A 72,089-nucleotide genomic window follows, 5' to 3' on the forward strand; every position below is an offset into this window, starting at 1 on the left:
CACATGTGCAGGCATTGCAGGATCTTAGGTATTCATGTTTACGACCACTATCAACTAGCTAACTACTGTAACTGTCACTATCAGTGGTCGTAACCATGGATACCTAAGGTCCTGCAATACCTGCACATGAGAAAAGAGACATAGCGAATCAGAAGAACTATACTACATTTCTAACTGGAGGTATTTGCTAATATTATTATTATTATTACACCTATCATATATTGGGATATGATCTTGGAGAAGAGAATACCCCTTTAAGCATCAACACTTTTCAGACTGGGTGTCTGCAAATTTGTCCGGACAGTCCCAGTGAATTTGTGACAGTTGGTATGTTTGATTCTCCTAACCTGGCTCACGTTCTTCTGTTTTTCCTCCATGCCATTTCTATCCTGCTCCGTAGAGGAGTTCAGCCTTTGTCTGCCATCCAGGTCTATTGGCAGTAGCTTTGATTCCTATATGTCCCATGATGCCTCACCCACTCATCACATAGTTAGGTGTGGTCACATTTATTAGAAGTTATAGTTATATATGTCTGACGTCGGAGAGCCATGATTACAAGTAAAGGCCCAGGAGAGGATACAGGCTGTGCCGTGCGCAGCAGCATTCATGTCACAGGCGGTGAGAGCTTCAATCCACTACAGAGAAGAGCTTAGAGGACTAGTCTTCCATCACCTACCGGGAGGAACCTAGATTCAGAAACAACAGCAGAAATCACATTACAGTATGAAGATTTTCAGTTGTCATTCCTCGATTGCTGCTGTGCATGAGCCATTTTATTTTAGAAAACTTCAAGAAACTGCACTGCTTTGGGATATACTGTATAATTATTTGTAAGAATTCACATGCGAAACAATGTTTTTCCTGGTCATGAAGGCGTTTAGGGTTTACATCAAACTTCCACTGACTTCCATTGCAGAGGAGGTGGGATGCAGGGGCGGACACATCATTGGTGGAAACCGTGCAGCTGCCCAGGGACCTGAGAGATAAGGGGGTCTACTTCTACCTCCAAAGCAGGTGAAATTGTGCATTAGGACCAATGGCCCATATACTGTTCTTACACAGGTGCCCTCTTCTGTCCATGTCCGCCACTGGTGGGATGGCATCTTTTAGAGTCAGCGAGAAGGCCAATGTCACACAAGGTGTGAGAAAGACTAAGTGCAACACAAAGGGAAGAGGGGGAAGGGAGCCCAGACACTAGGGAAAGGGGGAGTGCACACCTGCTAGGCTGATCTGATATCACCCTGTCTCCCCTATCGTCCGTATATTGGTTCCTCACCAATCGCCGCACAGGAACCTAAACCCTTTATTTCCCTAGAGCTTGGCCCTAGATAGGGAGAAGGGAGTGAGCACTAGTCAGTCCCCACTAACAACTAAAGACAACAAATGAGACAAACACGGGGAAAAGAAACCTAGCTTGAGCCGACTTTAGAGAGATAACTCCTAACGTCCTTCAAGCTCCAACGAGGAAGTAAGCAGACTGCAATAGCTCCAAGCCTTCACAAGGGAACATGAATATCACCGGCACCTCCCTGTAGCTAACAGAAAGTATTTAAACACCCAGGCCTGGGTGTCAATTAGCCGGAGGGAGGTAGCCGCTGGGTCCTAGAGTGAGACAGCTAAGAAGGTGTCTGTAATGCCAAACGAAGAGATCTTCTGCAACCAACTGCAGGGCGACTGTCTGTCACTTCTGACACACCCTTGACAGCCACTGAATCTGAATTGTAAATGCTACTATATACGAACATCGCTCTGTCGGACTGGATGATATTAAATATAGGTCTTTCTTTTTTCAAAATCCAATATATCAGACTGACTTCTACACCTTGTACCTGGCTCTTCATTTATTTCATGCTCCTTTTTACTTCGAAGAAAGAATTCTATCTTGTCCAGTCCTCTTCGTTGATTTAACAAGCACAATCCTCGAGGTTTATCATCACTTAATTTCAAGGTGCTGACATTAAGTCCATACTCGGAGCTTTTGGTTGTCTTGTCTGAGTGGTGGGATCCCAACCTGTAGCCTATATTACTTACTGGTCTCTGGATTGGATTCCCTATGTTAGTATCTTCTAGCAAAAACCTATTTCTGGTGTTGCCTGTTAGACACCTCCTTGTGGGCAATGAATTTAGTCCTTTGTGGTCTCCAGAAAACTGGATGGAGAGATTAGCTGTTGACAGAGCCTCTTTACATGGAATGCGTGGCCATTTATCAGTCATTCGTTTAGAAGAATTTGGAACCAGCGGCTTTACAGGGTCAACTTTTAAAGCATTTCTTGAAATTCTCGAGTCTTTGCTTTTGGGGGCTTCATTCTTGTTCCTTGAAAATATTATAAATAGATTAGGAAAGGAAAAGTCCTGCATGATCTCTGTCAACAAACTTTGGATTAATTAATAGGACAAGCAAAAATAAGAAACCTAATATATCTTAGCAGAGAAATATGCTTTCTCCACTTTTTCACCTTCGACCCGGCCTCTTGAACCCTTCATTCACTTGGAAAAACATATAAATCCATGTTCGTCAAATCAACTGCTATCTCACTGAGGTGTCAGATTACAGCTGCCTGTATAAGTCTATGTAGAGGGAAGGTGCAGAGAAGAAGCACAGACACAGACCGATCATGTTGCTGGTTTTTAGTAAGTGTTTTATCTCACCCCAGAGCTGGATTCACAGCTATACTGCTAAATACTGTTGTATTGTGTCCTCTATGCTGGTGATGTACCTTTGGAACATGTGCTATGTAGAGACAGGAGAACTGTAATGTTTCATGTTTTTGTGTGCAGCTACTCTCTACCCGCTAGCTCAGAGTAAACTGACCATTACACATACACTGTGTTCCAAATTATTATGTAAATAATATTTTCTCAGATTTTCCCAAATTACCTATATGAATTGCAGTCATTGTAATTTTCCAGTCAAATAACTATTAGAGTACAATTGAAAGGTTTTTGTACAAACTGCCTATGATAACAGTATATTTAAAAAAAAATAAACTCAAACTGCACTCAAAATGCATGTTCCAAATTATTATGCACAGCAGAGTTTTCAACCTTTTCATTTTAATAAAGAACAAAAAAATGGTCATTTTTGAAATTATAAGCATTAGCAGGTTATTACAAACTGAAATCAAACAGTTTTCAACTCAAAACTTTATTCTAGGTGATGTTACATTTTCACATAGGACCCCTTGTTCGAAAGGAGCTTCTGAACTCTCTCGTCCATTGAATTTGTCAGGTTTTGGATGGTTTCTGCTTCAATTGTTTTACATGAGGACAGAATACCCTCCCAGAGCTGTTGCTTAGATGTGAACTGCCTCCCGCCATCATAGACACTCCTTTTGATGATGCTCCAGAGGTTCTCAATGGGGTTGAGGTCAGGGGAGCATGGGGGCCACACCATAAGTTTGTCCCCTTTTATGCCCATAGCAGCCAGAGATGCAGATGTGTTATGTGCAGCATGAGACGGGGCATTATCATGCATGAAATGATCTCGATGGTCCAGGTGGATGGAGTGGGGGATGGCTGGTTGATGGACACCCCATGCAAACACGGCTACGGCGCTAACAAGGAGGTGGTGGAGTAATGTTTTGGGCTGGAGTCATGGGGAGAGAGATTGTCGGCCCTTTTAGGATCCCTGAAGGGGTAAAGATGAACTCCATAATGTATGTTGAGTTTCTCAAACAGCACTTCCTTCCATGGTTCAAGAAGAAGAATCGTGCATTCCGCAGCAAGATCATTTTCATGCATGATAATGCCCCGTCTCATGCTGCACATAACACATCTGCATCTCTGGCTGCTATGGGCATAAAAGGGGACAAACTTATGGTGTGGTACCCATGCTCCCCAGACCTCAACCCCATTGAGAACCTCTGGAGCATCATCAAAAGGAGTGTCTATGATGGCGGGAGGCAGTTCACATCTAAGCAACAGCTCTGGGAGGGTATTCTGTCCTCATGCAAAACAATTGAAGCAGAAACCATCCAAAACCTGACAAATTCAATGGACGAGAGAGTTCAGAAGCTCCTTTCGAACAAGGGGTCCTATGTGCAAATGTAACATCACCTAGAATAAAGTTTTGAGTTGAAAACTGTTTGATTTCAGTTTGTAATAACCTGCTAATGCTTATAATTTCAAAAATGACCATTTTTTTGTTCTTTATTAAAATGAAAAGGTTGAAAACTCTGCTGTGCATAATAATTTGGAACATGCATTTTGAGTGCAGTTTGAGTTTTTTATTTTTTTAAAAATATCCTGTTATCATAGGCAGTTTATACAAAAACCTTTCAATTGTACTCTAATAGTTATTTGACTGGAAAATTACAATGACTGCAATTCATATAGGTAATTTGGGAAAATCTGAGAAAATATTATTTGCATAATAATTTGGAACACAGTGTAAAGTGTGCAGGTTGAAAAACTGGTGAAAAATGCAGGATACACGTCATATAATGGCCAAAAATATTTATATTCCTTATTCTAAAAAGTCACTAGAAATGTCCAGCACACTTTATCTTTAAAAAAGGGAAATGAATACCTACATCATCCAAAACTTCAGTACCCTAAAATCACACTGTATAGAGATACAGTGAGGCTGCACAGATATCTGTAAATGTAAACTCATCTTCTGAGTCTGAAGTAGCCTAAAAGGCAATGAAAAGCCAACCCACTAGGAAACATTTTTTAAACAACTTTTCCGCCATTGTAGAATGCTCTGAGTCACGACCCCTTCTATGCCCATTTGGTTTCTACAGCATTTAGGACACACTAGAGCAGGGGTGGGCAATTATTTTCCGGAGGGATCAGACGAGCAACTGTGACTGTTGTGGAGGCCGAACCAATAGGCTGAAATTAATTCTGCTCAATATTAATATTAACATATTATTATTAATATTTTATATTAATATGCATTGTATCACTTAATATTGAGCAGAATGAAGTATTCTGACATCCCTTATAAATCCTATGACCCCCCACAGACCCCTGTATATACAATATGAGCCCCTACACAGCACCCCTATATACAATATTAGCCCCCACATAGCCCCCTACATACAGCATAAGCCCCTACATAGCCCCTCTATATACAGTGTGAGCCCTCACATAACCCCACTATATACTGTATGAGCCCCCACATAGCCTCCTATATACAGTATGAGCCCCCACATATTGTAGCTCCACTATATACTATATGAGCCCCCACATAGCCTCCTATATACAGTATGAGTCCGCACATAGCCCCATATCAGGGAAATGCTGTAGATATAGTATATCTTGACTTCAGCAAAGCATTTGACAAAGTATCTCACACCATCCTTATTGAAAAAATGACCAAGTATGCAATGGACCAGGCAACTGTTAGGTGGATTCATAACTGGCTTAGTGATCGGACTCAAAGGGTGGTTGTAAATGGCTTCACATCCAGCTGGATGAAAGTCTCAAGTGGGGTACCACAGGGCTCCGTCCTGGGACCTGTATTGTTCAACATCTTTATCAATGATTTAGATGAAGGAATTGAGGGTAAACTGATTAAATTTGCTGATGACACAAAGCTAGGAGGGATAGCTAATACTAGAGAAGAGAGAGAGAGGATTCAAAAAGACCTAAATAAACTGGAGCAGTGGGCAGCAACCAACAGAATGGTTTTTAACAGGGAAAAATGCAAAGTACTACATCTGGGCAATAAAAATGAAAAAAGCATATACAGAATGGGAGGAATAGAGCTAAGCAACAGTACATGTGAAAAAGACTTAGGTATACTAATAGATCATAGACTGAACATGAGTCAACAGTGTGATGCAGCAGCAAAAAAGGCAAATACAATTCTGGGATGTATTAACAGAAGCATACAGTCTAGATCACGTGAAGTCATTATCGGTCTTTACTCCTCTTTGGTCAGACCTCATCTGGAATACTGTGTACAGTTTTGGGCACCACATTTTAAAAAAGACATAGACAAACTGGAGCAAGTTCAGAGAAGAGCGACCAGAATGGTGACTGGTCTGCAAACCATGTCCTATGAGGAACGGTTGCAGGATTTGGGAATGTTTAGCTTGCAAAAAAGAAGACTGAGAGGAGACTTAATAGCTGTCTACAAATATGTCAAGGGCTGTCACATTGTAGAAGGATCATCTTTATTCTCATTTGCACAAGGAAAGACTAGAAGCAATGGGATGAAACTAAATGGGAGGAGACACAGATTAGATATTAGAAAAAACTTTTTGACAGTTAGGGTGATTAATGAGTGGAACAGGCTGCCACGAGAGGTGGTGAGTTCCCCTTCAATGGACGTCTTCAAACAGAGGCTGGACAGACATCTGTCTGAGATGATCTAGTGAATCCTGCTTTGAGCAGGGGGTTGGACCAGATGACCCAGGAGGTCCCTTCCAACTCTACCATTCTATGATTCATATATACAGTATGAGCCTCATATAGCCTCCTATATACAGTTTGAGCATCATATAGCCTCCTATATACAGTATGAGTCCTCACATAGCTCTCGATATACAGTATGAACCTCACATAGCCTCCTATATACAGTATGAGCCCCCACATAGCCTCCTATACATAGTATGAGCCCCCACATAGACTCCTATATACAGTATGAGCCATCACATAGTCTCCTATATACAGTATGAGCCCTCACATAACCCCCTATATACAGTATGAGCCCCCACATAGCCTCATATATACAGTATGAGCCCACACATAGCCCTCTATATACAGTATGGGCTCCCACATAGCCCCCTATATACAGTATGAACCCTCACACAACCCCACTATATACAGTATGAGCCCCCACATAGCCTCCTATATACAGTATGAACCCCCACATAGCCTCCTGTATATAGTATGAGCCCCCACATAGCCTCCTGTATACAGTATGAGCCCCCACATAGCCTCCTATATACAGTATGAGCCCCCACATAGCCTCCTATACATAGTATGAGCCCCCACATAGACTCCTATATACAGTATGAGCCATCACATAGTCTCCTATATACAGTATGAGCCCTCACATAACCCCCTATATACAGTATGAGCCCCCACATAGCCTCATATATACAGTATGAGACCACACATAGCCCTCTATATACAGTATGGGCTCCCACATAGCCCCCTATATACAGTATGAACCCTCACACAACCCCACTATATACAGTATGAGCCCCCACATAGCCTCCTATATACAGTATGAACCCCCACATAGCCTCCTGTATATAGTATGAGCCCCCACATAGCCTCCTGTATACAGTATGAGCCCCCACATAGCCTCCTGTATACAGTATGAGCCCCCACAGAGCCTCCTATACACAGTATGGGCTCCCACATAGTCTCCTATATACAGTATGAGCCCCCACATAGCCTCCTATATATAGTATGAGCCCCTACATAGCCTCATATACACAGTATGAGCCCCCACATAGCCTCCTATACACAGTATGGGCTCCCACATAGCCTCCTATATACAGTATGATCCCTCACAAAGCTCCCTATATACAGTCGGTGTCAGTGGACAAATGGCGAGCGAGGACATGGTGCGGCCTGTGGGCCACTGTTTTCAGCCCTTCAGCTGTCTCAGTCTGCAGGCCTGACTGGAACCCGCGGGCTGCACTTTGCCCAGGTCTGCAGTAGATACGTTACTTTAATTTTTAGAAAAACTTATGTGAGGTTTGTATTTCTAAGAATAATTGACAGCTTATTTCATCATCAAAAAAGCTTCAGCACCCTTTTCCTCATGTACCAAGCAGACAAATATTTATTCCCCAAAAATTCTGAAAATTACTGGAGCTGTTCTCCATGTATAGAAGAGTACAAATATAGCAACTTAGACACAATGAAAGGAACAATGTCACATAGCATGTACAAAGCCCCGATCCTAAATACTTAGACACATACATACTATATTCATAAATAGCAAAACCAAATAAAGTAACACATATTTACTCTCTAATTCAACAAGAAGATCCATTTCTAGGTATCATTTTAGTGCATTCTGATTTAATTAATGAAGTTTGTATATAAGATATAATGGATTTTCAGGTTTAATTGGCATTCTTTGTATAAAAGTTATTCTAATATGAAATGGACTTTTGGAGGAAAAACTGTAGATGGCATAGAGTGATACTGGGGTCTACAGACTTATCAATGTACTTGGTTGTGTTTGGTTCCTCTTCTTCATAAGATGCAGTTGGGATGTAGAGATGTAATGTGCTGGACCCAAATTTCTGGATAGGGGTTAATGGCTGTAAGTTGACAAGGGACGGAGCTTGTGTTGCAACCTTGCTGTTGTGTACTATTATCTCGGGCTTACCTGTGAAGAAATGTGATAGTTATTGGTAGAGGTCATAAATGGAGTGGTGCTGCGCATGCTCCATACCCAGTGCTTGTCTTTATCTGGCAGTCCCATAGACAATGAACAAAGTGGAGATCAAGTATCCACACCTCCGCCCACTTCATTCAAGATGAGACTCTAAAAATTTAGATCCCCTTTCTCAGAATTAGTAAGCATCCCGGTGATTGGACCCGCTTACCCTTCGGATAGGGAATATTTTCAAGTCTTGGGGATACCAGTTTAAAGCATTCCCAATTTTTTTTTTCAGTTTTTGCCTTTCCAGATTTAAGTTTTTCACGTATACGGCTTTATGTGGTCTTGTTTTATGCAGGAATAATTGTATTCCTGTTTGTTGTTTTTATGTATTATATTGAAGGTGGATTTATTTTTTTCTTTACATTTTTTATTACATTTTTTTTCTCATGTTTGATAAATATTTGTCCTCTCAGAAGTAAAAATAAAAAGATTTCTGCAGGACATAATTTTTGTCTTTATATTGTATATTTTCTCACTGTAACTGAGGCATGCTTAGGAGCCCCAGTTACAGGGAAAACCTACCCCAAACACTGATACAAGTCACTGGCTGAGCTAATGTGGGTCTACAACCCCTGGCAAAAATTATGGAATCACCGGGCTCGGAGGATGTTCATTCAGTTGTTTAATGTTGTTGAAAGAAAGCAGATCACAGACATGGCACAAAACTAAAGTCATTTCAAATGGCAACATTATGGCTTTAAGAAACACTAAAAGAAATCAAGATTAAAAATGTGGTACTCAGTAAGGGTAATTTTTTTCAGACCAAGCAGAGGGAAAAAATTATGGAATCACTCAATTCTGAGGTAAAAATTATGGAATCACCCTGTAAATTTTCATTTCCAAAACTAACACCTGCATCAAATAGATTTTCTCGTTAGTCTGCATCTAAAAAGGAGTGATCACACCTTGGAGAGCTGTTGTACCAAGTGGACTGACTTGAATCATGGCTCCAACACGAGAGATGTCAATTGAAACAAAGGAGAGGATTATCAAACTCTTAAAAGAAGATAAATCATCACGCAATGTTGCAAACGATGTTGGTTGTTCAGTCAGCTGTGTCTAAAATCTGGACCAAATACAAACAACATGGGAAGGTTGTTAAAGGCAAATATACTGGTAGACCAAGGAAGACATCAAAGCGTCAAGACCGGAAACTTAAAGCAATATGTCTCCAAAACAAGAAATGCACAACAAAACAAATGAGGAACGAATGGGAGGAAACTGGAGTCAATGTCTGTGACCGAATTGTAAGAAACCGCCTAAAGGAAATGGGATTTACATACAGAAAAGCTAAACAAAACCCATCATTAACACCGAAACAGAAAAAAACAAGGTTACAATGGGCTAAGGAAAAGCAATCGTGGACTGTGGATAACTGGATGAAAGTCATATTCAGTGATGAATCGCGAATCTGCACTGGGCAAGGTGATGATGCTGGAACTTTTGTTTGGTGCCGTTCCAATGAGATTTATAAAGATGACTGCATGAAGAGAACATGCAAATTTCCTCAGTCATTGATGATATGGGGCTGCATGTCAGGTAAAGGCACTGGGGTGATGGCTGTCATTACATCTTCAATAAATGCCCAAGTTTACATTGATATTTTGGACAGTTTTCTTATCCCATCAATTGAAAGGATGTTTGGGGATGATGACATCATTTTTCAAGATGATAATGCATCCTGCCATAGAGCAAAAACTGTGAAAACATTCCTTGAAAGAAGACTCATAAGGTCAATGTCATGGCCTACAAATAGTCCGGATCTCAATCCAATTGAAAATCTTTGGTGGAAGTTGAAGAAAATGGTCCATGACAAGGCTTCAACCTGCAAAGCTGATCTGGCAACAGCAATCAGAGAAAGTTGGAGGCAGATTGATGAAGAGTACTGTTTGTCACTCATTAAGTCCATGCCTCAGAGACTGCAATCTGTTATTAAAGCCAGAGGTGGTGCAACAAAATACTAGTGATGTATTGGAGTGTTCTTTTGTGTGTTTGTTTTTCATGATTCCATAATTTTTTCCTCAGAATTTAGTGATTCCATAATTTTTTCCCTCTGCTTGGTCTGAAAAAACTTACCCTTACTGAGTACCACATTTTTAATCTTGATTTCTTTTAGTGTTTCTTAAAGCCCTAAAGTTGCCATTTGAAATGACTTTAGTTTTGTGCCATGTCTGTGATCTGCTTTTTTTCAACAACATTAAACAACTGAATGAACATCCTCCGAGCCCGGTGATTCCATAATTTTTTCCAGGGGTTGTAATAGAGTTGAGCAGGTCTGGTGTGCTGGGCGGACACTAGTCGATCATTTTATGGCCAGGTCATCAGTAGTGCTGTGATATTTATTCATTGCATATAGCTCATTGAATGTAACTGTATGTAACCGGAAAAAGAGAACACAGAAGGGCTTCTATCTTCTTCTTATGGCGACAACTATGGAACATGCTCCTGCTGAATTGCAGGAACCAAGGCTTTAATCTGAGCAGTTACAAATTTATGAAGTGGGATTAAACAGAATCCATCACCTATCAGGTTATGTACCAAACTAGGTCACATCCTTATGAGGTTGAAGGGAACCTGCTACCAAGTTTTTACTATGTTATCTGTGAGCAGCATGATGAAGGGGCAGAGACCCTGATTCCAGCGATGTATTACTTGTTTGGTGTAGTTTTGATAGAATCCCTGTTTTATCTGCTGCACATCTAGCAGAGCTTGGAATGCTGAGCTGTGTATAAGCCCGCACATACGTCTGCTGGGGAGCTTTCTGTGTACACTGTGCATAGGCAGAAAACTGCCAATCAGTGGTGTGGGTGGAGTTATACAGAACGGTAGGACTACATGGCACGAGACAACTAGTCCTCTAGTGATAATCTCCTGCTGATAAAAGAGGGATTTTATTGAAACTACAGCAAGCAGCCCAGTAAGTGATATGTAGCGCCCCGAGGGTTCGGCCGCTACAGGGGTATTGCACCTCAACCAGAGGTGTGGTATTCCACTCCCGGGTAAGGATGGAGTATGGACCAGGGCTCAGTTAGCTGCACACATATACACTCCTCATTTCCGGGGGACAGCTCTACGGTGCTCCCATTAGTATGCAGGCACGACTGACTATGTCCCTGGCTGGAGTGGGGAGGGGGGGAAACCCTAGTGATGTGGGAGCAGATAGGGGCTGGTTCCTGGGCATAGGAAGGGGCTCATTGGATGCAGGTCACCTGGGCTCAGACATGGAGGAGGAGGTATAAAAGGTGGGCACCATCTTAGTTCTGGGAGAAGAAGAAGTTCAGTTTGTGAGGAGAAAGTGAGAGTGGAGAAGAAGGGGAGCAGAGGCTCCGCTGGAGTTCTGCTCCAGAGCCAGGCCTAGGGACACGGGCCGGGCGAGAGGGAGAGAAGGAAAAGGAACAGAACAGAAAGAGAAAGGAACCGAAGAGAAAGGCCCAGGAACACGAAGGAAGAAGGGACCCTAAGGACCCAGGAGATTACGGGTGACGGGTCAGGCAAGGAAAGGGTACCGGATCCCAAGTTGGTGGAGGCAAATAATCCTCAGCCAAGAACCGGAGGTCGTGATCATATATTGGTGCGACCTCTCGCTAAACCTGCTAGGAAGGCACCATATAGGATAGCGGGAAATGGGGCCCACGTTTGCCCGCATAAATCCGCGGCAGCTGGACAGAAGTTTGGTCACTGGTGGGGCACGAGCCAGAGAAAGGACAGAAGGGGGTCCTGTACCATGCTCCTGAATTGCCTGGGAGTTGACCGAGCCCCTCACCTGGTGGACGCAGCACGGCTTGGGCAGTCACTACCTGTACAGAAGTGGCTTGCAGTATACGAACTGTGAGTAAAAGACCCTGGACTGCAACATGTTGTCTTTGTGCTTCTTACTTCGCCAGCACTAACGGTACTGGGACTCCCTGCACCATCACCTCCACCATCTACCCCTCGCTGCCCTGAGGCTACACTCCTCCCGTGGGGAGTCGCACTATACCCTGCTGCACCCACAACACCAGCCTCAGCGGTCTGTTCTGCAGCGGCGGTTCGCTCTGACCGCAATCCACGGGTGGCGTAGTCGGACATTGCAAGACATATAGAAGATTGCCACATCACTGGTCTGACCACCCTGAGCCACGGGACCGGGTCGCCACTACTACCCCCCATCATTGCGCAGAAGCCCGGTTCCGAGTGCCCCACGGCCCAGGGGGCGAGTCAGATACATTGCTGGAATCAGGGTCTCTGCCCCGATATCAGATTAAATAGCAAAAACCTGCTGACTGATTCCGTATAATAATATCCCGATCTTATAAGTCAATTGCATGATGATGAAAGAAAGTAACACCCCGTAAAAGAAAAGAGGCTGTAACTGGAAATTTGGATCTTCTGAAATCTCATATCATTGTAAGGTACGGTAGATTATGGCCAGAGATCATAGGATGACGATTAAATGTCTTTGTTTGAAGACATCCATTTATATGTTGGCAGAAAATCACAGCCCACCTGTAGTGAAATGCGGACCGGCACCATTGTATGAAGGACAGAATTCCCCAATCTCATTTTTTCCTACATCGATCTTTTGGCGGACGCTGAACTGAGATGCGGAGGAAACTCTCTCTTCATTTTTGGATTTCTCTTTCAGACTACAGGTAGCACCTTCTACTGCTGAAATGTAAGGAATAAAGAGACAAGTCTCAGCAACAAATACATTGTAGGAAGAGGCTGTTTATAGTGATAAGAATTTATTTATCTAAATAAACAAAACAGGACAATATTTTTTCAAAAATGTATCAGTGTGATTGTAATCTTTATATAAATTCAATGAAGAAATATACAATACTGTATAAAGTAAATATACAACAACAATAACAACCATATTAGAGGCTACAGAATGTCCGCCATCACAACCAGTTTTTGGTTTAATTATTCCAATGCATCTAAAATGAAAAAATGCAGCAATAAAAAGTATTAATATAAAATCTTCTATCGTTTTATGTCTATACATCCTGTGCAGTCTGATCCTGCAATCGTACTCCCTTCTTTTACGGAGTATGATTACATTGTACCTATTGAGATAAATGTGGTAGGTTAGCAAAAAGTAAGAAATACACTACGAAAAGTTAGGGATATTTGGCTTTCGGGTGACATTTATGGAAAATGTAAAAAGTTCCCTCTACAGTGATATTTTATCATGAAATTAAGGTATTTAAGTAGAAGTATGCAATGGTGATTTCTTAATCTCAAACAATTTATTGAAACAATACTTTTCTTTTTTTGTCTTGTGGCATTTATTGATTTTTTTTGTGCCAAATTTTTCAAAACGATGCATGTGGTTTATTAATCTGCAGCAAAATAAAAAATGCTCATAATTTTTTTTTTTTTACCTTTTTTGCTCCTTTTTAAAGCAAAATGGAGCTTGTTCGGCTAAAATATCACAACATTTTTGCAAAGATTTTAGACGTACATAAAATCACTCCGGGAGGAGGACGGGGGACTGGAGTACATTTACATAAAAATTTTGCTAAATTTTATAAAGATGCAATTCACAGAAAGAGCAGGAAGCTCCAAATCCCGACCACAATGGAACAGGAAAACACATAAGATACACTTAAAAAAAAGGCATTAATTAAACAAAAAAGATAAGTCTCAAAGTATCACTGCTCTAACTTAGATGCATTGGAGCAAAAACAAAATAATGGTTGCAATAGTGAACATAGTCTTTAAAGTGGTTGTCTTGTCAGTGACACTCTAATAGTGACCACACTCCCAACATCGTCCCTGGAAAGTGCAGGTGAATTGTAGTGATATATGGTGGCCATTCACATGCAATATTGGGATGGCTCAAGTCTGCCAGAACAGTAGCCACTAATACAAAGTACCCTAATAGGGCACTCTCGGCTATGATAATATGGCATATGGACATTGATTGTCTCTATGAAACAACCCCTGTAATACATTGTGCACATGGCTGTGTTATGGGTCTGTACATTGTAGGGGTTCACGCTCTTTGGTAGCTGCTGGATCCACACAGGCAAAAGTTTTAGTGTCAAACAAGTTAAAGTTTATTTTCTAGCATAAACTTTCAAAAATAAACAACTTTTCTTCAGCCAAAACATTCAATATTAAAAACACAGTCCTTTCTCAGGGTAGGTATAAAAAAGGTAGCACTATATCACCCACAGAGCAGTATAGGCACAGCTTATCCTCAGGCAAAGTCTGTCCACCATTAATGGTGTTTTCCTCTTCAACACTACAGACCACACCTGAGCCAACCCAGAAACCTTACATAGGACCTGCAAGCCCCAGACTGGATTGTACGGGAGCGACCTTTCCCACCCAAGCTCTTTTGGTGGCTGCTAAATCGAGGACCCAAAATTCGGTCCATTAAAAATTCCTCTTCGTAACTCATTATTACCGAAGAACTCTTTTCTGTGATGTACATCACCAAGGCTAGACACCTCGGTGAAACATATCTTCCATCCAGGACTTTACCTCCAGCTTTCCTACAACGGCCTGTGGGTTTATGGGCCTGCATTTTGTAAGTCTATGGAGACATATGGAAGCTTTTTTTTCTTGTTAATTGTTGCATGCTCCATCATATGCAGATCTTAATAAGCAGAGCCAAGGGGAAGCACCATACAGTGGTACACAGCGGAGCTCCATGTGCCGCCATCCAACACAGAGCCACATGCATAAGACTGTAAGTATAATGCTCATTTTGGGCACACAAAACTAAAAAGCAGTGATACCGCTCACTAAGGGTTACATTTACACTAAAATCCTGCTACTGTAAAGGGAGAGGGGTTCTCAGTTTGTAATAAAAGATCGAAGAGGAAAGAAATAAAAATGTAATTGTCCTGTGACTCTTCTGGGATGGGTGCTTTCCTGACTGCGGGAAATTTGCCACTCAAAGGTTTTAAAGGATAACCGCAATTACTTTTAGAGGGAAATAAATGTTTTTTTTTTGTGGGATAAAAATGTTTGGTCTCTGTTTCTGGGCTCCTGTCCCAAATCTGAACAGAAGAGAAAGATGTTTTCATCAGGCACTGTGAGAAAATGGAAGCGGCTCAAACAGAAGGTTTAAGAAAGGGAACATTAAAGTAATCTCTTGGTTACCCGAGAGGACTGTGGTGCACGGAGAAAACATACAGAAATGTAATAGATCATGACAGTAGTCGGTGATTGGATGCTCGGGGATGTTTGCTAGGTCTTCATCTGTCTTTAATAGTTCCATTCATGACCGTCTTAGTGGTAAGCCACAGGGGCCATTTACTACAGCAGCAGCTAATGCACTAAACCATTAGTTAGAATAGCGCAACTGACATAAGGATTAGGTAATAAGCCTCTATATAAAAAATAACATTACAGTAACAAATTATAATATAGCTTAAAGCTTATTTATTCAGGTGCATTATACTTGTATATTGTGAGCTCATGATACTCAAGGCTCCAATCCATCCACAAAGTTCTATTCAGAGGTCTCTTTTTTTTTTGGTGAAGATGCCAAATAAGCATGGGTTGGTCATATTGATCTGAACCTCTGTCTAACTAAAATGTAGAGGAGAAAATATAAGGCACCTTTTTGTTATGTTTGACCAAAGTTCGGTGGCCAGTGCAAACAGTCAGTCCATACATCAGGATAAGCGATTGAATTTTTAATCGCCCCCGCACCGGGCGGCAAAAGGGAAGTCATTCTCAAGATCCACTAAAGTAAGTGCACAAGGCTCATGGTAGCCCAGCTCTGTAATAAGGGTGGTCCAGCCCCTTCAAATGCTTTACTAAAGATGTAGAATGCTGTAATATTTTACTTATTTCTCAAAGGTCCTGGTCCCTAACGCTTAACAATCTCTGTATCCTGCTTTCAAATAATGATTTTTTGACACAGATTTGTGACCACTATCACTAAAATGTAGTATCCATCTACCTGCAAGCTCCATGTGTTTTTCAATTTTGAAGACATCTGTTGGCCGCCTTAAGTTCCCTGGTGAACATTTCTGTAGCTGAACATCCCTTCAAGAAATCAAAATATATGAGATGCAAAGTTCTTAAATTGCCCTGTAGGGCGACAAATACATAAATTTTAAGCACACAAACCTGAAATAAATCTAAAAAGTTCCGTATACAGTAGAATATTTAGTTTGGATCCTGAAAAACTAGTGTAAGATTTCCTGAATTCTAAAGCTGTCCATAAACATAAAATTAAAGTCGTCATAATCGACGAGTTTGTTGGGACCAGCTGACCATCTAATGTGTATGGGTCCCTCCCAACCCTCCATTCCATGATAGATGTCCACCACCAGCACTCTCTTGTTCTTGTTAATTTTGCTTTTATTCTTTCATTTTCTGTTGTTCAGTCCTAGATGACTTCCCCTTCTTTCAGAAACCAACATCTAAAAATTTTACATGGAGATGAAGATTTTTTCTTTTTATAAAGACATGCAATTATATTGCAACAACTATGCAACATTTCTTGAACACAGAAATAAACTCGGTCAATTGAAAATTAAAGGGATTGTCCAATACTTGGACAACGTCCAGCAATGTCGGTGCCCCCCACCCAGCATTCAAATGAAAGAAAACAGCCTTTTCCTGGAACAAAACGTATAACAACAAACATAGTCCTTTCACTGAGTAAGCAAAGCTATAGTACAGTCCCACTCCTGCAGCAATACAGGCAATGCTTCGGGTCCAGTTTGATCAGCAATAAATAAACACACTGCAGCTCCTACATGTTAGACACACTTGAGCCACTTCAGCTGCCTTTTGTAAGATCTGCAAAGCCCCAACTGAAGGTGTGGGAGCAACCTTCCCCACCCAAGTTCTTCTGGTCGCTCCTAAATTCTGGTCCCAATAAAAACCTTCTCAGCAACCTACCATTGCTGAAGCCTACAAATTCCGTGACTTACATCTCCGAGACCAGCCACCACGGAGACACATAACTACCATCCAGGACTTTCCCACATTGGTCATAAAAGTTTGATAATAAAGCTCAAAGTCATTGGTAACACAATAAAGAAGAAGATGTTCACATTTGATACCTTATTTTCTCTTTAATGGGACTCAGGTGAGTTGGGTTTCGAGTCGATCCATGATGGTCTAAACTGCCAATCCAGAATATTTTTTCTTTCCTTAGGTTGCATCTGGGATACTCGTTCCACAACTTCTATTTGTTTTACAAAGACAAATACAATGTAAATGACATGATATCATACATTTATCAACTTAGTCCATGTGTAACAAGATACTGAAGTATGTAGTATTACTGGTGGAAACTTTTTGGGATGGTCCTGGGAAAATCAGGGCAAAGGAGAGTTATATTGCTTTTACATTGTAGCTGATTCATAGAACACTTGACAAAAAAATTAGTTGTCAACATCTGTAAAGCATTCCCAGACCACAGGGCTTAATCAAGATTCGTGGAAGCCCTGGACAAGTATTCTATAGGGGAAACTCTTTAATTTTGGTAGGAGGAAAGGATGATAGTCAAAAACAGGCTTTGAGCCACAAAATATTAAAAACATATAGACAAAAGCAGCCCTGGATAGAAGATTTAATAGTCTTGTAACAGCTTCTTACAAGTATCCCATTTTCTAGATCGGATTGGATCACAATTGTGGGTTTCTTATCGGTTTGCATTTTTGCTCTGTTACTTGAACCCTTTGCCTCTGCAGCCTATTTTCGTTTTTAAGTTTGCCTTTTTCTCCTCCCTTTCTTCCAAGAGCCATAACTTTTTTATTTTCCCATCAATATAACTATAGAAGGGCTTTTTTTATTTTTTTCAGGACAAGTTGTAGTTTTAAATAACACTATCCACTTTACCATATGATGTACTGAAAAACAGGAATGAAATTCCAAGTGGGATGAAATGCTGAAAAAATGCAATTCTGTCATTTTTTTAATGTTTTCTTTTTATTGTTCATTGTATGGTAAAAAATGACTGGGAAACATGATTTTCCATGTCAGTACGATTGCGGCGATATCAAACTTTCATAGCTTTTTAAAAAAAAATTTAAGTTGAAAATAAAGTATTCAGAAATAATGTTGTGTGCACATATCCTAGATGCAGGCTTGGACTGGCCCACAGGAGAACAGGAGAATCCTCCGGTGGGCCACCCCCCTCTTATATGAGCAGTTCTTGGTACAATATACTTGAATCACTATGTACAGACAAAGGCAGCATCTTATTCATGTAACAATCTACCCAGTTCATTGTTCTATATATTTGTGATTGAGGATAATGTCACATTTGCATGTAGTTGAAAAGTTTGGCCCCGGAGATGGTTATTGGCGGGCCCTTAGCATCCCAGTCCGACACTGCCTAAGGGTATGTTTACATTTGGTCATTTGCTGAGTTTTTGATATGAAAACGTTCCAAAATCCTCCTCAAAAACTTAGAGTTTCCACTCAGTTTCCACTTCAAAAACTCAGCAAAATGACTCGGTGTGAACACATCCTAACTTTGATCAAGAGACTTCCCTCAACCATCTATGGAGATACTTTTTCACTAACACCTTTCTTTATAAATGTAGCTTACCTGTTCTTGCATGACATCTGCTTCTAAGACCTCCTTACCGAGATAATACGTATCAGATGAATGTGGTTTCCAGCCTCAGGTAGGAACCTTTGCTTTCTGCATAGCTTTGCTATCTGTGTCAGGAGAGTTGGGTTCTGTGTTAAACTTGTTGTCACAGAGACAAGCCTGTTGGGCCTGCGCCCCATAGGTACTGTATGGCGGAAAACTGGTGGGAATTATCACAAAGACTTAAACAAAGATGAAAGCTATCGAAAGAAAAACAAACACAGAACTCAGTCCGACAAAGCAAGTAAATATTTTCTGGCGTGTATTTAGTCCACATGCAGTTCTACCTGGATAATGAGAAAGAGAAGCTTATAAAGTATAATGTTCCTTCAGTGGAGAGTCTACAGGGAATGCAGAGTATGGCTATGGGCACATCAGCTCTTTTTCAGGCGGATTCCTCCCAGAATCTGCCTGAAAAAGTCACAAAAGCACCCTATAAAATGAACGTCGTGCACAAAACGACACTGCTGTACACATGTTCCATCTTATGTCACTTCTTTTAACGGCTTCGAGGTTTGGAAACCCTGGAACGGTTAGAAGAAGTAAGATGTCCATCCTTCAGGGGTTTCCGCTAGTAAGCCATTTACACTCTATACTGAAAGTGTAGAGCAAATGACACCAAGAACGATGATAAAGCCTATCTGAGCATTCATGGTTATTTGGTAGTTGGGGAAGAGTCAAACTTGGACGAGGATCGCAACGCAATGCTCAGACTGGTCATTGGCTCTCCCGAACCGGCCGTGACAGCGTGTATTTCTCGGGTTGGGAGAACCAGTCAGACCATTACGTTGCGATCCTGGTCCAAGTTATATGGCCATCTGACCCTTCCCTTAGGTAGATAATATCTCATAGTGTTTGCTATGGATCCGGGTGGTGGAACCTCTGTGTTGCGGTGCAAGGAGGGACCAGAGGGGCGTAGCTAGGTATCAACTCGGACCGACCTAGGTCGTACGGCGGCTCAATCGACTCCATGACCAGGGAAAGACCGAGCAGAGGGACCAGGTGCTACTCTGGGACCGACCGTGTATGAGAGCAGGTGACTCCCACAGGTCAGAAGGCAGGGACTGACCGGTACAGCAGATGAGCACGGCAGGCAGGCTGACGGGAGATCCGGGCAGACGGACTGGCAGACACGGCAGGTAACAAGCAGGAGCCTCCAGGTAGGTTGGCTGGTAGGCACGGCAGGTAACCGGCAGGTGCTTCCAGGTAAGCGGGCTGGCAGGCACGGCAGGTCACAGGCAGGAGCCTCCAGGTAGGCTGGCTGGTAGGCACGGCAGGTGCTTCCAGGTAAGCGGGCTGGCAGGCACGGCAGGTAACAGGCAGGTGCTTCCAGTTAAGCAGGTGGGCAGGGCCCATAGACAGACTGGGGGACTGGACTGTAGACAGACTGTCGGGCTGGAGAGTAGACAAGCTGGTGGACAGGGCTGGTAGTCAGGCTGGTGGACTGGACTGGTAGTCAGGCTGGCGGACTGGACTTGTAGTCAGGCTGACGGACTGGACTTGTAGTCAGGCTGGCGGGCTGGACTGGTAGTCAGGCTGGCGGGCTGGACTGGTAGTCAGGCTAGCAGCGGGACCTGAGCGCTGAAGCAGAGTTTAACCCACAAAGCTACAATCTTGCACGGGCACCTCCATTTTGGAGGAGGTGCCTTATATATGAGAGGTCCTCCGGCCATTGGCCGGGGACTCCTTAGGACGGCACGTGCGGCCCCTTTAAGAGGGAGGGAGCGCGCGCCCTAAGCACAGTGCCCGGGAAGCTGCGCGCGCCGGCAGCAGCAGAAGCAGGAGCGCCGGAGGACGCCGGGCGGGGCGCGCTGGTAAGAGGGACGGCGTCTCTGCCTGTCAGTGGGCAGAGACGCCGATGCTACAGTACCCCCCCTTTATGCCCCCTCTTTTTTAGGCCTGAAAGAAATTTTTTAAGGAGAAGCGGGGCGTGGATGTTCTCCCTGGGTTCCCAAGTTCTCTCCTCTGGGCCAAACCCCTTCCCATACACCAGAAAGAAGTTTTTCCTCTTACCCTCTTGGTGGCCAGAATGTTCTCTACCTCATAGAGGTCCTCAGCGGAGACCGGAGCTCGGGGGGTACTTGGATTGTCGGAAAAAGAATTAAGCACAACTGGTTTGAGGAGAGATACGTGGAAGGAGTTGGGAACCCGTAAGGTGGCCGAGAGTTTTAACTTGTAGGCTACTGGGTTGATTTGCTTGAGGACTTCAAATGGACCGATGAACCGTGGACCCAACTTATAGGAGGGTATTTTAAGACGAACATGTTTGGAGGAGAGCCAAACCTTGTCTCCTGGACGTAATTAAGGCGGATCCAGACGTCTCTTATCCGCATGTCTCTTCATCCGCTCGGAGGATTGAAGAAGTGCGGATCTAGTGTCCTCCCAAATAGTGGAAAATTCGCTGACCAGAAACTCCACGGCAGGGTTGTCCACTGAAGCGGAAACGGGAAATGGAATCCGGGGATGTTGCCCGTAGACCACAAAGAACGGGGACTTGGAAGAAGATTCGCTCTCATGGTTGTTATAGGAGAACTCGGCCCATGGTAGGAGCTCCACCCAATCGGTATGGTGAGCGTTGACGAAGTGCCGGAGGAAGCTGGTAAGGATCTGGTTGATACGTTCCACTTGGCCATTGGACTGCAGATGGTAAGCAGAGGAGAAATCCAGGGTGACATCCAGCAGCTTACACATAGCTCTCCAGAAGCGCAAAGTGAACTGGACCCCCCAATCAGACACAATGTGGAGGGGTAAGCCGTGGAGACGAAAGATGTGATGGATGAAGTCCTTAGCCAGCACAGATGCTGATGGGAGACCAGGCAGAGGGATGAAGTGGGCCATTTTAGAAAAGTGGTCGGCGACCACCCAAATGACCGTACAACCGGCAGAAACAGGACGATCAGTAATAAAGTCCATAGCAATGTGTTGCCATGGGGCAGTAGGTACAGGAAGAGGCAGGAGACGGCCGGCTGGAAGATGTCTGGGAACCTTGTTGCGGGCAGAGGACGAACAGGCCGTGACAAAGTCTACCACATCCTGGCGCAGGGTAGGCCACCAGTAATGCCGGGTGATGAGCAGGAAGGTCTTCTTCTGGCCAGCATGGCCGGATAATTTGGATGAATGACCCCAGTGAAGAACCTTCTTACGATCCGGAACCGCTACAAACGTCTTACCGGGTGGGAGACGAGACAGGTCCAAGGGGGCCACATTCATCACTTTGGAGGGATCGATGATATGCATAGGCTCCTCCTCTTGATCGGAAGACAGGAAGGATCGGGACAAGGCGTCGGCTTTAAAGTTCTTGTCCGCCGGGTGGTAATGTAGGGTAAAGTTGAAGCGGGCGAAGAACAAAGACCACCGGGCCTGACGCGGATTGAGTCTTTGGGCATTCTGTAGATATGCAAGGTTTTTGTGGTCAGTATAGATGACCACCGGGTGCAGAGTCCCCTCGAGCAGGTAATGACACTCCTCCAGCGCCAATTTGATGGCTATCAGTTCTCGGTCTCCTATGGAGTAGTTGCGCTCAGACGAGGAGAAGAGCTTGGAGAAGAAGCCGCAGGTTACCATTCTCCCGAATGAAGATTTCTGGGTGAGCACCGCTCCAGCTCCGGAAGAGGAAGCATCAACCTCCAGAAAGAACTATTTGTTGCTATCCAGACGGTGCAGCACAGGGGCAGAAGAGAAGGCTTGTTTTAAGGAGAGGAAGGCCTCCTCTGCTTCGGACGGCCATTCCTTAGGATTTGCTCCCTTTCGGGTGAGCGCAGAGATGGGAGCAGTCCGGGAAGAGAGATGTGCGATGAAGAGACGGTAATAGTTGGCGAAGCCCAGGAATCGCGGAATCGCCTTCAACCCCTCTGGATGGGGCCACTTTAAGGCGGCAGAGACCTTCTCGGGGTCCATCCGTAGACCTGTCTTAGAGATAATATAGCCCAGGAACGGAAGAGAGGTCTGCTCGAAGAGGCATTTCTCAAATTTTGCATATAGGTGATTCTGCCTGAGCCTAAGCAGGACCAGACGAACATCCCTCTGGTGTGTAGGAAGATCCGGAGAGAAGACCAAGATGTCGTCCAGGTACACCACTACGCAAGAATATAAGAGGTCACGGAAGATGTCGTTAACTAATTCTTGGAAGACGGCGGGAGCATTACAGAGACCGAAGGGCATCACACGGTATTCATAGTGACCATCCCGGGTATTGAATGCCGTCTTCCACTCGTCTCCTTGGCGGATCCGGACCAAGTTATACGCCCCGCGAAGATTGAGCTTGGTGAAGATCTTCGCGCCTTTAAGGCGGTCGAACAGCTCAGAGATGAGCGGCAGGGGGTATTTGTTTTTGATGGTAATTTGGTTGAGTCCTCTATAATTGATACAGGGGCGTAGTGAACCGTCTTTCTTTTTTACGAAGAAGAATCCGGCTCCAGCCGGGGAGGAAGATTTCCGGATGAATCCCTTAGCCAGATTTTCTTCGATGTACTCCGACATGGCCCGGCTTTCGGGGAACGAAAACGGGTAAATACGCTCACGGGGTGGAGTGGCACCGGGTACCAGGTCGATAGGGCAATCATATGGCCCATGAGGTGGCAGTGTCTCTGCCTCCTTCTTGTCGAAGACATCAACATAGGACCAGTAAGGTGCCGGTAGACCAGGTAAATTTGCCGGAGTAGATGGAGGTCGAGCCGGGCGAACCGGAACCAGGCAGGTCTCATAGCAATCCTGCCCCCAACGGAGCACCTCACCGGATTGCCAATTCAGAACGGGTTCATATCTCTGTAGCCAGGGCAGACCTAGCAAAAGGGGGTGAGAGAGTCCGGAAAGCACATGGAAGGAGATCCTCTCTGAGTGCAGCATTCCCACCTGCAGGGTACGGGCTCTGTGATGAGCAAGATGGTCACCGGAAGGAGTCTTTCATCCGCAAAAGCGACTGCCAATGGTTCAGCCAGAGGTTTGGTAGGAATCTGATACTTCTCTACAAGGGACTGGGAAATGAGATTCCCAGCGGCTCCGGAGTCCAGATGTGCGGTTTCAAAGAAGCGGTTCTCTCCACAGGAGATAGAGACGGACAAAGTCAAGAACGGAGAGGATTTACTCTTGCCTAGGACGACCTCTCCGAGCGGTCCTAGACACTGGAGTTTTCCGGCTACACCGGACAGAAGCGGATCAGGTGCTCCTTACTACAACAGTAGAAACAGCTCCCCTCGGCTCGGCGTGTTTCTTGGCGAGACTTGACCATCTTGGTCTGGTCGATCTGCATGGGTTCGGACGAGCGTGCCCGGGGAGTTGCTGTTTGGGAAGCTGGTTTCTGGAAAACAGGAGCAAGCCGGGGAAATCTTCTCTCCCGGGTAGTCTCCCTAACGCGTTCTAGGAAACGGATGTCAATCCGGGTAGCTAGTGACACCAGGTCATCCAGGGTGGTAGGAATGTCCCGGCCGGCTAACTCGTCCTTAATCCGACCCGAAAGACCCTCCCAGAAGGTGGACACCAGGGCCTCGTTGTCCCAGGCAAGCTGAGAAGCGAGGGTACGAAACCGTATGGCATACTGGCCCACGGTGAGACTCCCTTGGCGGAGACGGAGCAATGAGGAGGCAGTAGAAATCCTTCGTCCGGGTTCATCGAAGACCCTCCAGAAGGGAGCAAGGAAAGCCGGAAGATCGGACACCAGGGAATCCCCTCTCTCCCATAGAGGGTTTAGCCATGCCAATGCTTCCCCGGTGAGGTGAGACATGATGAACGACACCTTGGCCCGGTCGGAGGGAAACTGATGTGGCAGAAGTTCAAAGTGCAGCGTGCACTGGTTCAGAAAGCCCCGACATAGGACGGGGTCACCTCCAAAATGAGGAGGCGCAGAAAGCCGGGGTCCTAGGCTGGATGCCGTGGTATTCGTAGGCAGCGGCGCTGCCGGAGCGGGTGTCGCACAACTTGAGGCGGACACAGGTGGAACAGACAGCGTGTCCAGGCGAGAGTTGACAGACCGCAGGTAGGTCAGGATGGTTTCCTGTTGGGATCTCTGATGAGAAACCTCCTGGTACAGGTCAGCAAGTGAAGGGGCCTGGGGGCCACCAGGTTCCATGGCCCGTGCAAAACTGTTACGGATCCGGGTGGTGGAACCTCTGTGCTGCGGTGCAAGGAGGGACCAGAGGGGCGTAACTAGGTATCAACTCGGACCGACCAAGGTCATACGGCGGCTCAATCGACTCCGTGACCAGGGAAGGACCGAGCAGAGGGACCAGGTGCTACTCTGGGACCGACTTGTATGAGAGCAGGTGACTCCCACGGTTCAGAAGGCAGGGACTGACCGGTACAGCAGATGAGCACGGCAGGCAGGCTAACGGGTGATCCGGGCAGATGGACTGGCAGACACGGCAGGTAACAAGCAGGAGCCTCCAGGTAGGCTGGCTGGTAGGCACGGCAGGTAACCGGCAGGTGCTTCCAGGTAAGCGGGCTGGCAGGCACGGCAGGTAACAGGCAGGAGCCTCCAGGTAAGGCTGGCTGCTAGGCACGGCAGGTAACAGGCAGGTGCTTCCAGGTAAGCGGGCTGGCAGGCACGGCAGGTAACAGGCAGGTGCTTCCAGTTAAGCAGGTGGGCAGGGCCCATAGACACACTGGCGGACTGAACTGTAGACAGACTGTTGGGCTGGAGAGTAGACAAGCTGGTGGACAGGGCTGGTAGTCAGGCTGATGGACTGGACTGGTAGTCAGGCTGGCGGACTGGACTTGTAGTCAGGCTGACAGACTGGACTTGTAGTCAGGCTGGCGGGCTGGACTGGTAGTCAGGCTGGCGGGCTGGACTCGTAGTCAGGCTAGCAGCGGGACCTGAGGGCTGAAGCAGAGTTTAACATACAAAGCTACAACCTTGCACGGGCATCTCCATTTTGGAGGAGGTGCCTTATATATGAGAGGTCCTCCGGCCATTGGCCGGGGACTCCTTAGGACGGCGCACAGTGCCCGGGAAGTTGCGCGCGCCGGCAGCAGCAGAAGCAGGAACGCCGGAGGACGCTGGGCGGGTAGTGCGGTGGTAAGAGGGACGGCGTCTCTGCCTGTCAGGGGGCAGAGACGCCGATACTACAGTGTTTATGGGCAATTGTTTGGCTGATAACCATTTCATGTGTAAGGCAAAATTTAGTGGAAACTATGGCCCCGATCCATCAAGACTAGCGTTGTTCATGCAGGTCTTGATCAGGGAACATAATGGAGTCAGAAGCTCTGTTTTCATTTTGAGGTGCCTCTTAATGGCACATCTGAAAAGTGGCATGATCATCATCACCACAAATCTTACTCCAGGCTTTTCAGGTCAGAGCTGTTTTAGAGACATAAGAGGGTCCTACATAATATTAGACAGATGGTTTCAATGTTATGGCTGAGCTTTGTATACTATTACAAACAGTTAAACTTTTTCTAAGCTGCTATCCCATTTCTTCCCCATGAACAAGTGACACAACACCATTTTTTTCCAAAATTATTGTATGGGGCTGTGCACAACTTTTATTGTAACACATTGGACACATAACACTGGGGAGACTTACCCAAAAATTACAGCACTTCCACCCCTGGTTATCAGGGTTACGCCTGCACCCAGCTGCAAACTATACATTATATAAAAGGCCACGTATGCACCTGACTGATCGCTGTTTAGGCAGTCTCAAGGACCAACCACCATTGCCACTGATAGCTGCCATGTTGCACAAAAGTACACAAAACTACTGCCCCTTACCATTATTGTGAACCTGGATGAACTGCTGCTATTCACCTCTGGGCGGATAGATGGGAAACAAAAAGTAACTGATGACCCTCTCACCTGTCTGCCCTTTTTTACCCCTCTAGCTACACCCTTTGTAAGATGACCACCGGACAGGTCCTTGAGGGGACGTATGTATAGCTGAGGTTTGTAGCTTAAGTGATGTAAAACCGGGAAAGCATGCTCCAGCACACGTAGTGCTGAGAGGGTTAATTGGGTGTATCAGGGCCGGTTTTTACGAGCAGTCATAAGAGACGGGAGGGATTGGCTGCTCACATATTCCCACCCCAGGACGTGTGTATCAAATGGAGACCAAGTGTCTCATTCAGTGTTTGTGGCTGGAGGTGTGAAGACCTCCAGGGTGGCTGTGCTACAGGACACTGACTGTGAGAAGTCGAACCCGCAGTATTGTATGGACTGTTTATTTTCCTGTTTTGTTACTTTGTGCCGGACAAGGCTGTCTTTTGATTACCTTGCAAGTGCGGTTTATGAGGCCTGAATAAACCCGCCTTGGACATTTTTAAGAAACTGACTCCTGTGCCTACCTCTAACGTGGCTGAGTGAGTACCAAACCCTACACCTTATTGAACATTTTCCACAACGAGCTTTGCAAGCTTTTGTACCATATACAAGAGGCCACTTTTGTCCCTTCGACTGCATTGTTTTTCATCACTATTATTATCATTCACCGGTAAATTCTTATTACTATCTTTTTTCTTTCACTAAAGACCCTCTTTAGACACATCAGATGAAACCTGCCAATATCAGCTGACAGTCTAATGTGCATGGGGTTCTCACCTAACATATGATATCGGGGGAGACACAGGTTGGGCATTTTAATGCTTTTTCTCTTCGGGAGATAAGCCACTGCCAGATCTTATTTCATCGTCACCACCATTAGCTTATAGTATTTCTTGTGGTTTAATCTTTTTTTAAAATTGGTAAAATGGCCCTGATGGGGTTCTACACTAAAAGAAGAGCCATTATTTTTTTTCTCTGTTGCTCCAAAGTTTCAAGGTACTCTGTACATTATCCTCTGTACACCCCTGGATAAAGTAATCCTTGCGAAACAAGCATCGGGAGCGGTGAGTCCCTGTCTCTCTCCTCTACAGGTATATATCCCCACTCTGCTATTAACGTTTATACTCTGCGGGCATATATATTTTTCTGAATGGTTTTGGGTATGGTTATACCATTATTTTATCACACTGTTGCTTTAATCCTGTTATTATAATTGTTACATTTATTTTTTATGATCCAGCTTGAGATGTCTTATGTGAGTTGTGAGAAGGTCACTGGTAAAATACTGAAGGGGAGATATGTGTCACTCAGGATGTTAGCCTCAGTGATATGGACCTGGAAAAATGCTCCAGCATACAAAGTGCTGAGAAGGGTTAATCGGCCATGCTGAAGTGTGGGTGGGAGGCTGACTGGAATATCTCCACCCCAGGGTGTGGTCTAGAAGCTAAAGGTGAAGCCTTTGGACTCATTCAGTGTTCGGTGTCTCTGGAGATGAGAGCTCTAGAGCTGTGCATGTGTTAAAGAGAGCTGAACTTTGTGTTTTTTTATGAGCGGGCGGACACTGACAGCTTGGGGCCCTGTGCAAGAAATGTGTCTGGGCTCCCCTCCTATTATGGTGACAAAGCTACAGATATATATATATAGAGGCCACATATATACAAACCCTGGCAAAAATTATGGAATCACCGGGTTCTTAGGATGTTCATTCAGTTGTTTAATGTTGTTGAAAAAAAGCAGATCACAGACATGGCACAAAACTAGTCATTTCAAATGGCAACTTTATGGCTTTAAGAAACACTAAAAGAAATCAAGATTAAAAATGTGGTACTCAGTAAGGGTAATTTTTTTCAGACCAAGCAGAGGGAAAAAAATATGGAATCACTCAATTCTGAGGAAAAAATTATGGAATCATGAAAAACAAACACACAAAAGAACAGTCCAATACATCACTAGTATTTTGTTGCACCACCTCTGGCTTTAATAACAGCTTGCAGTCTCTGAGGCATGGACTTAATGAGTGACAAACAGTACTCTTCATCAATCTGGCTCCAACTTTCTCTGATTGCTGTTGCCAGATCAGCTTTGCAGGTTGGAGTCTTGTCATGGACCATTTTCTTCAACTTCCACCAAAGATTTTCCACCTCCATCATTGCTCTCCCCCATCTCCATAATTTTCATCTCCTCCACCTCCATCATTGCTGTCCCCCATCTCCATCATTGTCATCTCCCCCACCTCCATCATTGCTGTCCCCCATCTCCATCATTGTCATCCCCCCCACCTCCATCATTGTCTCCCCCCCCACCCCTCATTGTCCTGGACTTCTCCCCAGTGTAGTAGTAAAAAAACAAACAAAAAAAAACAACACTCACCTCTCTGCCAGTTTCCCAACAGCATCGTCTTTGCTGAGAACTTTCTACCTGACACAGGCCTGCTCTAAATGATGATGTCATCAAGCCACGCATGCCTGTGTCAGGGAGACAGTGCCGGGCAGGAAGCAGAGGACAGAGTCCTCAGCCATTTTCCTCCTGTCAGCAGCGGAGCTGGAGGGATCGCTCCATGCCCGCCACGTACGATGAGGGCAATCTGGATATGGGCCCCCTGGAGCCTCGGGCTCCGAGAAAAAGGCCAGATTGCCCTCCAGTTTTAGCCTCCCTGCAAGGCCCCCTTCCACCTCCGGGCCCCGGCGGTATGTCCGCCCCTGACCACAACCACACAGACTGTACTGTATGCTATTTGGTTTTTCCTTTATGCCAGAAGGGCCGTGTTTATTTCATTTTGAACTGGTTTATGCAGTATGTTTTTAACCCATTTCTAGCCCATGACGTATTAATATGTATCTGCGCCCTGGGACTTAAGAGCCTGATATGTATTAGTACGTCATACCTTTAAAGCGGCCCCGCTTTGATCGGTGTGATCTCTGATCTCTGATCACATTGATCGCACTGATCATAGCGCCACTGCGTGGTAACAGGGCGGTCACAGGGCAGTGACCGGCTTGTGACCTTCCTGTCACCGCCCCATGACCCCCTGTGATGTGAGCAGAGCCCACAGCCAGCTCTGATTGGAGTGATGGATGATGACATTGATCGCTCCAATCAGAGTACCTGAAAGCAGGTGACAGGGCGGTCACAGGGCGGTGTCACCTCCCTGTGACCCCCTGTGGTGCGTGCCCAGGCCCCAGTCATCTCTGACTGGTGCGATCAATGTCATCATCGATCGCACCAATCAGAGTACCTGACCCAGAGGTGACCGGGTGGTGACTGGCCTGTGACCTGACTGTCACCACCCTATCACCCCCCTGTGACCGCCCTGCAGATCCTCACACTTGGTGAGGATTTCTACAGAGCGGTCATGTCTGATCTGCCCTGTGCTGGGCCTTGTAGTGCCACATAATCTTCTGTGACACCACAAGACCTTCTTCTCACCTGCTCCAGTCACTGCTGCTGCTTTGGCATCCTGCTGCGGTCTCCTGGGTCCTGGGTCTCCTGCTCTGTGTCCTGCTGCAGTCTCCTGGGTCCTGGGTCTCCTGCTCCGTGTCCTGCTGCTGCGGTTCCTGCTCCAGAGCCTCTTCCAGAACCTGAAAGAAGAACAGAGAAGACTTTGGTATGTCCACCTCTGATCTCCCCTCATCCACCCCAATCCCCCTCTTCTCCTTTTTATCCCCCTTCCCATCCCAATCCCCCCCCCCAGTTTTTTTTTTCCTGCGTCCTGCAGCGGCCGAGTTCTGACCAGTGACTACGATCAACGTCCGTGCTCGCTGCTTTTCAGGACTTTTTTTTGTCCTTGTCAATTCTTTCTCCCCCCCTCACTTTGCACCACCTCCGTGCGTGCATCCAGCAGCCGAGTTGATCGGTGACGCAAATCACCGATCAGCACTCGCGCTCGCTACTTTACCCTTTTTTTTTAACTAACCTTTTTTCTTTTCTAGAGGGTGGTCGCGCTGTCCGATTGTGCTGTGGCGCCCCTGAGGGTTCAGTCGCCACAGAGGTACTGCACCTCACTCGGAGGTGTGGTGTCTCCTTCTCTCAGGTAAGGAGGGAGTGCTGCCCGGAACCCCAACACCCGCATTCAACACTACACTGCTCCAGGCCGGCTGGAAGGACAAGATGCACTGTGTTTCCTGCTGAGCCCTGTCCCTGGCTGGAGTGGGGGGAACCAAAGGTAGGGGGAACCAGTAGTGGGTGTGGGTGGAGGAAGTAGAGTAGGGGAGCACCATCATAGGAGGTATATTTAAAGGGGAGCCATCTTAGGGTGGCAGGACAGTAAGAGGAGTTAGTGAAGACAGTCGGTTGAGGAGCAGAGTCTCGTTAGGAGCTCTGCTCCACAAGTGGAGCCTAGTGATAGAGGCCCAGGAGGGGAGCAGAGGAGGAAGGCTCCGTTCTATAGAAGGGATCCCAGGGGGTACGGTGAGTGCAGGACGGCACCCATACGCCCCGAATCTGCCCGGTGTCAGAGGGATCAGGCCGCAAGAAGGGGACCGGCCCCTGGACCAGCCGTGTTACTCCAGGTCTCGGCTGGAAAAACCGGAGGCTTCTGCACTTCCATGGTGCAGTCGCCACAGTCTCATCCTAGTCACCGTGAGGGTCAAGTAGGTCCGGGAACTCCAGGTTGTCCAGAGAGACTTCAGAGCACCCGAGCGGGACTGAGTGTGTGGGAAGGGCAGGAGGGAGAAGACCCAGCGTGAGAAGTCGGTCTAGTTAGGAACATAAAGAACGCGGGGTTCCGTCAAGCGCTCCTGACATATCTGAGGAAGAGCTGAACCCCTGGTCTGGTAGACGCAGTGCGACGCGAAGGCGGACACCCGTACAGTATACCTGAGAACCTTGTACAAGAACTGTGAGTAAAGCTTGGATGACTGCACTGCACTGCCTCCGTCAATTATTTCAGCTGCGCCATCTCTCTTCCCGCACTACAAGCCCCAGCAACACCACCCACCATAGAACTCCACACTGCCCCGGGGGCCCGCTCCGCCTGTGGGGAGCTGAAACATCCCAGCTGCCATCCCATCATCCCATCACCCCCCGGAGGTCTGAAGCAGCGCTGGAAATCCTTACCAGGTACCACAGGTGGCGTCACAAACTATTTACTTTATTTTTATTTCTATCCAAGTTCCAATCCCCTTTTTCAAGAGTGACCCCAGGGTACGGGCCCGGGAGCCGACCACAGCGACATCCCCAAACCAGGCAAAGGCCCGGGTACCGAGTCGTCCCCATCCCCTGGACGCGTCAACTCTTCCTGGCGTCACGAACAGGATTGCGTGCCCGTTATCACCAGGTACTGTGCGCCTTAAAGAACTGTGTTACTCTACTGAATGTGGCACCCGCCCCAGAAAAATGGGTGCCATTATGTGCGTGATCAACAACAACAATATGGAACCTCCCATCGTGGGCCGGGTCCCAGAATGGCGCCAAAAGCATAACCTGCCCCTTTCAACTGTGACTGTCCGCGTAGATGTGTCCGTCAAGGCAGGGAGGACGTCTCAGGGAGTGACCGACAGCAGGCTGCCATGGGACCGCCCCCAAAAGGGGAGGGGAGGAGGATAAAAGGAATGGAGACAGGGTGTGGTCTTAACCAGTCTAGACAGACCACACCCGGAAGCCAGCATGGACGGAAGCAAGGATCCAGCCTGCGCCTCTGGCCTGCAGGAGAAAGTGCCTTCCCTCACCATGGAGGGAGCGAAAAAAATGAACTTTCCCCGGAGGATGCGGAATTCCTCCAAAGTGAGATCCTGGAGCTGAGCCAGCAGGTGGAACGGGCCCAGCAAGTAGCGGTCACAAGGTGGAAAAGCGAGCTGCTGGAGAAGTTAGCAGCTCGGTGGCGGCCAGCACCGGATACCATCAGCGGCACCCCAGCCCCGGCGGAGCCTGATGAACACCAGGAGGCCGTGTGCAGCACAGGAGCAAGTAGGAAGAGTTCCCCTGTCCCGGGCGCTGCAAGAGCTGACCTGCTCCTGGGCCTCCTACACCAGCACTGCCAGTACCCCGCCATGTACCCCCTGGAGCAGCTGCTAAGCCTGGAGCCTCCACCCCTGGGCGCTGACTCTGAAGACATCCTGCTCGGCTCCCTCCCGGAACCTCCACCCCCGGGCGCTATCTTCACGGGCCCGTTGCTCGGCTCCCTTCCGGAACCGCCACCTCTAGCACCCGAATGGGGGTACTGCGCGCCCTCCTTTGATTGGTCCGCGAGGTTTGAGGACCAGCAGCAGCACCCGCTACTACCGACACCAGCGCCCCCGGTTGCCTGCCCCGGCAGAGAAGAGTTTAGCTGGGACAACCGGGGGGGGACCTGATGGAGTTCCCGCAGGAGACCCAAGCCCAAGCCCTGCAGAGAAAGGAGTTCTGTAGGCGGGAGCTCCTACAGCTGGAGAAGGAGCGGCGCACCCGGTGGGCGCACTGCGAGCGGATGGAGGCCTGGAACAAGGCCGCAAAAGCTCAGGTCCGTCAAGCGGAATCGGACCATCCTAGTCCCAGCGAAGACGGACTGGTCGTAAAGTTTGATTTAAAAGCGGGATGGGGTTTTATCCGCGATCCCAATTTCAGCAGGGATATCTTTGTGAACCGGCGGGATGTTGAGCCCTATCTGGAGCAGGGCCATCCCGACCGGAACTTGTACCCCGGTGACCGTGTCACCTACACTCGACACCACGGGGAACGCGGGTGGTATGCCCTCCAGGTGTACCGCGTGATTGAGGAAGGAGAGGACACGCCCCCGCAGTTCATGGCTGATGACCCGGCTGGGTCAAGCAAAAATCAGAAGTACCCTAGGCAGGGACACCACTACTAAGTGAGAGTGAGTGGACAAACTGTAAATAGTCACCCTTAAGGGTACCAACAGTAATTTGTTTTATGTGTGCATAATTACCCATCAGGGTATACAGACTTCAGGCTGAGGACTGTGAGCAGCCGAGAACTGATTTTGTACATAGTTTTGCACTTCTTAAGGTGCTCTCTATTGGTTTTATAAGTGCAACCCAGTGACCTCAGAACAAAAACCCGTTTGGCGTGGCGGAAGATGTGGTCCAGCACCAGTATCACTTATGCCCTGCAGCCATGCCCAGGGCCTACGTTGAGGGTTTGCGGACGGGTCCCTCATGCTGCTGACTTTGCACCTTACTAAAGAAAATGGACACCCGGTTACAGAATGTGCTGCAACCTGTTAAAGAATGTTATTAAAAGTGTTTTATAATGTTTTGATAACCTGTAACGTTCAAAGTGATGTGCCTCTCATAAAGGGAAGATAGTTTTATTATCTTATATGCGAATGCATTCTAAAAATTTTGTATGTCTAATATACCGTGTTTTTGCTTAGTTCCAGCCCGCGGACGTGCTGTGTTTTACCAGGGGGGAGTGTGGCGCCCCTGAGGGTTCAGTCGCCACAGAGGTACTGCACCTCACCCAGAGGTGTGGTGTCTCCTTCTCTCAGGTAAGGAGGGAGTGCTGCCCGGAACCCCAACACCCGCATTCTACACTACACTACTCCAGGCCGGCTGGAAGGACAAGATGCACTGTGTTTCCTGCTGAGCCCTGTCCCTGGCTGAAGTGGGGGGAACCAAAGGTAGGGGGAACCAGTAGTGGGTGTGGGTGGAGGAAGTAGAGTAGGGGAGCACCATCATAGGAGGTATATTTAAAGGGGAGCCATCTTAGGGTGGCAGGACAGTAAGAGAAGTTAGTGAAGACAGTCGGTTGGGGAGCAGATATTCGTTAGGAGCTCTGCTCCACAAGTGGGGCCTAGTGATAGAGGCCCAGGAGGGGAGCAGAGGAGGAAGGCTCCATTCTATAGAAGGGATCCCAGGGGGTACGGTGAGTGCAGGACGGCACCTGTACGCCCCGAATCTGCCCGGTGTCAGAGGGATCAGGCCGCAAGAAGGGGACCGGCCCCTGAACCAGCCGTGTTACTCCAGGTCTCGGCTGGAAAAACCGGAGGCTTCTGCACTTCCATGGTGCAGTCGCCACAGTCTCATCCTAGTCACCGTGAGGGTCAAGTAGGTCCGGGAACTCCAGGTTGCCCAGAGAGACTTCAAAGCACCCGAGCGGGACTGAGTGTGTGGGAAGCGCAGGGTAGGAGGGAGAAGACCCAGCGTGAGAAGTCGGTCTAGTTAGGAACATAAAGAACGCGGGGTTCCGTCAAGCGCTCCTGACATATCTGAGGAAGAGCTGAACCCCTGGTCTGGTAGACGCAGTGTGACGCGAAGGCGGACACCCGTACAGTGTACCTGAGAACGTTGTACAAGAACTGTGAGTAAAGCTCGGATGACTGCACTGCACTGCCTCCGTCAATTATTTCAGCTGCGCCATCTCTCTCCCCGCACTACAAGCCCCAGCAACACCACCCACCATCAAACTCCACACTGCCCTGGGGGCCCGCTCTGCCTGTGGGGAGCAGAAACATCCCAGCTGCCATCCCATCACCCCCCGGAGGTTTGAAGCAGCGCTGGTAATCCTTATCAGGTACCACAGGTGGCGTCACAAACTATTTACTTTATTTTTATTTCTATCCAAGTTCCAATCCCCTTTTTCAAGAGTGACCCCAGGGTACGGGCCCGGGAGCCGACCACCGCGACATCCCCAAACCAGGCAAAGGCCCGGGTACCGAGTCATCCCCATCCCCTGGGCGCGTCAGTGCGCCGTGCTGGGCCTTGCAGTGCCACAGAAGCCTGTGACACAACAATCGCCACTCCTGCTCCAGAAGACATCTTACAGAAGGCATCTGAAAGACGACATCTGAAAGACGACAACTGTAAGTAGGATTTTTTGATCCCTCCTCATCCACCCCAATCCTCATCTCTCCCCCCCTTCCCATCCCCCTTTCTGCCACCAAGTGCTGATCATTACTTGATCAGTACCTGATCGCTCGACTGTTGTCCTTTTTTTTTCCTCGTGCTTTCTGCAGCGACCGAGCGCTTATCAGTGACCACAGATCACTTATCCGCACTCGTGCTCGCTGTTTTACATAGCCTTGTCCTTTGCACCACATCTGCGAGCACACCCAGCAGCCGCCGCGTGTTGATCGGTGACGTAGCTCACCGTTCCGCACTCGTGCTCGCTGTTTTTACCACCTACGGTTGTTCCTTTTTTTCTCAGAAAAAAAAGTTCACACCAAGCACACTGACAGACACACACACTCTAAATAAAGTACTGACACACACGCACCACATACATAACAAAAAAAAAATGTCCCGCTCATCCCAAACTTGCTATTCAGCGGAGGAGGCATATTCTTTTCTTGCCTCCAACACGGACAGTGAGGGCGATGATCCCACCCTTCATTATTTTTCTGATTCCTCGTCGTCCTCCTCTTCTTCCTCCTCTTCCTCCTCAGGTGCTGCTGAAACGCCACGCAGATGCCCCAGGAGAGAAGATGAACCAGCTCCCCGTACTACTGACCCCGTATGGACCTTGCCCCCCCCCCCCCCCCAAAAATTATGAGCCACTGATTCCTGATTTCGTGGCGGAATCAGGAATCAAGTCTGACACCACTGGCCTCACAGAACTAGACTTTTTCAAAGTCTTTTTCTCTGAGGATTTTATAAACCTCATGGTGGGCCAAACTAATTTATATGCTCATCAGTTTTTGGAAGAAAACCCCTCTTCATCATTTTCTAACTGGTCTCTTGTAGATGCAGTAGAAATGATGAAGTTTTGGGGCCTGATCCTTCATATGGGGATCCTGAAGAAGCCAGAATTTCGGCAGTACTGGAGTGTTAACGTTTTGTATAACACTCCAGTGTTCTGAATGGTCATGACCGGAAATGTTTTCAGGCCATCCACAAGTTCTTGCATTACAACGATAATGCACGGTGTCTTGCATGCGATGACCCGAACTTTGATCTTCTTTTCAAAGTTCGGCTGGTCATCGACCACTTCAACAACAAGTTTGCTGAAGTGTACGTGCCCCAAAGGGACATCTGCGTGGATGAGTCCTTAATCACTTTTAAGGGGCGGCTTGGATTCTGGCAGTATCTGCCCAGTAAGAGGGCCAGGTACAGAATCAAGCTGTATAAACTTTGTGAGAGTACCTCAGGGTACACTCACAAGTTTAGAGCTTATGAAAGGAAGGACTCCTGGATTGAACCCCCCTGAATGCCCCCCTGTTCTGGGAGGGAGTGGGAAAATTGTGTGGGACTTGGTGCACCTACTGCTGGATAAAGGTTATTACTTGTACGTGGATAATACCAGTGTCCCTCTCTTCAAGTCCCTCTCTGCGCGAGGTACCACAGCCTGTGGTGCTGTCCGCAAAAATCAGAGAGGCCTCCAAAAGATGCTAATTGGGCAGCTGCTCAGAAGGGGTGAAAGCAGAGCCCAATATAGCAACCACCTGCTGGTGGTCAAGTACAAGGACAATAGGGATGTCCTTTTCTTGACCACCATACATGGAAATACATGGTGATGGCAGCACCCTCAGAACTGTATGAGGTTCCACTACACAGGTTGTCAAACCAGACTGGGTTGTGGGGTACAACAAGTACATGGAGGGAGTTGATCTCTCTGATCAAGTCCTCCAGGCGTACAGTGCTTTGAGAAAGGCCAGAGTGTGGTACAAGAAGCTGGCCGTGCACATCGTTCAGATGGCAATGCACAACGCTTCCTTCTGTCACAATGTGCAGGCCAAACTTCTGCGTCGTACCTTCAGTTCCAGAAGGTAATTATCAAGGCCCTGATATTTGCCAGCGGTGACGGAGTGGGCCCCAGTACTTCCGGAACTGAAGGACCTCAAATTGTACCAGGCCAGTATTTCCCGGGAGAGGTCCCTCAATAGGAAAAAAAGGTAAGTCACAACAGAGGTGCCGAGTGTGTCATAAAAGGGGAATACGCAAGGACACCAATTATCAATGTGACACCTGCCCCGACAAACCTGGCCTGTGAATGAAAGACTGCTTCAAAAGGTACCATACGTCCATGGACTACTAAATTAATTTCTGACGTATGACAACCTGACGAACACTACACAGCTGACGTAGTGTTCGACAGGTTGTCATACGTCAGTTCTGTAGTGTTAATCAGGTTGTCCTACACAACTGACTTATGACACTACATTATAAGATTCAAAAATCAGGTATTAGTTCCAAAAAGTGGGCACCTACTGGGCATTTCCACTGTTTAGGCACATCAGGGGCTCTGAGAACGTGACATGACGCCCGCAGACCATTCCATCAAAGTCTGCATTCAAAAGCGTCACTCCTTCCCTTCCGAGCCCTACCGTGTGCCTAAATAATGGCTTTCCCCCACATATCAGGTATCAGCATACTCAGGAGAAATTGTACAACAACTTTTGGAGTCCAATTTCTCCTAGTACCCTTGTGAAAATAAAAAAATTGCAGCTAAAAGATAGTTTTTGTGAAAAAAAGTGTTTTTTTTTTCACGGCTCTTCGTCATAAACTTTTGCGAAACACTTGGGGGTTCAAAGTGCTCACCACACATCTAAATAAGTTCCTTAAGGGGTCTTTTTTCCAAAATGGGGTCACTTGTGGGGAGTTTCCACTGTTTAGGCACATCAGGGGCTCTCTAAACGCGACATGGGGTCCGCTGTCAATTCCAGCGAGTTTTGCATTGAAAACGTCAAATGGCGCTCCTTCCCTTCCGAGCGCTGATGTGCACCCAAACAATGGCTTTACCCCATATATGGGGTATCAGCATACTCAGGAGAAATTGCACAACAACTTTTGGTGTCCAATTTCTCCTGTTACCTTTGTGAAAATAAAAAAATTAGGATCTAAAGTAAAATTTTAGTGAAAAAAAGGTAAATGTTCATTTTTTCCTTTCACGTTCACTTAATTGCTGTGAAGCACGTGAAGGCTTAATAATCTTCTTAAATGTGGTTTTGAGCACCTTGAGGGGTGCAGTTTTTAGAATGGTGTCAGTTTTGACTTTAAATGTGACGTGGACCCTAAAAAAAATGGTTTTGTAAATTTTGTTGTAAAAATTAGAAATCGATGGTCAATTTTCAACCCTTATAACTTCCTAACAAAAAATTTTTTTTTTCCAAAATTGTGCTGATGTAAAGTAGACATGTGGGAAATGTTATTTATTAACTTTTTTTGTGTGACATATCTCTCTGATTTAAGGGCATGAAAATTCAAAGTTTGAAAATTGTGAAATTTTAATTTTTTTTGCCAAAGTTCTGTTTTTTTCACAAATAAACGCAAGTGATATCAAAGAAATTTTACCACTATCATGAAGTAAAATATGTCATGAAAAAACAAACTCAGAATCGGGGGGATCCGTTGAAGCGTTGCAGAGTTATTGCCTCATAAAGTGACAGTGGTCAGAATTGTAAAAATTGGCCTGGTAATTAACGGGCAAACCACCCTTGGGAGTAAAGGGGTTAATAAACCAGTGGAAGACGTAAATGGAAAGTGTTCCTGTGTCTACCTGTGTGAGCAGAGAGTGAGCCGATTTACCACAGAGTATAGGGGCTCATTATACAGCGCCTTACCACATTAGTATGACTTGGGAGGACTCCGTCATAACATTTCTAGGAATAATCTTTTTAAACCTCTAGGTATGAGGTGGTTTGTAACCATTTACATCTGTGGTTCAATGAAAGCATGGGTTACTGCACTCGACATGCACATTCCTATTATGTCACTCACCGCAGCACACAGCCTGGCTAGTTACAACAGCGTAAATACCGCAAAACACCTGCCTACCAGCAATCCCACTCATGTCAGTGAAATCAGATAACAGCAGACACCGACTTCAATCTGTGATGGATGTATTTAGTAAAGGGAGCTTAACAAACCCTACTAAAGAGTTTAACATACTGTATTATCTGTTTTTATTCAGCATTCTTCAAAGATGTTTCTGTGAATCTGTTAGCGCAAGCATCTGGCATCAATGAGTGGCCTTCATGCTGACCATTCTTTGTCCCATCTAATCACTAATGAAATGTTTATAGCCAAAGAAGTTAGCAAACACCTCTGAGCCCCGAGCTGCCCAAAGACAGTTCAAGAGTTTGGCATAATAATTACAGTTATATTGAAAGTGCCAAAATCAATAGTGCAGAGCCTTGCCTAAGAACGGATGGAGACCAGGGTTCTGTTTTTGCCTCCACCAGGGTGCCAAGTTCCTTATAGTAATTATTCTCCAGGTGGTATGCGCTCCCGAAACACAGTAGGTAGGATGCGGTGATATATTGAATAACCAAATTTTATTAACATAGCTTACAACGCGTTTCAGCTCTTATGAGCCTTCTTCAGGTATTCCTTATAGTAAGTGTCAAATATTGGCCAAAGAACGCTGCCATACTGTTGCCTTAAGGTGGTTATTGTGTGGCACCCTGCTACCACAGGTACCAGAGGACCCAAAAGGGTGCATGGACGGACTTCTCCACAAGAGGCCCTCACTGCAAACAAACACCTCCACCCTTCCACCTCATACCACCAGAGGGAGCCCTGTTAGGGATATATATATATATGGAGGGTGGAGTTAGGCAGTGAGGAGTTAGTCAGAGTGTGCTGGCACTTAGACCAGTGAAGAAGCAGCACGTCTGCTGGTGTGTGAGGGCCCTGAGTGTGGCCGAGGCAAGAGGAGAGGAGAGAGGAGTTGAGGGGGCAGAGGAGCATCACAGGCTCACCCCAAGACACAGTCCGGACACCGGGTCCGCGCCTACAGGGTTCTCTACACCCAGTAGGGACAACCGGCATACCAGGAGGCTTCCAGACCCCTGGTCATCCTGAAGCTACCATCAAATACAGGACTAGGAACCACGAAGGCCCCGGCGTCCAGGGATAGTGGTGTTACAACTCTCCTGTTAGTTTTTTTTTAGTTTGCTGGTCACATGACCAGTTTTGCCTATTTAATCCGGCTCCGCCCTCCTGGCATTGCTGGACTTCATTTGTATTTACTACTGTTGAGCTAGCTTGGTGCTCTGTTGCCGTTCTCTGTTAGTTTTGCTAGGTCTTCTGACCTCTTTACTTTTTGTTGTGTGTTTGTCTTTGACTGCTACGATTTCTGCTAGGATGTGTCCAACTTTTCCCAGTCCCTAGTTCTTGTAGGGATTCCTCCCTCACATCTATAGGTCTTCGTACAGACTAGCCGAGGACTTTAGCGGGTCTGATCGCAGGATCAGGTTCCCCGTTACATCGTAGGGATCTAGTTTAGTTCTATTGTAGGGACAGATCTCCTGTCTTTCCTTAGTTTCTGTAGCAGATCATAACAGTAAGTCCAGCCATAAAAAAATTTCTCTAAGGAAAGACCTCCAGTTTTCCATCATGGTCTCGGTGCAAGATTTAGCTCAACGCTTGCAGGGACTCTCTCTGGAGGTGGCCAAGCTCCAACAACACGTGAGTAGCTGTTCTGGAGCGCATTTTGTGGAACCAAAGGTACGTCTGCCTGATCTATTTTTTGGCGAACAACAAGATTTTTTTTCTTTTAAAAATGCTTGTCTATTATATTTTCGTTTGAGACCCGGATCCTCTGGTGATGAATCACAGCGCATAGGGTTCATAATGTCACTTTTGCGCAAAGATCCTCAGGGATGGGCCTTCTCTCTCCAACCTAGTGATCCGTGCTTTAGATCAGTGGATAGTTTTTTTTCTGCTTTGGGTTTATTGTACGATGATCCTGATCGTGTCTCATCTGCTGAGTCTGAATTAAGACGTTTGAGGCAGGGATCAGGTAATGTGGAAAAAAGCTGATGTGTCGGATGGTGACGCCTCTGCCACTGTTCCTCCGGTGGTGGAGGATGGGGAATATGAAATTTCCCGCATCCTAAATTCTAGACGGTATAGAGGGAGTTTGCAGTATCTCGTCGCTTGGAAGGGTTTCGGACCTGAGGATAACTCATGGGTGAGGGCGGATGATGTTTCTGCTTCCAGACTTGTCCGAGCGTTTCACAGGAGGTTTCCTGGTAAGCCTAGGCCTAGGGGATCCGGAGGATCCTCTTAGAAGAGGGGGTACTGTTACAACTCTCCTGTTAGTTTTTTTTTAGTTTGCTGGTCACATGACCAGTTTTGCCTATTTAATCCGGCTCCGCCCTCCTGGCATTGCTGGACTTCATTTGTATTTACTACTGTTGAGCTAGCTTGGTGCTCTGTTGCCGTTCTCTGTTAGTTTTGCTAGGTCTTCTGACCTCTTTACTTTTTGTTGTGTGTTTGTCTTTGACTGCTACGATTTCTGCTAGGATGTGTCCAACTTTTCCCAGTCCCTAGTTCTTGTAGGGATTCCTCCCTCACATCTATAGGTCTTCGTACAGACTAGCCGAGGACTTTAGCGGGTCTGATCGCAGGATCAGGTTCCCCGTTACATCGTAGGGATCTAGTTTAGTTCTATTGTAGGGACAGATCTCCTGTCTTTCCTTAGTCTCTGTAGCAGATCATAACAAGTGGTTGCCAAAGGAAAGTCCTACTACCAAGCGGTCAGGTGAGAGAGCAACACAACACAGAAGCTAGGCCAAGTTCCAGGCAGGCCAGAAGCCTAGAGAGAGGGAGACACGGATCAGGAGGTCTTATACCCGCTCACTGGGAAGAGTCCTGAAGTGCACCCTTCCTAGCAAGTACCCTGGACCATACCTGCCGTTACACCAGTAAAGGTACTGAAGCGAATCCCCTGTGTGCGTGTCAGTCATTCCCCCTGACCCGACCGGGCCATCTCTCACCGGCATTCCCATCTATCAACTCTGCCCCGGGGGCCCGCTCCGCCTGTGGGGAGCAGAATCATCCCAGCTGCCATCCCATCACCCCCTGGAGGTCTGCAGCAGCGCTGGTAACTATTACCAGACACCACAGGTGGCGTCATGAAACAAACCAAAAACATTAAAACCCCTTTTTAAAGAGTGACCCCAGGGTGCGGGCCCGGGAGCCGACTGCCGTGACATCCCACAGAAGGTCAAGGCCCGGGTACCGAGTCTCTCCCAAATCCTCCTGGGCGAGTCATCTCTTCCTGGCGTCATGAACAGGATTTCGTGCCCGTTGCCACCGGGTACTGTGTGCCGTATTGAACTGTATTTGAACTGTGGTGAACATCGCCGCCATTACCGTGTCACCGCGCGGGAAGAAGAGGGGCGTAACCGCGGGAACCAGAAAGGTGTGACTGTTGGTAGCACGCGAAACTCAAGCCCCGCCTCGCACTCTGACGCAGCACCAGGAAGCGTCAGGTCCTGGAAGGAGACCGTCGTCTGCGGAGCTGCGGCCTACCCGAAAAAGAAAGAGAAGGTAGGCTACGGTTTACTAGGGGGGCGCAACCATGGCCGAAGACCAGCAAAACGCCGGAGCACCAGTTAACGCTCCCGAAGTTCAACTCGCGCCCGGCGCTGCTCAGGCCGGAGCGGCTGCCCCACCAGCAGGGGTCGTGACTCCATTGATACCCATGGCCCTGCCGTATATCCCCAGAGCGAAATGGCTTCCCCAGTATGACGGCAAACTGGACACCCTGTCTGGATTCAAAAGGAAAATATGCGGTGTACTGGACATGTACTCAATGACTGGTAAACAGAGAGCCGCTGTTGTGTTGGGACAGTTGACTGGTGCCGCAGAGCGGGAAGTTGTGACCTGGCCAGCCGCAGACCAGGAATCAGTATCCATTATATTTAAGAGACTGCAAACTGTCTTTGAAAACCGCACTGAGATAGATCTTCGGATGAGGTTCTACCACTGTACCCAGAAACCTGAGGACAGTATCTGGGACTATGCCTGGCGTTTACAAGAGGCACTGCGGGCTCTGAAACAGGTTAGTCCAGCCAGCATACATGGTGAGGACAAAATGCTGACAGAACAATTCATCCGGGGGTTGAGGTCCCAGGAGGAGACCAGAACTGTACGGTGGTGGGCCTTAGATCATCCAAATGCCCCCTTTGACACCCTGAAGGACATGGCTATTAAGGGCCTTCAGCCCCTGAAAACATCAGATACTGCTATCCAGCGTTACCAGGGTGAGGCTACCCCAACGCCCATGGCACTCACTGCCCCTTCATTAGCGGCTGAGACAAAAGTGGAAGCAGCGCCCCCTAGCGAGCTGGACAGCCTGCACCCTGAAGTGTGTCAGCTAAGTAAAACCCTGACCACTGTCCTGAGTGCCCTGCAGCTACAGGCGGTGCCCGAGCCGGATAGAAGGATCCTACTCGCCGACAGTCCGGAGGATGTCCCCTGGATGCGGAGAAGAAGGAGGACAACGCCACCCTGTGGGATGACCAAAGACCAACGTCGCCCACCAGGAGAACTCATCTGCTACCGTTGCCACAAGACAGGCCACACCGCGTGGATCTGTCCTTTAAACGGGCAAACCCTGGGGCCAAGGGACGACACCCAGGAGTAGATCAACCAGACCCATCAAGCTGGCATGACCAGTTTGTAGGAGGAAGGCCTTTCCTGTCCATCATGCTGGACGGTATAGCAATACCTGCACTACTGGACACTGGCTCACAGGTAACCATCATACCTGATATCCTCTACAAAAGGTACTGGTCCATAGATGAACTCCACCGCCAGCCCGAAATCCCCCTGGGCGAGTCAATTGCATCTTCATTCTTCAGGAGCCCAATGCTCCCCGGCCTCCTATGTTCCTGCTTGCCGGGTAGCGGTGTGCTCCTGTTGACTGACTGTTCAGACTAGAGGCTGGAGCAGACTGTGTGCTCTCTGATGTTGCAAGCAGAAGCCGCCTTGCTCTTTCCATATCAGAGGAACACAAGGGCACTAATGCTGTCCGGATAGGAAAAAGTTTGTCAGTGCTGCGCTCTTTGCCTAGGAAACTGGTTACCACTGATCAGCTGCAGCGGTCACTTTGTTCTTGAGAACGGAGAGGATTTTTAATAAGAGGTATATTGTAAAGTTGCTTGTTTTTGCATGCACTTTATAATTTTCCTATTTAACATGATAAGACAACTTTTTTTTATAGGAGTTAGAAGGTGTAGATAAAAAGCACTACATCTGTAGGTGGGCTGTGTCTGGTTTTGCAGCGTGGCTCTATTGGGCTGAGCTACATTACTAAACACAAGCAGCAGAAAAGTGTGCCGCTGTTTTTGGAAAAAAGTATCCCACACAGTAAACACCGTTAGGGCTCGTGTAGATGACTGATCTTCTCGAACAAATGCAGTCTGCGGTTTTCACAGAAGGCACTCGTACCTGTGATATTCTATAGGGCGGTGCACATGCCCAGTTTTGTATCACAGACTGAGTTGTCCATGGAAAAAAATTGGAGACATGTCCGAGTGTTGGATCAAAATCGGCAATGCAAATTGATGAGTCCATGAAAAAAATCAGACCGCACTCGGATGACAACGGACTGACAGAATGGAGACGGTGGAGAACCTTTTTTTTTGCCACTCTGATCAAAGTCCGGTCAGAATAAGCAGACCGTCTTTCTCGAATGTGAAGAAAATGGTCGTGTGACCCTAACCCAAGGTTTACAAGACCGTTTTTTCCACATCCGAGAAAGACGGTCTGACTGTTCTGATCAAACTTTGATCAGAGTGGCAAATAAAAAGGTTCTCCACCGTCTCCATTCTTTCAATTCGGGCAAATTGGACTGCACTCGGGTGTCATCTTAGTGCGATCCGATTTTTTTCAAGGACCCAAAGACTTGCATTGCTGATTTTGATCCAATACTTGGATGTCTCAGATTTTTTCCTTGGACTTCTCGGTCCAAGAAAAAAATTGGATATGTGCGCAGCTCCATAGAATATCATAGGTATGAATGCTTAAAACCACAGATAGCGCTCGTCCAAGAAAATCAGTAATCTGCACAAGCCCTTAGCAAAAAAAAGACAACACAATTGCCATTTTTTTTTGTCACCTTGCTGCTAAAAAAAGGAATGAAATGCAAACAAAAAGTTTGCAATTATCGCAAAATAATAATAATAATAATAATAATAATAATAATAATAATAAAACAAGCCCTGCCAAGCTTTGTTGGGGAAAAAATTCAAATTTATAACTTTTACAAGGTGGTAACACAAAACAGTTTTTTTTTTCATTTTTTAAAAGCTACAAAACCTAAAACAAACAATCAATGATAGAACTGTATTTTTTCATCATTCCATCATAGATTTTTTTTCCCTAACTTCCAGTATATTACATGGTAAATTAAAACAATGTAACTCAATATTGTTTCTTGTCTTGCAAAGAACAAACCCTCAAACCTGGGGAAAAATTAAAAAGTTAGGGCTCTTTTCCAACTGGGAGGTAAAAACAAAAGCGAAAAACCCACAAAAATGTAAACTGGTCCCAGATGGAAGAAGGTATTAACAATTCTCGATAGTGCCGCCACCTCTACAACCATATACTCCAATAATATACTGTATAGTCTCTAAGCTGTAATGCCACACAAAGCAAGCAAATGAATACCACCATACAGTGCTCAAATAAAACTGACATACAGTAACAAAACAACAGATATACAATGATCTGGCGGTGGAAACCTTTATGTTGGCAGAGGGCAATCCTGCTCATCTTTTCATACTGAATTACTAAAAGCAGGTGGTCTCGGTCTTGTTATTAGATGCGTATGTTCTGGAGCAGAATCAAGAGAACGTTACCATTTTATTGTCGTATTTCGAAAGCAGTTGCTCCCTCAATGTGCTCTGTAGATCTGTTGGCTAATACATCCAGCCATGGGATTAAAGCATTCCTCAATCCACAGACGTAATGTTGATTTCTAAGTGTAAAAGGAGATCTGTAAGATGTTGAGCATAAAAATCCAATCTGGTGCTCATATGTGCATAAGGCTGGTATTGCATCTCACGCAGAAAAATTGCACATGCTTCAGATCAGACCGTAGTGAGAAGCCTTAAAAAACTGCTGCACTGACTAATGCTCGAATAGGAAAGTGTTGAGATGATTTAGTGCAGTGAAACAATTAATAATTCTGCAAGGCATAGCTAGGGGGGGCTGGCGAGGCACGTGCGTCAGGTGTGTGGTGCAGGGGGCACCAACTAACCACCTTGCCTGGGGTATTTAGATACAGGGCAAGTTTAGCAAGCTAGATCTTAGCCCTGATGAACCTTCTTAAGAACTATAGCAAAATCAAAGGGACCGTAAGATCAGGGGTGCATTTTGAAAGAGCCCGGGCAAAATAGTAAAGTTTTGATTTGCCCATCGCTCATCAATGCAGAGTCCTTCTATGACAAATTGCTCCCCTCAGTGCATGTTACCATCTTACCGTACTGCCAACACTTACACATCTCACCGCTAAGCCAGAAAGGCCTGGCGGTTATGAGATTGGGATTGTTAAAGGGAATATGGCAGGAGGTTTTTGATATGTAATCTAAGAGCAGCATGAAGTAGGGGCTGAGACACTGATTTCAGCGATGTGTCATTTATTAGGCTGCTTGCTGTTGTTTCAATACAATCAGTGTTTTATCAGCAGGAGATTATCACTGCTGGACTAGTTGCCTCATGCCTCCTAGTCCAGCCACACCCCCAGCACTGATTATAGCTTACAATGTAAATAGAAACCAGCCAATCAGTGGTGTGGGTGGGGCAGCTTTTTAGGCACTGCCACATCTACAGAAGAGAAAACTCTTATTGTTACACAACTGCTGCACAAAGTAAAGTAAGTGACGCATCACTGGAATCAGGGTCTCTTTCCCTACATTATGCTGCTTTCAGGTGAGGTAGATAAAACCTGGTGACCCATTCCCTTTAAAGCAGGCAGTAATGCTGGAGAACCTAGCAGCGATGTGCACACATTTGTTCTTGCCTGCCTGGCCTCCTGGGCCTCCCCACAATGGCTGCTACAAAAATAGTCTCGCCTATAAGTAAGATTCTTCTAGGCAGGGAGGACACATGATGGGGTTGTGAAATGGCACAGAGAGAGAAATCAAATATGAAGGGCCTTTTCATGTGATAGATGTGGGTCCTCACTTGTCCCCTGTCTACCGTCATCTAGTTTGGTGCCGCGGCCACTCTCGGTGTAGACAGGTTGGATGTTTTTTGGAACTCTTATAGATGCACCATCACTCCAGTGACAGCAGTCATGTCATCAGGCAAGAGAGAGGGTCAGTAGACCCCTTTTCTTGAGATCGGTGCAGAGGGTAGGACCCTCATCTATCAGATAATTATGGCTTATACTGTAGGAATTACATAAATGTCCAAGATGAGAAAACCGGTTTAAAAATGTTATAACTTACTGGTGTTTTTTTTTTTATCTCGAGGAAGGTCCCGCTTTGGGCCCTATAAAGTGTATACGACTCAACATCCTTATTAGTAATATGAGTAAACTCCATTTTAAAGAATAAATGTAGCACTCAGTGTTTTAGAACTGCAACATTGATAACATTCCAGATTTTTTACATACTTCCTTATTCCCTTTAAAGGGATTGTCCATAATTAAAGAAAATAGTGATCTGCAATACCATGTATAGTACATGGAAAAAAGCAGTTCCTTTCATTTATAATCTGGCAAGCGTCCTTAATGATACAAGCCGAAGGGGGCAGAATGAGAAAAAGGCTGAACCTTAGACAGAAGGAGGAATGGTGGTGTACGGGGGAAAGGTAAAGAAATTTTTGTCCTCCCTTCGGCGTCTCAGAAAGGAAGTATAGTTTAGTAAGATGGTTTAAGATGTACAGTATGATTGTGAATATGTTAGGTTTTCCCATCTAGGACATTCATGGCATATTGATAGGATATGCCAGAAATGTCCAACCACTAAACCTGCATTTATCCATATAACGGGGCACCTAAGCGCGCTCAGACTTATGTGGCTCTTTCCATTCATTTCTATGGGAGCTCTGAAAAATGGCACGTGCACAATCAGCAATTTTCAGAGTTCAAATTGAATAGGAAAATCCCTTTAAAAGTTAGTCAGCTCTCTGGGCGTGTCTAATTTAGCTAGTACTTCTATTCCAAAAAGTAACAATTGTGTATTATCTTTTCTTTAAACATCGAGTTCTCACATTTCCCGTGCATAAATTGTATGGAAGGTTAGCTGCATAGGTAAAAATGGGATCAATGCAGTCAGAGACAGTGACACCGGTGTCTGGTTCTAGCAGGGCTCCTCCTATTCTTTATTGTCGGTGTACAAAACAAATTCAAAGCCTTTAAGTTAAGGCACAAAAAATATGTAAATCCTTTTTGATTAAGTACTAATTAGTAGAGATGAGCGAATATATGCGAATGGAATTGGCTTCAATTCGAATTTAACAAAAAAAAAATATGCATTCGCTTCTCGCCGCCATTTGTTCTGAACCATAAAGAACCATTAAAAGGTTAAACAAAAAATCCTTATACTCATCTTACTGCCTTACCTCTCCAGCCCCCCTGCTCACCCATCTAGTCCTTGTCACATCTTTTGACCGCCGCCACGAGTGCTGAAATCCCCTAACACTAGATCAAGATTTCCGTTTCTCACGAGGCCTGGGACAGTTCCACAGTGAACGTCGTGGCGAAATAACTTTGTGACCTTACGCTTGCTTGCTCAGAACCATCCCAGGTCTCATAAGAGTCAATAGTCCAGTCTTAGCGAGAGGAGACCCCGGGATTCAGCGCTCGCGGTGGCGATCAGAAAATGCGACGAGAATGGACAGGTGACGGTGAGAGGTGACCGAGCTTTCCCAGGAAAATCCGCGAGTTCAAATTCAAATAGTAGAGCGAAAAAGCTTCCAATCTTGGTTCACTCACCATATAAAAGGACTAAGAATACTGTAGTGTTCGAAACGCGTTGGTTTTTATGGAGGGTATTCACTTCAACCTTTTGCAAAGTATGTATACATTTTAACGTTTTTAATAAATTAAATAAAATTTGATATATATATATATATATATATACAGTATATATATACAGTATATATATATATATATATATATATATACACAGTATATATATATACTAGCTGTACCCGGCCACGCGTTGCTGTGGCTCAGTCTGGTTAAATGGAAAAGAAAGAAAAGAGAAAGTGCACGTTTCTAAAATATTTAATTTCACAATGCTTGAGAGTTGTGCCCATCAGGCAGGCATGGTGGCAGCCTGTGCTCTGTGACCCCTGCAGGCCTGTACTCTGCACGGGTCACTAAAGAGGTCGGTATTTGCTGTCAGGTGTCACAATGGAGCCGGTCCTGTCAGGGATTGCTAGTTATGTAATTCCCTAGTACAGAGGGAATGTGACAGGAGGGAGCGCAGAGATGAAGGCAGGCGGCAAAGGAGGAGGGGGTGATCTGCTTGACATGTCCCCGCCGGTACCAGCCAGATAACAGCGCCACTCCCGCCGGTGGCGCAGTGGGATTTGTACTCACTTGTTATCCGCCCAGTGCTGCGAGGCTCGGGCCCAGCTCAGCACCCAGAGTGGAGGCCGCGGCCTGTGCCTCTCCGTGCAGCCTCCCTCTCTCTTTCCCTCCCTCCCCCGCTTGTTGTTGCGCAGTCAGAAATAAGACTCACCTGCTGGAGAAGAAGAAGCTGCAGCAGCAGCGGTGCCGGAGAGCAGAGGCGGCTGCCTCTCAGGCGGTGGTGGTGATGAGCAGCAGCGTCTTTCGGCCTCGAATAGACGGTCTCATCATTTCCTTCTCTTCAACCCCCACGGGGGACACGAAAGGAGCAGAGCACAGGCAGCGGCTGGGTCAAATGAAGGAGAGGAAGAAGGGTTTATGAATGAGATGTCACTAAGCGGGGAGAATGCCAGGCGGCCGGGGAGAGTCAGCCTGGGACTGAGCTCGTAACACCCCACCTCTTGCTGTTGCTTTTACGTCCAACAGCTGGTATATAAAAACATAGTAGGTATATAAAAACATGCGTGTATTGAATGCAACGTTGTGTCAAATTTCAAAGCAATCGGTGAAGAACTTTCGGAGATTTAAGATTTTGAACAAACGAACATTTACATTTTTATTTATATAGATATACTGGAAGCTGGATCCTTTACCTTTCTTGGACATATCTGCTCAAAATGCCATGCAGTGGCGTGCTTTCTGGGCTTGCCCACTGGCTTGATTAATTTTGGAAATGGTGAGAAGGATTACTGTTTATTTGACCTTTAGAGGTCAAATTTTGCCTGTTCCGCTTATTTCTATTAACTAGACATCAGCTGTCCTGACTACACGGATGGTTTACGATCACCCAATCAAGGAAAAAAAACGAAACCAAAATGTTCAGTATTACATCCAGATTTTCTTGGGTGTGATATATACTTACTGGAGCAGAGTATGCATATGAGTGGATTCAGTAGCCACTCCCGACTCCCGCTGTGCTCCGCGAGACCCGGTGGCTCTGAGGAGCAGTAACATTACCGCTCATTGGAGTCGCCAGGTCAAGACTCTGCTAAAGCCTACGGCTGCTGCTAAAGCCTAAGGAGCCTCAGAATGAGGCTCCTTAGGCTTTGGACGACGGAATCGGGGAACGTACTGGGTTAGTAATGGGGGTGTTTGATAGACACCTCTCCATTACTAACACCATGGCTTGAGGTCAGCTGTGCTTTTGGACAATTCATAGCTGACATCAACCCCAAGCCCCATTACCCCAACTGCCACCGCATCAAGGCAATCGGGAAGAGCAAAGGCGAAGCGCCAGACTTGGAGCATTTCATGTGATGCTCCACTTCTGGGGAAGCTGAGGGCTGGTATTTTAAGGCTGGGAAGGGCCCAATAAACATGGAGCTTCCCAGCCTGATAATATCAGCTCACAGCTGTCTGCTCTACCTTTGCTGGTTTCATAAAATAGGGGAAACAAGCATAAAAAGCTGTAGAATAAACTCCACATGAAAGGCACTAAACTAAAGGGTGCAATTTTATAATATGTAGGGGGTTGTGAAATTATATATCTGCAGGATATCTATCTATCAATCAATATATTATCTATTATATATCTAATATTTTTCCATCATAGATCTATCTATCTATCTATCTATCTATCTATCTATCTATCTATATCTTTATAAATGATTTCTTTATTATTTTTGCCAACTAGCTTTTACGTGTACATATAGTATTATAGTATGTAAAATACAATATTAAAACGCATGTCATATGGATGGCATACGGATACGAGCTGAGAAAATAATCGTACACTCACATTGCACTCATATGACAAAAGGTAAACCATATGGATTCCACTCATCCAACTTTTCTGGATGAGAATGGGATCAATTTTTTATATGCTGGTGTGAGTGAACTCTTAAAGTGACTAATGACACCAAAACAGCAACATACTGACTGAACAAGCAGTACCACATGATAAGAAGATATATAAGAAAAAATTAGCCCAAGAGAAAGCATAATCATAATATAGTAATAATGTAACTCACCAAATATTAAGCCAGCAAACAATATACCCCTACATGTGTTTCGCACTGCTTCTTCAGGGGATATATAATCCTATCGTGTAGTCTTATAGCTTGGTTGCCAGTCTTATTCAGGTATAAATATCCTTCCCGGTAATGTGCTGGTTAAGGCTTTTAAAACATTATATTAAGAAATTGCAAAAATAGTAATTCCCAGATGTAAGGTTATGAGTGGAAAGATTACATTTATTCATTTCCATGGTGCAAATCCCCATAGCTTGCACTGTGGATCCTCCAGCACAATACACAGGCCATCTATGCTCTATCTATTGTATAATTTTGGATTATAAAATGCTGTAGAACAAAATAAGAAATTGTCTGTGCTAATCTAGCTCAGATGCTTAGCTGCACATGGCTGCTGCAGTCAATCAGTGACGTGATTTCTGAAGCCATTGTACATAAAGGTCAGGTGGACCACTGGAGCATCAGTGCTAGATCAGAGGCATGTAAGCACTATTTTTTTATAGCACTAGCTGTTGCTTTTATTTTTTTTTAACAAATTAAATATTCCATTTAAAGGGGGGTCTCCACTTTCAGCAAATTATGCCCTAAACCATCCCATATTTGGCAGGACTGTCCTGATTTGAGGGCTCAGTCCCACATTCTATCACAGCTCAGCTGATCCCAGGTTCTATTTATACTCACCTCTCCTCTGATGTTTTCATAGCTCTGTAGCTCCTCCTCCGGGGGGGGGGGGCTGCTCATTGGTCAGTGAATAACTTAAATTACTCACCTCTTTTTTCTCCTGTGATGGCATTGACTCGCCCCCTGGGCCGTGGGGCACTCGGAGCCGGGCAATAGGGAGACAATGGGGGTAGTGGTGGCGACCCGGTTCCGTGGCTCAGGGTGGTCAGACCAGTGGCAGTCTTTTAGATAATGTCCGACTACACCACCCGTGGATTGCGGTTATTAGGAACCGCCGCTGCATGCAGACCGCTGGGGCCGATGATGTATGCAGCTGGGATGGTGTGACTCCCCACGGGAAGAGTGCGGCCCCAGGGCAGTGTAGTGGATGGTGGGAGTGATGGTGGTGGAAGTCCCAGTACCGTTAGTGCTGGAGGAGCGAAAGAGCACACAGACAACGTACTGCAGTCCAATGTCTTTTATTCACAGTTCAGGTACTCCGGGTCACCTCTAGCAAAAAAGAAGCAAGACAAAAATATATCTCATACCCTACCATAATTATATATAAATGTAAAGCAAAATTGCATAATAAATATAGGGTACTTAGTGAACTATTTTTGATCAAAAAAAGTATACAAGCCGTCCCACCAGCGGCAAGGTGACCCTAAATTGGGACGGTACCTATACTGCCTATATTAAAAACCTTACTGTATATCAAAGTTGAAGTAATGCATATAAAAGGGTAGACAAATAGGACCGGGTCCCAACTCCAGACCACCTAGGCCCGTGGTAAGCTACATATATACCAATCAGCTCAACAAAGGGCATGCCACACCCTTAAATTGCACAGAATGCAAACAAGTCAAAAAACCAGACAATGTGAACTGAGGTCTAAGATGGCAGACATACAAGAAACAGAGGCATGTTCACACTAGCAAAAAAGAAGCAAGACAAAAATATATCTCATACCCTACCATAATTATATATAAATGTAAAGCAAAATTGCATAATAAATATAGGGTACTTAGTGAACTATTTTTGATCAAAAAAAGTATACAAGCCGTCCCACCAGCGGCAAGGTGACCCTAAATTGGGACGGTACCTATACTGCCTATATTAAAAACCTTACTGTATATCAAAGTTGAAGTAATGCATATAAAAGGGTAGACAAATAGGACCGGGTCCCAACTCCAGACCACCTAGGCCCGTGGTAAGCTACATATATACCAATCAGCTCAACAAAGGGCATGCCACACCCTTAAATTGCACAGAATGCAAACAAGTCAAAAAACCAGACAATGTGAACTGAGGTCTAAGATGGCAGACATACAAGAAACAGAGGCATGTTCACACTAGCAAAAAAGAAGCAAGACAAAAATATATCTCATACCCTACCATAATTATATATAAATGTAAAGCAAAATTGCATAATAAATGTAGGGTACTTAGTGAACTATTTTTGATCAAAAAAAGTATACAAGCCGTCCCACCAGCGGCAAGGTGACCCTAAATTGGGACGGTACCTATACTGCCTATATTAAAAACCTTACTGTATATCAAAGTTGAAGTAATGCATATAAAAGGGTAGACAAATAGGACCGGGTCCCAACTCCAGACCACCTAGGCCCGTGGTAAGCTACATATATACCAATCAGCTCAACAAAGGGCATGCCACACCCTTAAATTGCACAGAATGCAAACAAGTCAAAAAACCAGACAATGTGAACTGAGGTCTAAGATGGCAGACATACAAGAAACAGAGGCATGTTCACACTAGCAAAAAAGAAGCAAGACAAAAATATATCTCATACCCTACCATAATTATATATAAATGTAAAGCAAAATTGCATAATAAATATAGGGTACTTAGTGAACTATTTTTGATCAAAAAAAGTATACAAGCCGTCCCACCAGCGGCAAGGTGACCCTAAATTGGGACGGTACCTATACTGCCTATATTAAAAACCTTACTGTATATCAAAGTTGAAGTAATGCATATAAAAGGGTAGACAAATAGGACCGGGTCCCAACTCCAGACCACCTAGGCCCGTGGTAAGCTACATATATACCAATCAGCTCAACAAAGGGCATGCCACACCCTTAAATTGCACAGAATGCAAACAAGTCAAAAAACCAGACAATGTGAACTGAGGTCTAAGATGGCAGACATACAAGAAAGTGACCACCCGAGCCGTGCTGCGTCCACCAGGTGTGAGGCTCGGTCACCTCCCAGGCAGCTCAGGAATATGGCACAGGACCCCCTTCTTTCCTTTCTCTGGCCTGCCTCACCAGTGACCCACTTTTATCCAGCTGCCACAGACTTGTGCGGTTAAACGTGGGCCCCGTCCTCCGCTGTCCTATATGGTGCCTTCCTAGCAGGTTTGATGAGGTGTCGCACCAATATATGATCACGACGACCGGTCTTTGGCTGAGGGTTGTTTCTCCTCCACCAACTTGGGATCCGGTACCCTTAATCTGCCTGACCCTTCACCCTGGATTCTCAGGGTCCCTTCTTCCTTCTTGTTCCTGAGCCCTTCTGTTTCTTTCTCTGTTCCTCCTTCTTCTCCTTTCTTGTGGAGCTGGGCTGAGAAGTAATCCCAGCTCCCCTCTCTCTCCACTCTCCTCCCCAGCCTCTCTCTAGGCCCACTCTGGAGTAGAGCTCCTACAGAGCCTCTACTCCCTGTCTTCTCCTCTCTCTGCACAGACTGAACTTCCCCAGAGCTAAGATGGTGCCCACCTTTTATACCTCCCTCTGACCATGAGCCCAGGTGACCAGCAACCAATGGGCTCCTTCCTACACTCAGGAACCAACCCCTATCTGCCCCTACATCACTGGGTATTCCACCCCCCTCCCCACTCCAGACAGGGACATAGTCGGTCGTGCCTGCACTTCTGTCTAGTGGGAGCACTGTTGAGCTGTCCCTCAGAAATGGGGTGTGTGTGCTGTATGCAGCTAACTGAGCCCTGGTCCATTCTCCATCCTTACCTGGGAGTGGAATACCACACCTCTGGCAGAGGTGCAATACCCCTGTAGCAGCCGAACCCTCAGGGCGCTACATTATCTCCCTGGGACTTGAGCTAGGAATGTAGTGTCCAGAGGCTGTAGCTCTAACCACTGAGCTACAGCTCTCAATGGTATACATAGGAGAATTTAGTTATCTTGACTTTACAATGCAGGGAATGAACCCAGAAGCAGCTCATACAAGTCCATAAAAATACATTGTGTATAGCAATGTATTTTTATAGTGCCTGTATACTGAGCAGCAGAAAATGATTTTTTTGGTCCTATAAATAAAAGTAGTAAATTTATGAGCAATTAAAAAATTATTTTTTTTCTGGGTCCCTGGTCTTAAAACCACAACCTTTAATCATTATTGACACTGACACTTAACCTGCAGAGCCACCAGCTCTAGTGATGTCGTTGCTAGAGTTCTGTCTACTTGATCTGTATGGCAGGATCTGACTATAGGCTTATTGTACTGATCTAAATACACAGCTGTGTACAATGAATGTATTTTTATACATACATTGTACACAGAATAAGAGATTTTCACATGTAGCGTAAATGCTGCGTTCTTTCTGCTGCTTTTTTTTCTGCAGGTGTCACAGTAACAATCTTCTCTGATTATTGCGTGTTTTCTGCGTTTCTTTTATGCGTTTTTCTGCTGATTTGATGAGATTTTGGGGCAGATATGAAGCACAGTTTTTAACGCTTTTTAATAGTACAGAAAAACTCTGACTCTGTGCTTAAAAATGCAGTGGCGTTTTTTTTCTTCATGCGTTTTTTTCAGAAGAAAGAGAAATGCTCCAAAACCGCAGAGTAGTGATGAGCGAGCGTGTATTGTTAACCCTTTCGGCGAGCACGCTTGGGTGCTCGCCGAGTATTTTCGGCATACTCAGCATCTACGTTTGAGCCGCAGCAGCTGCATGTGTCGCGGCTGTTAGACAGTTGTGACTCATGTAGAGAGGTATGGTATGCTTTAGATGAAACTTTATTTAAAGGGTGATGCTTGAGGCGACTAGTGAATGTTTTGGCCAACACTGTGGCTTGATCGCAATGTCGCAAGTGGATAGACGCATCCGTGAAAAAAAGGAGAAGAATTACCAGTCAAGAAGAAGTGAGGGGCAATTCTTAGATAAGGAAACCAATCCGGTAGGAGGTGTCTGGGTATAGACACGGATGGAGTATGCCCGTCAGTTAGAAAAGTGCTGGGTTCAGGGTGTCCTGGAGACAAGGACCACGTCTGCTGGGAAATTATAAGTGGCAGACTGAAAAATATGGTCTGGTGCCGTGCTGCAGTTGGCTCGGTCCTGTGTGCCAAGTGTATGGAATATATTTTGCGAGATAGTGTAGGAGGCGATAATGGCCAGCCCCATAGATTAAGGTCTCGGCAGGTGCGGTGCTCCAGAGAAGCCTGTACAGGGATCCGTGTGGATTTAAACGTGATCCCTTAAATGTTCTGAACCTGTCATTGGTGGTTCCGGTGGAGGACGCTGTAGGCAAGCCTGTCACACTTGTGCCCTGTCAAGGGATCACGTTTAAATCCACACGGATCCCTGTACAGGCTTCTCTGGAGCACCGCAACTGCCGAGACCTTAATCTATGGGGCTGGCCATTATCGCCTCCTACACTATCTCGCAAAATATATTCCATACACTTGGCACACAGGACCGAGCCAACTGCAGCACGGCACCAGACCATATTTTTCTGTGGGCCACTTATAATTTCCCAGCAGACGTGGTCCTTGTCTCCAGGACACCCTGAACCCAGCACTTTTCTAACTGACGGGCATACTCCATCCGTGTCTATACCCAGACACCTCCAACCGGATTGGTTTCCTTATCTAAGAATTGCCCCTCACTTCTTCTTGACTGGTAATTCTTCTCCTTTTTTTCACGGATGCGTCTATCCACTTGCGACATTGTGATCAAGGCCACAGTGTTGGCCGAAACGTCCACTAGTCGCCTCAAGCATCACCCTTTAAATAAAGTTTCACCTAAAGCATACCATACCTCTCTACGTGTGCAGTGATTTTTATTCTTTATTACTGACGCAACCACTGGCTCCCTTCACTAGCACCGTGCCTTTCCACTTTGTTGAGTGCTAGCCTTTATCGTTTCCACGTGACTCATGTAGGGATTGCCTGTTTGTTAGACAGCTGTGACACATGCCGGGATTGCCTGTTTGTTAGACAGCTGTGACACATGCAGGGATTGCCTGTTTGTTAGACAGCTGTGACACATGCCGGGATTGCCTGTTTGTTAGACAGCTGTGACACATGCAGGGATTGCCTGTTTGTTAGACAGCTGTGACGCATGCAGCCGCGGCGGCACTAACATAGATGCCGAGCACGCCGAAAATACTCTACGAGCACCTGAGTGTGCTCGCCGAAAGGGTTAACAATACACGCTCGCTCATCACTACCGCAGAGTTCAGCAGCGTCTTCAGACGCTTCTATGTGGAGCCTAAAAAAATTGCAGATACTTCATTAAGTGCAAAATCAAAGCTTTTCTGTACTATAAAAAGCACCTTAAAAACGCGGCTTCACATCTGCACCAAAAAATGATTTGTCCCTCTTTCTATTCTTCTAAAGTTAGGAGGAATGCCTAAACTTTGTAAAATATATGAAATAACAAACTCTGCAGGTACTCAGCCTCCCTGGGTCCAGTGCTGACTTCCCATTGATGCTCTGATTCCAGTATTTTGACTGTAGCGGTGACGTCACATCAACACCGGGCACCACTGCTTTAGCTAGTCATCGAGCTCAGTGTTTGGCTGAAGCGGTAATGCACATTGTTGACATCACCGCTGCAGCCAAAACAATAAGACTGGACAGTGTCAGGGAGCCAGCACTGGATCCGGGGAGGCTGAGTATCTGCTGAGTTTGTTATTTTTGGTATATTATAAAGTTTTGGGCCCTCTTTCTAGAAAGTTGACAACCCCTTTAAGACACATCCAGATATAAAACCAATGTTCAAAGCACATACCCTATGTGGTGTCATTTTTTAGAGGCCTGTAATATGGAGTTATTTCGACTTCGAATTCTGCTTTAAAGGAGGAATTTTCAAATTAAAATTCCCTGAAATCTTGTGTTACTGCCATGAGCGGCACATGGAGAGTAAGGTGAGATATGTAGGCTCGTTCCAAACTGGCATATGGACTGGTGTATTTACTTTGAAAAATCCATGTCAGAATGACTATTATCCAGATATTAAAATAATCATTTTATGAGTCCAGATATAGAATGGAGTAGCTCATGAGTTCAAGTGTGTCCAGTCTCCATCCATCCAGCCCAAATGACAGCTGCAGCTGGTGCTGAGCAGTGTGAGATCTCAGCAGGGAGGAGGAGCACTGAAGAGCTGTCAATCAGGCTAGGTGAGTGGAAATTGAGCTAAACTTTCATAAAGGAATATACAGCCATTCTGGCATGTATTTGAAAAAAAAATACTGCATATTTGTCATAAATAAGAGATATGTATAAAGGGGTTTTCTGAGACTTTAACATTGGTGACCTATCCTTAGGTCATCAGTGTCTGATCGGTGGTGGCAGACAGTACTGCACAACACAGCTCCATTGACTGTATAGTGGCCGTGGCTGGACGCTGCACATCTTCCCCCTATTCAAATCAATAGGGGGTTGATGTGCAGTACCTGTCCATGACCACTATTCCCTCAACAGAGCTGTGCAGCTCCGAAACGAGCTGTACTGGCCGCCGCCGACACTGTGAACAGCTATTCAGCGAGGGTGCCAGGTGTCACACACCCACCGATCAAACATTGATGACCTATCCGAAGGACAGGCCATCAATGTTAAGGTCTTGAACAACCCATTTAAACGAATCTGTCATCAGGTTTTTGTGATTTAATCTAAAAGCAACATAGTGTAGGGGCAGAGACCCTGATTCTGGTGATGTATTATTTACTAAGCTGCTTGTTGTTTCAATAAATCAGTGTTTTATCAGCTGGAGATTATCACTACAGAACTAGGTGGTGTCTCCTGCTATATACTCCCGCCCCCACCACTGATTAGCAGCTTTCTGTCTTTGCACAGGGGTGTGGGAGGGGTTATACGGACCTCAGCATTCGGAGAACTGCTAGATCTGCAGCCGAGAAAACAGGGATTTTTTCAAAACAGCAGCAAGCAGCCCAGTAAGTGATACATCGCTGGAATCAGGGTCTCTGCCAAATTATTACATAGCAAAATCCTGGTGACAGATTCCCTTTAATAATGTATGCAGTTTGTGAAATCTGATAAGAGATCCATTAAAACTTTGATCTCCAAAACACATGTTCAAAGGTGCTCTGCTTTACTATAGGTCAGTAATACCACAAGAAAAAAACTGCACTGTTCCCTGTTATTGGGTGTACAGGGAAAAGAACACCTCAGAATGCCACAACTTTTTTCTTACAGATTTATGGATTAGTGCGAAAAACAAAAACCTTTATTAATACAGTGTATGGGCTACATATCATGAATCTGTACAAAATCTCTCTATTATGTGAACTAGCCATGTGCATGGACCCTTTAAGTCTGCTTGAATATCCAGTAAACTCATTTAAAAAATAATAGATGAATAATAATAATGATTTTAACCAATTATTCTGCACTATTTATGTATTCCTATACTGTTTGTAATGATAGTGTGCATGCGGCATGTAAGCACAATTTCACACTGGCCACTAAACAGACATAAACCCAAGATAAAAACATAATAAGCAAATACCCTGCAGTAGATAAATAAATAGCAATAGTGCATGAAAATAACACAGGGTGCTTAGTTAACATAATTTGGATTAAAAAATGCAAAAAGCTGTCCCACCACGTCACAGTGACCCTATTTGGGATGGTCCTAAAATCTAATATTAAAACCTTACCATTTGTCAAGTGGCATGCATGTGGATAAGAGCTGAGATGGACTGAAACCCGGCTAGTGAACACACAGCCATGGGGAACAACATGAGTAGAATGTCCAGCTCAAAGAAAAGGCAAGCCACACCTTTATATGCACTGAATGCAGACAGACTGAAACAGGAACCTAGAGAGATGAACTGGAATACAAGTTGGTGTGCAATGCAGCATGTAAGCGCATGTTCACACTGGCCACTAAACAGACAAAAAACCCAAATAAAAACATAATAAGCAAACACCCTGCAGTAAATAAATAAACAGCAATAGTGCATGAAAATAACACAGGGTACTTAGTTAACATAATTTTGATAAAAAAAATTAAAAAATTATCCTACCACATCATGGTGGCCCTTTTTGAGACTGTCTTAACTTTTAATATTAAAACCTTACCATTCGTCAACTTTTAAAAAAAAAACATTTTGTGGTCATGCAAACAAAAAACTATATGACAGAATGTAGATGACTTCATAAAATAAATTATTGAAATAAATCACCTGAGTGGTTTAAAGGGGAAGGGTCTTCTACTAGGTCTTGTCTTACAGACTTCTATGTGCAGCTGAACGTAGATGGAATGTCCCGGTTGCAAAAACTTGCGAGGCCACCTCGTAGCTGAGACACCTTTGTAACACATGTCTTATATTCCTGCTTATCTCTCTCTCTTTATCTAAATATTTGATTAAATCAGCCATCATGTGCACGCCGAGCCTACATCAAAGTCAGGACACGACATCTGACATAAATGTACATCATATATTGTGAAGGGGTTAAGGCAGGGTGTAGCTTTAAGGCTATGTTCACACACAGGTTTTTGAAGAGTTTTATTGAATGGATCCTCTTCAAAATCCTCCTCAATAACAGCTTCAAAAACTGTTCCACTTCATTGCCAAGTGGAATAAAAAAGGAAGTGCATGTCACTTCGTTGAAGAGGATTCTGATGGAAATCTCTCCAAACTAGGTATTGTCCAAACAAAAGGCTGCAAAGAATGTTTGAAAAAAAGCAAAAATTTGCTTCAGGAAAAAAAAAAACTCAGCCCAAAATTTCCAAAGATAAGAGTTTCCTGTTGCTGTTTCTGCTTGAAAAACTTATTCTTTTGAACCCCACAAAAAACTCAGTGTGAACACAACCTAAGGTGTCATGCTGGTAGCAGTCACACTCGGGCCCTGCTGCTTGTTGGGATCCTTTTTTTCTAATTCTGAGCATGATTATTATTGCAACACAATATTCTACAATATTGTAAAAAAAAAGTAAAAGTGAAATCTTCCTCTCCTTGATGTCTCCAAATATTCTCGGGATGACATCTCGGGATTGAAAAGACACCTTGTGTCCTGCGCTGTCCACATTGGAGTTATACTGAGTCCTTCATCAGGTTTCATAATGACTAAGTTCAGTTCTAAAACTCATACACTGTGTGCAGAATTATTAGGCACGTTGTATTTTAGAGGATTATTTTTATTATTGATCAACATCTATGTTCTCAATCAACCCAAAAGACTCATAAATATCCAAGCTTAATATTTTTGGTAGTTGGAGTGGTTTTTTAGATTTGGCTATCTTAGGAGGATATCTGTTTGTGCAGGTAACTATTACTGTGCAGAATTATTAGGCAACTTAATAGAAACCAAATATAATCCCATCTCACTTGTTTATTTTCACCAGGTAAACCAATATCAGTGCACAAAATGTAGAAATAAACATTTCTGACATGCAAAAATAAAAACAAAAAAAATTAGTGATCAATATAGCCACCTTTCTTTATGATGACACTCAACAGCCTTCCATCCATAGATTCTGTCAGTTGCTTGATTTGTTTTCGATCAACATTGCGTGCAGCAGCCACCACAGCCTCCCAGACACTGCTCCGAGAGGTGTACTGTTTTCCCTCCCTGTGGATCTCACATTTTATGATGGACCACAGGTTCTCTATGGCAGGGTTCCCCAACTCCAGTCCTCAAGGCCCACCAACAGGTCATGTTTTCAGGATTTCCTTAGTATTACACAGGTGATAATTCCATCATCAGCACAGGCAATAATTCCATCACCTGTGCAATACTAATGAAATCCTGAAAACATGACCTGTTGGTGGGCCTTGAGGACTGGAGTTGGGGAACCCTGCTCTATGGGGTTCAGATCAGGTGAACAACGGGGCCATGTCATTATTTTTTTTTCTTTTAGACCTTTACTGGCCAGCCACGCTGTGGAGTAGTTGGATGTATGTGATGGAGCATTGTCCTGCATGAAAATCATGTTTTTCTTTAACGAGACCGACTTCTTCCTGTACCACTGCTTGAAGAAGTTGTCTTCCAGAAACTGGCGGTAGGTCTGGGAGTTGAGCTTCACTCCATCCTTAACCCGAAAAGGTCCCACAAGTTCATCTTTGATGATACCAGCCCATACCAGTACCCCACCTCCACCTTGCTGGCGTCTGAGTCGGAGTGGAGCTCTGCCCTTTACTGATCCAGTCTCTGGCCCATCCATCTGGCCCATCAAGAGTCACTCTCATTTCATCGGTCCATAAAACCTTTGAAAAATCAGTCTTAAGATATTTCTTGTCCCATTCTTGACGTTTTATCTTATGTTTCTTGTTCAAAGGTGGTCATTTTTCAGCCTTCCTTACCTTGGCCATGTCCCTGAGTATCGCACACCTTGTGCTTTTTGATACTCCAGTAACGTTGCAGCTCTGAAATATGGCAAAACTGGTTTCAGGTATTTTGCAGATGCAACTCTTTGTAACTCTGGGTGAGAGGACGCACTAATGGCAAATGCACTCATCCCCGATTGAGCAACACTAAAAAAAAAAAAAAGAAAAAAAAAGAGAGATCAGGTTTTTTCCTTTTCTACATTAGTATTATGAATGGCACATAACAGGTGGGGGGCATGTCACAAAGTTTTGCATTTGGCCAAGAGTTTCAAGTTATATGTCTGCTCTTATCAAAGATATTGGAAAAGTCCCAGGGCAAAGGTAAGGTGGGAATTGTCAAATGAGAAGATATATTGACTTTCTCTCACTCTGATCTTTCGTGTTGGAGTCTTGGATGACCCTCATAAGAAGCTATCATAGTGATGGACCTCAGATTATGAGGATTTGTTTGACTCCCATTGTAATCATAGCCCTTCTTTGTAAGCAGAGATGTATCAGTCTAATGGCTAAGGGATTTCATGGTAATTTGGTCATTGTTGGAGTAGTTGTTTTACCATGGTAGTTTTCATCGGTGGACTGTGCTACGAGTTTCTGACTCTACCACAAAGCTATAATACCTGATTCTGTATATACTGTATATGAGATGCCAGTCATACACACATAATAGCTGACAGGCTATAGATAGATTCATTCTGGAATTTTTAATGTGTCATTGAATCAATTAGCAGACTACTGGCTACTGCTTACTGCATCTTTTCAATGGAACCCAGACTACAGGCTGTCATAAAACAGTAATTTTATCCTAGCAAATTGTCTTTCAGAGAGGAAGAGGACTAGAACTCTAGTGCCACCTACAGGAAGTAGCAATCCTAAAAGTCAATATCGACTCTCTAACGAGCCTTGTCACATGACTTAGGATAAAAGCCAAAACCAGAATCTCAATTTGCAGACACTGTGTTTCGGGGTGTTGCCCCTCCTCAGTGCAAAGTGTGAGATCTGGTTTGGCTGGGTGAGAGGCGTCTGACCGGGATCCAAGAGGTAACGTTTCTCCTTGCGGAGATTGGCATGTCAAGCCTGACATGCCAAGGTGAGGAGACTTTTAAGCCGCAATGCTCCTCTGGCAAATATGCAAATTATCTCTTCAGAGAGGAAGAGGACTAGAACTCTAGTGCCAGATATAGGAAGTAGTAATCCTAAAAGTCAATATCGACTCTCTAACGAGCCTTATCACATGATTTAGGATTAAAGACAAAACCAAAATCTCAATTTGCAGACAGGACACTGCGTTTCGGGGTACTGCTCCTCATCAATGCAAAGTGTGATATCTGGTTTGGCTGGGTGAGAGGCATCTGACCGGGATTCAAGGGGTAAAGTTTCTCCTTGCGGAGAGTGACATGTCAAGCCTGACATGCCAAGGTGAGGAGACTTTTAAGCCGCAATGCTCCTCTGGGAAAGATGCAAACCCAGCCAAACCAGATCTCACACTTTGCACTAATGAGGGGCAGTACTCCAAAACACAGTGTTAACAAATTGAGATTTTGGTTTTGGCTTTAAGGCTTTAATCCTAAGTCATGTGACAAGGCTCATTAGAGAGTCGATATTGACTTTTAGGATTGCTACTTCCTATAGGTGGCACTAGAGTTCTAGTCCTCTTCCTCTCTGAAGAGACAATTTGCATATTTCCCAGAGGCTTAAAAGTCTCCTCACCTCGCCATGTCAGGCTTGACATGTCACTCTCCTCAAGGAAAAACGTTACCCCTCCTAGCAATTTGTAAGCCAACTGTATCACAATATTACAGATCACTAGTGTTTTGTTCACTAGTAAAGCAGTTCTGTGAGTCTTAAAAGTCTAACAGGTCCTTCACCAAGGCAGAATAGATTATCATCATTACATAGCTGAAAATAGTAGTTAACACTAACGAGTTTGTAAGTTAAATATATTATCTGACTTAGATTACCGTATTAAAGAAAGACTGAAGAATCTCGAAAAAGTTTCCCTGTTCCTCTGTGGCAGCAGTGACTGTCAGGGATCCCTTCCATTTTACCACTAGATGGCACAGTGAAGCTGATATATGCCACATGGGTTACGGTTATATCCGCAAATTATAAAGCAAAATGAGTCTGGAGAATTGTGTTATATCATTGTGACATCCAGATAGGAAATATTCTAATGTTATGTTTTCCTTCTCTATAAATACCTGTTTCCTTTCTGCCTTCCACCCCACATCCCAGACACCTCAAACTCCTGTAGTTTTGGATACAGCCATCTACACACTTTAGCAGGAAAGACTAAAACAGATTACAGTCTGGAAGGTCAGACGCAGTCTGAGCCTCCTCCACCCAACATTTCTGGTGGACACATGCAACTTTCCAATACTTCTGTAGGTCGAATACAGCCTCCCCATACCTGGGCAGATGAGACTCAGTCTATCTATGTTCGGCCAGGTCAGCCTCCTCTACTTCATATGCTGGAAGACCAAGCTCTGGCATATGTCTTTGGCACACTAACCACCCAACTTATCTGCAAGGAATTGTTACTGGTTAGAAACTGGCACTCGGCAATTGGGAAGATTAATTTCCCATATAAACACTTTGCTGGGTAGGTGGCAACAATCCAGTATCTTTTTTCGAACATGGGAAAATCTTCTCGAAAAAGGAGTTTATATGGTCTTCCCACTGTACACATCAAATAAAAAGAAAAGTAAGATCAGATGAAAAACAGACAGAAGAATAAAATCAATGTCAAAAATATATAAAGTTATAATGCTTTGGGCAACTGTGCCTTCTATACTGACCAAAATATTCCCGTGGCTAGTTCTGTTTGACTTTCTGAGAATTTGGCAATCATTTCTTCCTCTACAGCCAGTGCTGCTACCTGATCCAATCTCTTGCTGATCCTGAAAAAGGGATGTCTTCTTTTACAGGCATTAAAAAAAAAGAAAAAAAGAAAGTTCAAATGAGGCTCCATATGGCATGAGATGAAGTTCGTATAGCTCTTATAAGGTCTATAATAGTATGGGGTCCATACTTCCTAAGTTTCCTACAAAAGGAGATGGATGGCATACCCGCCAGCTTTCCTGGCAGGAGGAGATGTCAAAGGGAGCATGGTGGCAGTGAGGGTTATCCAGTAGGACTGTAAGGGGGAAGAACGGGGTGTAAGTACTTTCAGAGCAAGGGATCTGGAACTGCCGGGGCAGTGCCTCTGGTTGCAAGGGGAAGACAGACTGCGAGCACAGGAGTCAGGTGACTGGGAAGCTGGGGGCGTGTCCAGAGGGAGAGCTGGGAGGTCAGGTGACTGAGAGACTGGAGGTGTGGGTAGAGAGAGGAAGAGACGAGGACGTTTGCGCGGGAAAGAGGAGCTGGGTCCTGCTGAGCAGAGCAGTGTGAGAGGGTCCAGGCTCCTGGCTCCAGGACTGGGAGCAAGAGCCGAGTGCAGTGGACCGGAGGAGTCAAGCCTCACTAGAGAAGAGACGCAGGGTCGGTGGAGCCGGGCACGTGAGGTGCCGTGTTATGGACTAGGGGCTCAGCGGGTAAAACCGGAGACCGCCCGCTGCCGCCAGAAGACGGAGCATTGTTTGGGCGTGGAAGCCTGAAGAAATCAACACCGGCCTCAGCAGGCAACTGACTTGTGGAGGAAAAGAGTCAGCTAAGTGTAAAAACTGTAGTTTACAACCGGTTCGACTCTGCTATATCTAGTTAAACTGTGAACTGTCAGTTAAAGACTTTTACCTGCTTTTCCCTTGTTTTTCCCCTGATACTCCCTGCGTGGAGATTTACCCTGTTATTATAAACTTCCCCTGTTTATTAACCCCCTATTGGCTGCTCTGTGTTTCTGTGTCGCTGCATCTAAAGTACCCGTGTTACAGGACCACAAAAAACATGTCTGCAAATGGAGTTTCTGGTTTGGATTCTTCTGCTGAGTCATGTGCAAGCCTTGTTAAACGGCTGATATTGACCTTTAGGATTGCTACTTCCGATAGGTGGCCCAAGAGTTCACATATTATTCCTCTTGAGAGGCTATTTTGCATATTGAAATTCCCAGAGGAGCATTGCATGGCCTATATGACAGCTTGACACTATCCACAAGAAGAAACATTAAACCTTAGACCTCCAGTCAGAGGCCTCCCATGCAACCAAATCAGATCTCCTGTTTTGCACTGATGAGGGGCAAACACCTCAAAATATGTGTCTACAGATGGAGTTTGTGGTTTGGCTTCCAATCCTAAGTCATTTGGCAAGGCAAGTCAAAGTGTCGTTATTGACTTTTAGGATTGCTACTTATAATAGGTGGCTCAAGTCCTCATCCTCTCTGGATATGTAAAGAATACCAGTCACATTCAAGTAGAGAAAATTCTCCCATACTTAGCGTTGCAGTCTGTAGCTCATTCCTACAGCTGACTGTTATGCATGAGGTTGGCTGCTCAAATCCTGGGGAAGACTAAACTTCAATAGAGTGAAGAATTAATTCATTAAATTATTACAAGTATGTACAGAGCACAGACAGATGCCGGATCCTCCCTTTGAGTCAGAAGACATTACAGAGACAGAGTGAAAGTCAGGACATAGCCCTGAACGCCCAGGAGAACAGGACATGTCCCCCAAATTGGGACTATCACGCTGGATCTGAGATGGTTGGGAGCTATGGGTGCTAGTCTGACTTTTTTAAGTATGCAGACTGTTAGGATGCCAGGTGGTGGAATCACTGTGCCGTGGTACAAGGAGGGACCGGAGGAACGTAACTAGGGCCTCACTCGGACCAACCTTGGCTATATGGCGGCTTAGTCAACACCGTGAACCAAAGAAGGACCGGGTAGGTGGACCAGGTGCTACTCCGGGACAGACTTCGTGTGAGAGCAGGCAACTCCCACGGGACTGCTGACTGGCACGGCAGCAAGGCAGGCTGGCAGGGTTGGTATACAGGCAGGCGAGCATGGCTGGTAGACAGACTGGCCGGTAAGGCTGATAGACAGGATGGCGGGCATGGCTGGTAGACAGGCTGGTGGGCACAGCTGATAGACAGGTTGGCGGGCACGGCTGATAGTCAGGCTGGCGGGCACGGCTGATAGACAGGCTGGCGGGCACGGCTGATAGACAGGCTGGTGGGCTTGGCTGATATTCAGGCTGGCGGGCACGGCTGATAGACAGGCTGGCGGGCACGACTAATAGACAGGCTGGCGGGAATGGCTGATAGGCAGGCTGGTGGGCACGGATGATAGACAGGCTGGCGGGCATGGCTGATAGACAGGCTGGCGGGCACGGCTGCTAGACAGGCTGGCGGGCAGCACTGGGACCTGACAACTATCGTGGAGACCCGGCAGGGGAGCGGTGCACACAGGACCGAAGCGCTAAGGGGGTCGGCGTCTCTGCCGGGGGAGAGAGGCGGAAGGCAGAGACACTGAATTGTGAGGATATTTCATTCAATAAAAATCTATATTCTGAGATGTAGTCCTAAATTGTTTTACAGTAGAAAATAGGGGAAAAATTCCCGCTATGCCTTAGCTGGTGAGGTAGATCCTAGAAGACTTTGGTCTGGATGAGCAATGGTTATGCAGCACAGACCGATGCCGAGAGTGCAGCATGGCGCTCCAGGAGTAATAGTTGCAATCCACAAAGAAGCAGAATAGACTCAGTGATGAGGAACCAGAGCTGAGTTAGTCAGAGTCCATTGCGGAGATGGCAGTTAGTCTAATATATTCCAGAGCCAAGTTTGTTACAGAGACCTAGACAGAACTGATCAGCAATACAGCAGAGTTAATCAGTGATGTAGCAGAGCTGGAATAGTCACAAAGTCCAATGCAACTTTGGCTGTGGTGCACCAGAATTTAGTCAGTAATTTGCCGAGCTAAATTTGTCACTAAGTCCAATGCAGAACAAGCCATAGTATGGTATAGCAGATTTATACTGTGATGTAGCAGAACTGGGTAAGTTACAAAATCCAAGGCTAAGCTATAAAGCAGTGTAGCAGAGTTGCACAGTGTTATAGCATGGGAAGGCAGTCCTCGGTAGTAGAGTGGATGCCAACAACCTGAATACAGAAGCGGTGGCCCGCTGCCTGAGCCAGCTAATAAAGCCTGGGAGTGTGACGTCAGAGCAACTCAGCACTTAGTGGAGCGCAGAGAGCTTGTAGGAAGGAATAGGGCACTGTGCCTGCTGCTGGATTCAGGAGAGGTAAGTAACAATACTAGTGATGGTGCATACTGGATTGGTAACAACCCCAAAGACAATCACCATGGTCACAGCTAAAAGGGACACAGTTGCATACTGACCCTTGTGCCAAAGATGGCTTAAAGCACCTCAAAGACACAACAATGGCACATGTTTGTAGGGTTACCCGTTTATAGATTTTGCACTGGGGCCCATGAGTTTCACGTTACACCTCTGACACTCACAGTCTTCTAATTTTAAGTCAATTTACTATATGTCATTTAACAGAAATGTAGGATTGCAATTTTTTTGTTTTGTATTTTACCAAATATCGTTATTTGGCGGAATTACAGCCACCTGTAAAGCTGGAACGTGGCGCGGACCCAATAATGATAAAATTCAATAGGAACATCCATTGTTTTGTCTGAGTTTGTGCCGTGCCATAAGTGGCCGTGCATTTGATGTAAATTCTGCGATGAAGGATTAACTGCTGTATAAAGAAAAGTGTCACATAAGGGATTTATTTAATCATTGTTACCTTTGGCGCCAGTCTATGGAATGTTGCTGTCATGTATATTAGGGATATGTTGTTGTCTAGTTACTCCAGTGATGAAGAAACACTAAGGGAAGGTCAAAGAAATCAAAAAATCTTGCGTGTTTGATGATTAATATCTAGGGGAAAATTGTTTTTTTTTTTTTTTACTTGATAAAGACCCCGGTAAGGCATTGAAACGCGTTGTAAATAAAAAAAAAACTTATCATCATTGTTGCCCACCTAACGTGTTTTATCCAACTGGATATGATATTTCCAGGAGGATTTATCCACTGGCAGCTCTTTTTCTTCATGTCTACATAAGAGTTGTGCCTGTCACCTTTCCACCAGGTGAGCGGTATCCAAGCACTTACCCACTCTCTCTCCATAGGCTGTCATCCTACTGTGAGCTCTGTTCCCCACATCTAGGCTTTTAGCTGATCAATATCTAGCGCCTGCTGCAGAAAACTGCAGCTACTATTTATGAGAATAGCAGCTGATCTGCAGTTAGGTTATGTGCACATGATGTCTATTTCAGGTGGACTCTGCCTGGGATTTTCCTGAAAAAGCACTGCAGGACCGCCACATAAAATGAACATAGTGCAAAGTAGTGTAGAAACGACATAGCTGTGCACATGGTCAGTCTTTTGCGCTTTTTTTTTTTTCAACCGCTTCAGGGTTTGGAAATCGTGAAGCCGCTAAAGAAGTAGCATGTACATTCTTCAAACCTCGGAGAGCCGCTGCAAAAAACAACAGCAAAGACGCCAGCAAAGAAGCTTCAAGAAAAACCGCAGAAAGAAACTGTGTGCACAAACCCTTACACGCTAACTGTAAGGGTAATTTTACAATACTGTTACCCTTCAGCCTTCTACTACTCCAGCAGCATTAAAGAGGTACCATGTTCCTTAGTTTGCTTGTCCTTATTCAGCTTCTACATCTGGAAGTTAAAAAGCAGCAGATTAAAGAGCATATTCTTCAGGGACAAGATCAGGAAGCCGCTCCGCTCATGATTTCCTGCGTTTGAAGTGTATGATCCCACAAGCCAGCTTTATCCCAAATGTCTTCATAAACAAGAACTTTTCATGTCTGCCTCCTATACCTTATCCTGTCGTGTAAATGTAACCGAATGAAGTACAGTTATTGCCTGATGTTAAAGGACAACCCCTGTTTTTTCTGTTCACATTTGCTACTTATTGGACTTTTCCCCCAGGCTGTGCAGAATATTCAGCTATTAAATGCATACATCTTCCATTACTTACCTACCTTTTCTTTTTCAGTAAGTTGAGGGACAGGCAGAGGGTCCATGTGCGAAACAATGTATATGAGGGACCTCATCTTCCAACTGATGACCAAGGCCGGCTCCAGGTTTTTCTGGGCCCCGGGTGAAAGAGTCTCAGTGGCCCCTTTAACACATACCACGATTCATGATGCACAGATACGGCAGAGAAATATATATATATATATATATATATATATATATATATATATATAGTACAATGCAAAGATTTCACTTCTTACATTACATGAGCGATATGTATTGTAAATTCCACAAAAGCTCAGAAACCAACAAATCGCAGTATACTGGCCTCCATAAAATGCTCCATACAGAATACTGGCCCCCATAAAATGCTCCATACGGAATACTGGCCCCCATATAACGTTCCATACAGAATACTGGCCCCCATATAACGCTCCATACAGAATACTGGCCCCCATATAACGCTCCGTACAGGATACTGGTCCCCTTATAATGCTCCATACAGGATACTGGCCCCCATATAATGCTCCATGCAGGCTGTTCCCCCACATAATGTCATATGCAGGCTGTCCCCCTCTTATAATGCCCCATGTAGGCTGTTCCCCCCTTTATAATGACCCATGCAGGATCTCACCCCCATATAATGCCCCATGAAGGATGTCACCCCCATATAATGCCCCATGCAGGATGTCCCTGCCCCCATATAATGCCCTATGCGGGATGTCCCCCCCCCCCATATAATGCCGCATGCAGGATGTCACCTCCCCCCCATATAATGCCCCATGCAGGATGTCCCTTCCCCCCCATATAATGCCCCATGGAGGATGTCCCTTCCCCCCCATATAATGCCACATGCAGGATGTCCCTTTCCCCCCATATAATGCCCTATGCAGGATGTCCCTTTCCCCCCCATATAATGCCCCATGCAGGATGTCACCTCCCCCCCATATAATGCCCCATGCAGGATGTCCCTTTCCCCCCCATATAATGCCCCATGCAGGATGTCCCTTTCCCCCTCATATAATTCCCCCTTGCAGGATGTGCCTTTCCCCCTCCATATAATGCCCCATGCAGGATATCACCCCCCTCACTTTAAAATGCCCCATGCAG

At 45.6% G+C, this 72,089-nt stretch overlaps 1 protein-coding gene across 2 annotated transcripts; it reads right to left on the reverse strand.

The window, feature by feature from the left end:
• Positions 1 to 276: 276 nt before the first annotated feature.
• On the reverse strand, positions 277 to 46,363 carry LOC141153090 (uncharacterized). Of its 2 annotated transcripts, none has more exons than XM_073637763.1 (6): positions 46,142 to 46,363; positions 17,383 to 17,507; positions 16,269 to 16,354; positions 12,848 to 13,009; positions 8,146 to 8,305; positions 277 to 2,314 (listed from the first exon to the last, which is right to left on the reverse strand). In XM_073637763.1, the coding sequence occupies exons 1-6, from the start codon at positions 46,142 to 46,144 to the stop codon at positions 1,768 to 1,770; spliced, it is 1,083 nt and encodes a 360-aa protein (XP_073493864.1). In that variant the 5' UTR covers positions 46,145 to 46,363; the 3' UTR covers positions 277 to 1,767. The 2 variants fall into 2 exon arrangements, with proteins under 2 accessions (XP_073493864.1, XP_073493863.1); XM_073637762.1 differs by lacking the exon at positions 46,142 to 46,363 and adding an exon at positions 18,879 to 19,068 and having other exon boundaries at positions 278 to 2,314.
• Positions 46,364 to 72,089: the final 25,726 nt, after the last annotated feature.

Source organism: Phyllobates terribilis, unplaced genomic scaffold (genome assembly GCF_046119375.1).
Source record: "Phyllobates terribilis strain yellow unplaced genomic scaffold, ASM4611937v1 Scaffold_7__3_contigs__length_470593459, whole genome shotgun sequence".
In the NCBI taxonomy this organism is placed as follows: domain Eukaryota; kingdom Metazoa; phylum Chordata; class Amphibia; order Anura; family Dendrobatidae; genus Phyllobates; species Phyllobates terribilis.

Excerpts from the sequence above, each read along its gene's own strand:
- LOC141153090 (XM_073637762.1), bottom strand. Across the intron at positions 16,355-17,382 it reads CCCATTAAAGAGAAAATAAG|GGATGTTCAGCTACAGAAAT; the intron begins GTATCAAATGTG and ends GATTTCTTGAAG. Across the intron at positions 2,315-8,145 it reads GAGGAACCAAACACAACCAA|GAACAAGAATGAAGCCCCCA; the intron begins GTACATTGATAA and ends AATATTTTCAAG.